This window comes from Macrotis lagotis, chromosome 1 (genome assembly GCF_037893015.1).
Source record: "Macrotis lagotis isolate mMagLag1 chromosome 1, bilby.v1.9.chrom.fasta, whole genome shotgun sequence".
NCBI classification, from domain to species: Eukaryota; Metazoa; Chordata; class Mammalia; order Peramelemorphia; family Peramelidae; genus Macrotis; species Macrotis lagotis.
In genome coordinates this window covers 73,409,394-73,481,482 of record NC_133658.1, presented here as the reverse complement: position 1 = coordinate 73,481,482, position 72,089 = coordinate 73,409,394, and positions in this window count along the sequence as shown.

The window sequence follows — 72,089 nt, the reverse complement described above, 5'->3', positions numbered from 1 at the left end:
AGGGTTAATCCTCTACCCAATGCATCACCTAGCTGCACAGGTATTTTCCATACCTGCAAAATTTCTGTCCTGTGTAAAAAATTCCAGGTATATCACCCTATTTACTGCTCTGGAAGGAAGTTACTACATCCAGTTACTACATCCTTGTGCTTCCAAAATCATAATCACTTCATACATCCATATTAAATTCACAAAGTACTTTCCTAACAGCAAGTTGTTCTATTTAGCTATTATGTACTTGGTGATAAAACTCCCTGAAACAATGCTACCATTATCTCCTGCAGAGTGGAAATGAGATAGAGAGATGTGGGTCTTCCTCTGTAAGCTTCCAAAGTACCTGATTGATATTTTAACCATATTTTCTGATTGGATGGAAAATATGTAAAAATGGTAATCTCTGATAATCATTATTTTTTAAAAATTTCAAATCAATAATAAATCCTGAAATAGAAATCTGTAATAGATTCCAATCATTTGATTAGATAAAATTGGCTTAATAGACCAACCTTTGCTAGTTTCTCAATTCTGTTCTCTAATATTGCTTAGAACATCATTGTACATATCTACCGTATTGTTACAGGTCTCATCTTAAGTCTCCCTTCTCTAAAGTCTGGCATGACCAAAACATGTTATCATCTCTTCTCCTTTGTTTTAACTGGATATTGTTATTACTTTCCAGTCATTCATTTCAATATCTATTATAGACTTTTCTTAGCCTTTCAAAACCTTGTATCTGAGTACACTTATGAGCAGTCAGCTAATCTTACCTAACTGTCATAATACTGAAGCAAAATATAGTTAAACATATTATATAGTACTCAGAAATCATTCACAAATACAATTATTCTTCAGTTTTAAGAACATCTGTTAATCATTTCTAAAATGATATTGTTTAGATATCCTCTTGTTAGACATTTAACAGAGAACAGATGTTGCTTAAACTACCTTTTTTTTCTTTTCCAAAATCTAATCATTTGAGGGCCATTCATTCCATCATGTGTCAAACATTTAACTTTCTAAGAAATACAAGCATTGTACTCAGTTCAGGAAACATATAATTTAAGTTAGGCCATTATCTCAGTATAGGTCACAGGTGACAAGCCAAAAGAATAGATAAAATATGATAAGAAATTTCATAGGTAAAGAACATTAGAATTATTCAAGAATGCACTTTTATTAAGTATTTGCTAGGTGGCATAGATGTTGCTAAGCACAAAAATACAAGGAAGAAGTAAATTCATCCCTGACTTGAAGAAACTTTAAGGGGGTGGGGAGGAGAAAGTTTATATAGATCAAAATATCAATAAATATGTAGCTATGTGAGGTTAACTTGGAGAAGAATTCATAAGAAGCTGAGGGGATCAGGGAAGGTCTCCTGTAGTAGGTAACATTTTAGCAAAGTTTTGAAGAAATTTAGGATCCAGAGTTCCAAGAAGCAGGGAAGAAAAGAGATTTTTATTAGTGACTAGAAATAGTGAATGGAAATTCAGAAAAAGAGGAGAGAGGGGATTTTTTTTGATCAAAAGCATGCCCAATGCTGGTATATAGTTGGAAATAATGTCCAAAAATATTGCAAAGGTAGGCACTGATTGTATAGGGTTTTAAAAGAATGAAAAGAAGAACCCGGATGAATTAGCATAGATTACTTTTCCAAGTTTAACTGAGAAGAGAAATAGAAATATATAGAATGATGGTGTTGATTAAAGGATCTAGGGGAGATTTCTGTTTTAAAGATGACAGAGAATTGGGAATGGTCATTCACACAAGGGAAGGAACAAGTTGTTAGACATAGATTGAAGATTAGTGAATAGTAGTAACTGATGATGGAAGCAATGCTCTGGAAAAGATGGGACTGGACAAGAATCCAGAGTGCATGCACAGGAGGAGAAGGGAATCAATGGTAGATGAGTTGAGAAGGAAAAATGACAGAGTTTTTACTAAGTGCCTTTAATTTTTTCCAGTGAAATAAGAGGTCAGGTTTTCAATCAACAGGGTCAGGGGTGGGATTCTCTGCTTGAGGATAGGAGAAAAGTTATGGAACAACTTTGAAGAGGAATGGAATTAATTAGGGAGGAATAAAACAATTGCCTTGCTGCAGCAAAGACCCACTTGAGATTAAGCAACATAAAATGTTAGTGTATCTAGTCAGGATGATTTCAGGGCTTCTATCAGTTTTTCTCAGCACTAGAGGGGTAGAATAAATGGAGGCAGATGGTATAAAGAATGTACAAGCATAACAATCCAACAGAAAGTAAAGGATATCATGGACAGATTGAGATCAGGGAAAAAAGGCTTCACTGTCATTTTTCATTTGTATCTGACTCTTTTTTTACTTCATTTTCAATTTTCTAGATGATACTGCAGTGGTTTTCCATTTTTTTCTTGAGTTCATTTCATAAATAAGAAACTGAGACAAACACAGTTCAGTGACTTTTCCAGGGTCATATACCTAGCAACTGTCCGAGCCAGATTTGAACTTTCAAGATGAGTCTCCCTGACTCCAAGTCCAATGTTCTATCCACTGTATCACCTAACTGCTTCAGGTGGGACCTAAAAAAAGGATTTGAGGAGGTTAGTGGTAAGTTGATAGTGTCAAGGGGAATGGGAAACATTTTGGAGTAGTAAATACTGAGTTATTTTACTTCATTCTTTTTTTTCTTTGGTTTTTTTTTTCAAGACAATGGGGTGAAGTGACATGCTTAAGGTCACATAGCTAGGTAATTATTAAGTATTTGAGGCTGGATTTGAACTCAGGTTCTCCTGACTCTAAGGCCACCTAGCTTCCCCCATTTTCCCTTCATTCTTAACAAAGATCAAAATGACATCACTATCTTGAGGTCAAGGTACAGTGTGTCAGACTATGACTGATTAGACTAATGTGTGCTCAAAAGGCTCTACCACAGGTCATGCACATTTGAACAATTGTAGTTGAAATGTTTCTAAATCTGTGTATCTCACATTCTTTTTGAGTGTCTACAATTCTGCTTTTGCTCATAGAGCACAGAATCTTTTTTTTTCAGGTGGACAATATGATGGATAATTCTGTGCCAGTGTGTTCTATCTCTCACAATCAATTCCAAAGTTCTTAGGAGAGACTTCTAGAGTATTTCTATAGCTTTTTCTGATTTCCATGTAAGTGCTTACACTGTATGAGTTCTTAGCAATATAGTCTTTTAGACAAACATACTTTGAGCTTTTGAATAACATGGCTAACTCATTAGAGTTGTTTTCTCTACAATAGATAGTAGTAGTAGAGTCTGAATGCTTGGCAATTCAGCTTGAGGAAGGACTCACTGTTTGGTATCCTATCCTGACACATTATCTTCCAAAGAAAATTCAAATAAAAATAATTCAGTTTCTTGACATGGTCTTGGTGTACCATCCAGGTTACACAGATATACACACAATGAGGTCAGAAATATTGTTCTACAGACCTTCAGTTTGGTAGATAGTTCAATTCTTCTATCCCACACTTTCCTAGAGAGTCTCTCAAACACTGAATCATCTCTGTCAATGAGTGTATTAACCATGTGGTGAACATTCCTGGAGAGCATATTGCCAAAATAAGTGAACTTATCCACAGAATTAACATGTTTCCCTACGGTTCCATCTATGGATGATGTAGTGCTGACTACTGGAGAATCTGTGTTTTCTTCAAATTATTTGTTAAGGCAAAACCAGCACAGCAGCAGAGACTTGATCCATACTTTGCTGCATCTCAGTCTCAGGGGCTGCACTGAGTGTATAATCAATACCAAAAGTACAAAATGAATTAATAGTAAATGAATTCATCTGAGCTTGTATGGAAATATTGGTTTTAGTATGGGCCTTAAAGTTAGTAGAGAGAGGAAAGAAGAAATATAATATTTCAACCATATGAATGTTATGCAAAAGAGTTAAGATTTTATTTAGAGAGTGATTAAGAACCAGTGAGGTCTTTGGAGCAGAACAAGATAAGATCTCTGTACAAGAAATATGATTTAATAGCCATGTGAAGGATGCTTTGGAGAGAAGAAAAGGGAAAAAAATAGGGTTGGGGACCTTTGAAATTTTACCATAGATATAATCCATAACTAGCATCTGCTGAAGTGTAGGCTATTGATGGATAGGATGAATTCAGTATTCAATGTTCCCTGATTTTATGGGTCTACCCAATCATGCTTATAAGCATTTTTGACATATTTGCCACCTTTATGCCAATATACAAGATAAGTAGTCTATTGCTGTGTGTTCTAATGCTCCCATCACCTCTGAAAAAATTAAAATCTTGGAGTAGTACAATTTACATTTATAAACTTTGTAAGGTCTCATCTGTAAGGTCTCAAAATACAAGGGTCCCTTCCTAAGGTTTGACTTTTGATTTCAACTTCCTCCAAATGCTCCTAATAGCTATACCAAATGGAAGATGTTAGCTTCTTTCTGGACCTATAAGTAATAACTCCGACATACACTTGGATCAAGATGTATTTACTCTGAAAGAAGAATGAACTTTGAGTGAATTTCCTTTATCTCTTACTCTCTGGACTATAAATTGCCCATAAGCTTCTAGAGGAAAAGTATGGAGGTGAGGAACAAGAAACTTTTAAGAAAGTCAGAAGAGTCAAAGAAAAAAAACACCAGGTCTTTGTTGGATGCATTTTAACTTGTGCACAGGAGTTTACATCTTACTAGGACCAGAGCAACAACTGCTTCCTCTATGAAACATCCCCTAACCTACTTTTCTGAGAAATGATCTTTCCTATCTCAATTCTCGCATAAAACTTTATTTAGATTGTGCTTTAATATTATAATTATCTCAGTATATTTTATATTAAAATGACTCATTCTTTATATTATAACTCTCCTGTGAGATTATAAGCAGCTTGAGTCAATATAATAGTCTAGAAAGTGACCTGAAGACTTTAAAACTCAGACTCTGGCTTTTTTAGATGGGTGACCACAAAATATCATTTCAACTGAGTTAAACTCAATTTGCTCATCTGTATCACGAGAATCTGGATGCTATCTATTTATCATATTACAAAGATTGAAGACATCCTCTTAATCATAATCTAGTATGCAACTCCATATTTGAAAGATAAGAAACTGAAGTCCAGAATGGTTAAGGACCTCTGTACTAGGAAGAGGGAGCAATAGAGAAAGTGCTATACCTGGTCAAAGGAGCTCTTAAGTTCATAAACTGCCTCACATACCATTTGTGTGGTCTTGACTTAACGTCTCTCAGCATTAGTTTCCTTATGACTATATGTATTTGTACAGAAGTCTATATGAACTATATAGACTATATACACCCATATATACATATATGAACTATATATACAAACAGGTATATTTGTTTATAAATTTGTATATGTATGTTGTAGGTATATATATATATATATATATATATATATATGATTTATACTATATATGCTTATAATTTGTGTGTAGAAGTGTATATATATATATATGTTATATATATATATATATATGTTCTTAAACTTTATTTCTGTCATGGACTCCTTTGTCAGTCTGGGCAAATTCTGGACATACAGATATAAAAAATATGGGTATATACATTTATACATATGTATAGAAATATGTAATGCACATATACATATATTAAAAGTATCTACATATGGGTATGTATGTAATTTTATGTGTATGACTTATATGCAGGTATACCTGTATATAGATGCAATAGATCATATGATATAATTTTATTTAAATGTTGTTTTGCTTTGTAATGCAAAATATTTTATTTTATACATTTAAAAATTACTTTAAGAAGTTCACAAATTTCATCAGACTGACAAAAAGGGTCTATGGTCCAATAAATATTAAGAATTCCAGACTACATCATATCTCAATTAAGTGCTAACTCTAAATTCATGATTCTCTGATCATATTTTTTCATAAATAATTTTAACATAATATTGAAGTACCTAAAAGAATTTAAATATAAACAGCTTCTATCAACTAATTTTAAAATAATGTTTCACGGAGAATTCTATAGATCTATAAGTGCTTGGAGATAAATTTTCAGGAAAATAGTTGTAATGCTAGAGTGGTATCTTCCAAGGATCATTTGAAACGCTTATTGCTTTTCCCCCATTACTCAAAGATCAAAATAAGCATTACCAAATGGCCAAATCATTTAACAACTTAATTTACAAGTTATTCAACAGGACCTTAATATTCTCAAATGTGAAAATATAGGGTAGGGCCATATCAAACATGTGAAACATGACAACACTCTCAAGTAGGCCAGAACCAGATTAAGATGTAATTAAGTATTGTTTAGCAAAATAATTATACTTATAATAAAGCATAGATAACATTATATTTTGAAACTAATTCAATATGTGACATATATGTGTATACATATATATTTGTATGGATTAGTGGCCTAGTTTTCTATTAAGTTTGATGATTTTTTTTATTTTTTATTACAGATCTAATAAACCATGAAGAACTATTCTCTATTGGGTTATATAGCCTAATGAAACTCCATACGACCCTATGCTGTCTCACTATGACAACCATACCTTCTGGTCCTTTATCAAAATTTGACTTTCTCTATAGGTCATTGATGAAAATAAGGTGAAATAAGGAAGTCTAAAAATTAATCTATGAAATGAAAGAGGAATACCCTTTACTTTGTTCTAATGTTAAAAAAAAATAACTCTATAATGTTAGCAGTGACCTTTTAAAGACATTAACCCCCCCCCCCCCAAATTCTCTACTCCTAACTAGTTGATTGGTTTTGCATAAGCTATTTCCCCTGAGTTTTAGTGCATTGGACCAAATCATCTCTAAGATCCTTTGCAACTCTAATATTCCATGAATTTTTAATGGCAGTTGCTACTTGGATTGGCATAGATGGAACATTATGGAGTAATATTATTGATTATCAGTATAATGATTGACACTGCAGTAAACAGGATTCCACCAACCCAATGATTTAGTCAGGAAAAGATACATACTTTGCATTAGAAATATATACTGCATCTCTGCTAATATGCTTATCCTTTAAGTTTTGTGTTAGTTAAAACATAAAGAAAGATAAAGTCTTATTTTATTCCTTTCTGTGGACCATTCTATTCAGAAGAAATATTTTGAGTGAGAGCTAAGGAGTTTATTCTGTAGAAAAGAGGACTTCCTGGAAATAGAAAAATATAATATCAAAGCCTGAAAAGATATTAGAAGTTGACAAGACCTGAGAGATTATTCCCTGCCATATGTCTCCCACTTTTCTTACAAATGAGGAAACAGATTTAGTGAGATGAAGTGAATTATCTGAGGTCACATGGCTACTGAGTGACAGAGAAGAGAATGAAGCCCATTTTTCCTTACTCCTAATAAGAGGTCTGTACACTCATCAAAACTGCCTCCCTAAATCTGTTTCTCTGCTGCATTTGACCCTATATATACCCTTTGGCTGGAAGATCTTAATGAAGGGTCTCAAAAGAGAACTGGAAAGAGAAAAGTAAAGTAATTTACTTAGAAGGCAGAATTCAATGCAACGAGCAGTAAGGAAAAGAAACTGTTACAGGGTTGAGGAGTCAGCAATGTAATCAAGTGCCAACTCTTGGGACCCACTCAATTTGTGACCCTGGTCAAGTCTCTTCACCTCACCAGGACCCAAATTTTGTCATCTAAAAAAAATCACTGGGTTTAACTACATTGGATTCTATCATTCCTTTCAGTTTGAACATTCTATATTTGAAAGTTCCTTCCAGCTTCAACCTTCTATAGTTTTAGGTCATTTCTAACTCTAATTTTGTCATTCTACCACTCTAGGCTCTAACATTCCAAATATACAAAAGTAGTCAGGGATTGAAAATAGCTAAGGTGTCTTCATCATTATCATTTTATGAAAGACTAACCTTATTTCCCTTTTTCAGGGGTCCAGGTACTAGATTTTTAAAACTTGGAAATATTAAAACTGATTTCCTTCTTGGATGGTCATAGACAGCATATACTTAGATACTATTAACACAGATATATACATATATATATATATGTACAAAAATGTATATGTATATATATTTATAGTTATTTGCATATATCCTATATATGTACATATAAGATTAGTTTGGGATTACCCAAGCCTGAGTCTTCATTATTGAAAAGAGTTCAGGTAACAAAAGAAGGACTCCCTAATAAGTCAAAATCTGATTAGCTATTTTACCTTGCTTATAGTGATATGGTATAAGGAATTTGTGTTATTGCTGAATCTTCTCAGTTGTATGTGTTTCTTCATGACCATGTCTGATGTTATCTTCTTGAAGATTTCGATGTGGTTTGCTATATTTTCTCATATTATTTTACACATGAGGAAACTGAGACAAACAAGATTTAGTAACTTACTAGAATCATGCAATTTGTAGATAAGTCTTCCTGCCTCCAGGTCCAGTGCTCTATTCACTGGGCCATCTAGCTACCCCATGACACAGGAATAGTGATCATGAAATAAGCTAGAACTTCCATATCTTTTTCAGATAATCTGATATTTTATCATATGTAATTTTGTGTTCATGGAGTTGATTTTTAGTACCTATACATTTTAGTACCTATACAATTAGTATCTATACAATTTCATTAAATTTTTCATAATATTCTAGATTGACATCCATTATGCATCCTGTTTTTGTCCATTAATTTGGGCTTTGTGTAATCTGAAAATTTAATATGTGTGTATATAGATACAATATACAAACATATCCACATATATACAGTCTTACATACTACATGCATATTTACTTTGTGGAACTTGGTGGAGTGCTTAAAGATTCTATCCTTAATCTTGTGTCATTCTCCATTTTTATCAATGATTTGGACTTTCACTCAGTCTATTAGCACATTTTGTATAAAACAAAATAGTTTTGGTAGGACTGGTCTGCTCTATGGGGCCAATCAATTGACAAATTGGATGCCTTTGAAGTTCTGGTGGCAGGTTATTGGGTTATAAAAAGAAAGGCAAAATACTGATTTCCCCATTTATAAGATACACTCTAATTTGGGGACACAAAATTAAAAAAAAATATGTATTACATAAAGCTATTGATCTCAAGTTTTATTTATCATGAAATTCAAGGACCTTTTGTTCAATGCTTTCAGGCACCTTTTAGGCAAATCTGGTGCATGGAAGCATGCTTAGTCCATTCGTTTTCATGAAGCTGAAACACCAATTGTGTCCTCCTTTGAAATTGGTCACTTCTTTTTCATCAGCAGTTCTTCTGGCCTCATGTTGAACCACCTTTGTGGATACAGGAAATCCAATGACCCTTTGCTCTTCCATCCATCTCTAAAATTCCCTCTCTAACTCAGGTCATTTTGCTGACTTGCCTCTCATGGTCTTCTACTGCCCTAGAGTTTCTGCTTCCTGTAGCCAACCTCAGATTATTTTCCTCAGTTGGAATAGGATCAAACTCATGTTCAACAGCATGATTTCCATTCACTTCTGCACACTGGATCAGTTTGAACTTGAATTCAGCATTATATGAAAATCTTTCCTGAGCTATTTCTGTGCAGAAAGTGAGAAAACATAACCTAATATACCAGTAACAAATACAAATCAATTAACACAAAGACAACAAGTGGAAAAAATCCAGAAATATAAGTAAAAAAAATCTACAACCATTGTATAAGACACTCCTAGTTTCCAAGTTTTTCAAAAAAGGGTGAATCTTATAAATTGGGAAATATGGATATAGATCTAAGGAACTAAGAGTCCAATTATACCCTGCTTGGGTTGAACAATATCTAATTCTGGGCAAACCATTTATCATACTAATAAGATAAAAATCATTCAGAGAAAAAAAGTCTTCAATTATATCAGATGAGGCTCTACTTAAGGAAATGAAGATGTTTAAGAAATGTCCTCTACTACTCAGATCTGCATTTGATTTCCAGTAAATATTTTGTTGCCCCATCATATTTCTAGCAGTATAACTTTGATTTGAATATAAGTATTTGAATATAATTCTGATTTGAATCTTTTGTCATGCCCTTCTTTACTATTTCTATGAGAAACTTAACTATAGTTTAACTTATCCAATACCACCAAAACCTCTCCTGCTTTGACTTAGAATTCTTTAATTTTTAGAACTCAGAATTATTCCAAGATCACATATTTATGGAAAATTCTAAAGTAGAGGGAGCTAAGTGGCATGGTGAACAGCAGACCAGATCAGGTCAGGAAGACCAGAATTTGATTCGAGACTCAAACATATTAGTATTAACTGTATAACCCTAGGCAAGTCACTTAACCTTTCTTTGTCCTCTAAGCTTATAGTGAGGATTAAATAAAATAATATTTCTAATGTTCTTTGCAAAATTATATAAATGTAAGCTGTTATTGTTATTGCAATAAACAAAGATATGACATATTATGACAATAATTTATAGAAATTGAAAAAAGTTGACCAGTCCCACACAGCACTAAATTTGTAAATTTCTAAATAAACTTCCCTAATTCAAATTAAGAGCTGAATAGAATTAGTAAATATTTCAGTGGGTTTTAGATCATATGTCTTGGGATTTTCTTGGAAAAAATACTGGAGTGTTTGACATTTTTTCTCCAGTTCATTTTACAGATGAAGTAACTGAGACAATTAAGAATAAGTGACTTGCCTACAGTCCCACAATTATGTCACTGAGACTAGATTATACCTCAGCAAAATGAGTCTTCCTCATTCTATACCCAGTACACTATTCACTGAACCACCTAACTACCCAGAACACAGAATATTTTAAAACTGAAGAGTTAACCCTGCTAATGATAGATGATTAATGTGATTTATAATCTTATTTCCTTCAGACATATTTGGTGATTTGCAGATTAAGAATATGACCCTTTTAAGACTCTGAGATTTGGGAATGATGCTTCATTCCCATTCTATATTTTCTCAATTTATTGGGATGCTTCCCTGAAATGAATATATCTTTCCTGATTTGATGGGTAATGACATGATAACTAAGAGGGAAGAGATGTGAGAGGAAGTCTAATTTCTCTGGCTCTATATTTTTGCCCTTTTTTGTTTGTTTATTTGTTTAGTCCATGGCAGATGGTTGGTTCACCTTTTCACATGAGTGTATGGTGATAAGGTAAATCAGAGATACCCCAGATGCATTACTGATATGGGGCTTCTTCAGAGAGCCACTTAATCTATCACTCTACTTGACTTTGTTTGAGAGTCTAACTCTAATACTTTGTTAACTAACTCAAATCTTTGTTAAATCATTGAACTGTCAACCTTATGCAGAAAATTCTTCATAAATGACATATTATCCAGAAGTCATGAGCTTCTTGACATGGTACAAAGAAAAAAAATCTTAGTCTTTCTTCAATAACTCTCAAATACCACCATTTTTGCAAGCACTCTTAACTAGGTTGAAATCATCTTGGGAAAGGCAATGTGGCATTATACTAGATGCTCAAAATAGATTCAGATATTCTGAATCCAATTCTCTTCAAAAAGTAATCTAGAAATGCCCTTAAAGGGTAAGAATGTTAACAATTTAATCCCTCAAATTGGTATTTTTTTATCCACACAAACTTTGCTGCATGTATGTGCAGAGGATTTGGATTATATTGTAGAATGGAGTCTTTCTCTTTTTTGAATTGAATACCAAAAAACTACAGCTTTAATTAAAATGATAGTATCACCATTTAAAGGCTAAAATACCTACAAGGACACAAGTAATAATGGACCACTTTTACGTGGCTTAGCAGGGCAGCTATCGCAATACTGGCTCTTAAGCACATTGCTTGCTTTGTGAAAGAGGCAGGCTGCTCTTCTAAAGATATGAATTCTGTATCTGATTGCTTCTGTGAAGAACATTTAAAGAGGGTTAGACACCTCTGGCTGGGAAAAAAAATCATTTTGCGTTAAAAGTTTCAGAGTGTGACTTCAGTATAAGTTCCCTAAACTTTTCGAACTGAACTTGATAGTCTGAGAGAGAGCATGATCTCTTAAACACATCACTGAACTTGATGTTAGGAGAACTGGGCCTAAAGCCTTGTTCATGAGATGACCAAAGAGACAGTGATCTTAGAAAAGTTGCATAACCACTCTGCATTGTTTTCAATGTGTAAAGGAACAGTTCAAAGCTGCATTGTATAATTGACAGAGGTTTATTATTAGAGTGAGAAACATCAAGATTTAAGACTTATCTATGAAAAATACTAATTGTACAACCATGAACTTGAAATCTAACCTCTCTCTTTTCCTTATGTCACTCTCTAAGACTATAACTTTCAGAGGTATTATAATTCTTCATTGGTGGAGGGAGTTTCCATGTAGAAAATTTCTTATGTTAATTAAATCTTTGGTACAATCAATAAACTGCTACCACTACTCTTACTATCTCTGCTATTCTACAAATGCTACTGCTACTACTAAGAATAAGGATTACCTCCTAAGATTTGGGTTAGAAAAGGATGCTGCAAACTTGGAAGTCTTATTGAAATGTGATGTGTTCATCGTTATTATTGTAATTATTGGAACTATAGTAAATTCCTGATGCCAATGAAATGTTTGATCCAGGTCAAAATACTATACTACTACAACTACTACAACTACTACAACTAATACAACAACTACTACTACTACTACTACTCTTACTACTATTGCTACTACTACTACTACTACTACTACTACTACTACTACTACTACTACTACTACTACTGTTCTTATTACTACTACTATCACTCCTCCTCCTCCTCCTATTACAAATAAGGCTAATTCTGTGACTATAAATAATAATATGATTATTATTATCTCATACAATGTTTTAGAAAAGCTGTGCTAATTATTATAATCATTGCTGCTCTGGCTGTCTTTCTCATGGCATTTATTTGAAGGTCTTTCTTCATAGAAAGCTAGCTGAGATGATATGATCATTAACATTTATATACTGCTACATAGTAATAGTATATTAATTCCTTTACTTCTTTTGATATTAATTTATATGTTTATTCAAAATAAAAGCAGATTTTATGGGAGATGAAATGAAAGGAGAACAATAAACTTTCTGACAATTTGAGCTGTCCAGAAATGAATTATTCCTACTTAAGAGGAAATGAGTTCCAAATTTCTAATAATCAGATCTATAACTATGTATTCCAGTATCTGGAACAAATTCAGTTTAATGTTTATACGCATGTGGTAGTGAGAGTGTTATTGAGATTATATTTTGTGTTAGTGATAGAAGCTTGAGAAGGAAGTAATGCTATGAAAGGTTGGGTGGCCAGGCTTTGGGGGGAACAAGAAGATTGTGAACTAGGTATCAAACTTTTTAAAGAAGAGAGACAGAATGATATGAAGGTTCATTAGTGATAGAAACAAGAATCTGGACAGGATTAAGTAAATTTTCAACAAGTAGTAATTTCTCAATTTAACTAACAGAGGGATGGACTAAAAGTGGCTTTGAGGAAGAAGGATTACCATAAATTGTTCCCCTTTATTTCAGGAGTTAAGAAAGAAGTAAGAAAGGACTCTCGAGAAGATACTGAATGATTTAATTATTTAAAGGGAAATTGAAGTTTTAGTATGTAACAGGAGATAGAAGGACTGAAATCTGGAAATCTAAAATACAGAACAGTTAGTTAATAGGAGGGAGTGGTTCTTGAGAGCATTCTGGAAATAGAGGGCAAAGAAAGATAAAAGAAGTAGGAAGTTAGTCATTTTTCAGCTTCATGTCTCTTTTGGAATTTTATTGACAAGGATACTAGTGTGGTTTGACATTTCTTTCACTACCTGAATTAGAAGGAAAACACTTATTTATTACTTATTAAAGTCAGGAATTTTACAAATATTTGATTCACAAAGCAATCTGAATGTGCTCTTATTAACCAGATTTTACCATTGAAAAATTAATGCAAATAGAGATGAAATGATATGTCATGGCCCCAAATCTGGTCTTCCTGATTCCAGGCTCTGCAGTGCATTAACTGTGTTACCTAGCTACATGTGTGTAAGAATATTGGAAGACTGTGTCTGACCTGTGTAATCATGGAAAATGTGGCAGAGCAAAGGTAGAGACTAGGCAGGTGTGTCCTTGTTGAAACAGTCCAATTTGCCATGAGAGGGAGGGTTCATGAATGATAAAAGTAGGTTCCCCTTCTATTCCCAATCTTTTCTACCATTCTGACCCCTTCCCCTTTTCTTAATACTCCCTCCTCCTCTATAACTTTATGAAGGCATTTATGGACTGGTTGAGGGTTAGAGATACATAAAGTGTGGTTTCTAAAGCACAATACCACTAAGAGTAGAAAAAGTAGAAGGAATACCTCACCACAAACCATCATCAAATGTCTTCCCTATGGTTCTGAAGGAATGACCACTTATCAGAGATGATGTAGAAAGTATTCTAATTTCACATTTAGGTTTTATTAGGTTACTTACAGCATTCTTTCCAAACTGTGTGATTCTCAGATTCCATAAGGGAAGGGTAACATTTATGAACTATTACTTTTATTTTTACTAATGTTAAGTGATGAAAAGTCTCACAATTATTAAGTGATGCAGGCAGCATCTGAACTGAGGTTATCAAAATCCAAGCTCTCTTTTATACCCCTATGCCACGCTTTCATACAGAATAAAGGGAGAATGACACTTCCATTCTATAAGTACCATATCTTACTTTTTAAAGGTAGTTTCAAACATTTTAAGTGTCCTTTGGGATTCAGAGTAGTTTAGAGAAATATATGATAAGGTTGGGGTCAGAAGACACTCTCTGAATCTTTGGACAAGTGATTTCATTTCTCAAGAGCCCCTTTTCCTCATCTGAGAAGGATAATATCTGATATCTCTATTTCACAAGAATTTTTGAGAATATTAAATGAAATGATGAATGTAAAAATTCTTTATAACTATATTTATATTTATTATTACTCCTGAAATAGGGTCTTCCTCCTAATCCTCATCTCACCATCAAGATGAGTTTGGGCTACTTCTATGTACAACAAAAGCTCTAATAGTTTCTACTAAACCAGAAAAAAATGAGATGTGAGTCTAAACTGTGTATCAGTCCATCAAGACCCATTCTCATTAAATGCAGAGGCTTATTATGTAAAAGTAAATCAACTGAAATAATATTTTGGGGGATCTCATAAAGTTCTAAAAATGTTTACTATGACCTCAAGAGGTTATGGTCTCCATGAATTATTCACAATAATGAAAATCTTTCCACCAATGGAAATAGAAACAGATGTAAGTCATTATTAGGTTGTTGGCTGCCTAAGGCTATGGAGCTAGTAAGTGTCAGAGGCATGGTTTGAACCCTTTTTTTAAAAAATCTTTGATTGTTCATCCAGCATTTCCTTTGCACTGTCAATTTTCCTATATAGCATTAAGGATCTTCATAAAATCATAGAATTATATATATATAATATACATATATATATATAATTATAAGTTGAAAGCAACTTCAGAGATCTAATTGTTCCCTTTCATTTTATAGATGAGGAAATTGAGATCCAGCAAGATTATCTGACTTGTGTAAAACTGGGATAAGATTTAATATAAGTTCCCTTCTGCCAGAGACAGTGTTCTTTTTACTAAGGCAGGTAGAATCTCTATTGAATTTTAACTATTATCAGTAACCACTTTAAAAAAGTAGACTATTCTAAAATAATGATAATAATAACTTAGCAGTAAAATTATTGAAGCATTATACTCATGCATCATATAACAACCGGCTCTTCTTACGTACTAAGTGCTCAATGGGGCTCAATGGGTCTGATTTTGACTTCCTGAAAAGGGCAATAAAACATCAAAGTTCCATTGAGGTATTTTTCAATATCACACTAGAATGCCCTTATTTCCAAAGGGATTTCATGTGTAGGCCATAGCAATGAAGGAAACTTCAATGATTATTTAATCTAAATTTTATTTATCAGTAAGATCTAATGACAAGTTCATACAGACATACACATACATACACACACATATAATATTGGATCCCTGACCTAATTCTCTATTTCTGCTACATTCCTCTCAGAGGCACTATGAACTAAAAGATTGAAAAAAAAGGTTCAGAGGTAGGAGTTGAACTCAAAAGTTCTTCTAATTTTATTTTCCTGCTCTCTCTATATATACATATATATGTATATATATATATATATATAATATATATATATACATATAATCAGAGGATATGTGTGGATATAGATGAGGGCAGGACCTAGAATCAAGAGAGTCCTGGTTTTAAATTGTACTTCTGACAATTATTTGTCATATAACAGAGAAAAACACTTTATCTGCCTAAAACTCAATTTCTCCATCTACAAAATTGGGTTAAGAATATCTCTAGCATCATCATTTAAAAAATATTGATAATAGACTAAAACAATACAATACTTTGCAACCCTTAAATAAAATGCCATTATTTTCATTGCTATTTCCACTCTCCTCTGATAGTTTTCTTATTTTAGAGTCATCACCAATTCCCTCATATAAAAGCAACCACGTCCAGGGGACTCTGTTTCCAGCTCTGACTAATCATCCCATTCATTTATTCAAATAGTTGTTCCACAATTGTCTCTAATCTACAGTATGGATCTTTTACTTCCCTGCACCGCAGAGCTCTCTATTGCACAAGCTATCGTCTGTTCCACTACGGGGACTCCCAGCGCCATCAGCAGGTTATTTATTTATTTATTTTTTATATTGGACAGGTAGAGAATATGCAATATAGAGATCAGCAGCAGGGATAAGAGAGAAGCAGTATAGATTAGAAAAATAGAATTTTGCCCCAATTTTCCTTATCACCACTTTTGACTCAGCTCATCAGTAACACCCTCAAAGGTCTGATATAGGGTGAACATATGTCCTGCCTTTTCATTTAATTTCAACTTAATTTTATGCAAGGACTAACCATTTTTCTGAAGTCATTTTTATTACAGTTCATGCAAGAAAGAGTTCTTGCAGGTAATTACTTCATAAAAGTGGAGGGAATCAATCATGAAACTTTAGGATTTGTAGAAATTGCATTTCTGAATATCCTATATATATCAGGGAGAATCAGCCTACTCTGTTGCCTAAAACACTGTGTTAGGCTAAATAAAGACTCTCTTCTGTGCCTCCTCCCCTCAACACACACACACACACACACACACACACACACACACACACACACACACACACACACAAACAAACATATCCACCCAATTATTTTATGATCAAACTCTCTAATGAAGTGGAAAGATCTCTAGGTTTGAAATTCTGGGTTCTGGAAATCTGGAATCCTGTCTCTGCTCCTTACTTAGCTTTTGAACAAACTACTTGACTTTTTTGACCTGAAACTTCTTTTACCTATAAAACAAAAATAGTAATACTTTTACAACCTTCTTCAGAGGGTGATTGTGAGGAATATTTTTTTGAAATCTGTAAGACTATACATTATGCAATCATTCATATAAATCATATTTACATGATTTTTTGCTTGAATTAGTCAGTCAATAAATATTTTTAAAGCTCCTGCTATGTGATAGGTACTGTAAGCATAGAGGCTGAAGAGGCTCGTAAGAACTATACAGTCAATTGGATGAGACAACAATAACACAAAAAAGTGTAATCTAACTCTTCATTTCTGCCTCAGCCATTACACACACACACACGCACACACACACACACACACACACACACACACACACAAACAGACAATCAGATAAATAATCAAGTATCTACTAGTCTGAAATAAAGCTAGGTATCTAGACCTTAAAAGTAGAGGAGAGTTTATAAGATTTTGATTGGAACTTATAGGAAGCAGAAATGAGGAAGCAGAAAATTTCAGGTTGTTTGGTTGGTTGGATTTTGTCCTTCAAATATCGAAGAAGACTGAAATTACATCACTATGTTTTAAACAAATTATAGGGCAGCTAGTTGGAGAAGTGGATAGAGCATTGGCCTTGGAGTCAGGAGGACAGGAGTTCAAATACAACCACAGACACTTGCCATTTTCTAGATGTGTGATCTTGAGCAACTCACTTAATCTTGATTGCCTCCCATCCAGGACCATCTCCAATGACTCATATCTGGTCACTGGACCCAGATGGCTCTGGAGGAGAAGTGAGGCTGGTGACTTAGCACAACATCCCTCTCACTGAATGCAATTCACATGCTTTTCATTACCTCACCTTCTTGATGTCAAGATCTTCTTTGAAAATGAAGGATAAACATTATTGGCATTTCTGATTATGGCTGATCAGACCAATATGAGCTCAGAAGGGTCTACTACATGTTGGGCACTATAGTCCATGTGAACACCTGGGGTGGGTATTCTAAACTTATATATGTCATTTCAGGTATTCAATGCCTGATAATGTTAGAGAAAAAATGCTTCAACTGGGAGGTGTAGTGTTTTGTGCTAGGAACAGTAAAGAAGTCAATGTCATGAATTAAAGAGTATGTGATAGGGAATCAGGTATAAGAAAACTAGAAGGGTTTGTGTAGGGGACAAATTTTGAATAGCTCAGAATACCAGAGAATTAATAAACCAGAGTTTATTGTATAGTGAGGTGACTTGGTCAGACCTATGCTTCAATAAAATCACTTTGTAGCTAAATGGAGAGTGGACTGGAGGTAGAAATTTGGGGGAGGCAGATTCACCAGTAGGCTATTCATTAATGCAGAAATGAAGTCGTGAGGTACTGCAACAAAATGGCTGCAGTGTAAAAGGACAGAATATAAAGAGATAATGCAAAAAATTAAATGAATAAATCTTACAAATAAATTAGGGAGAGAGCTTGGTAAGAGATACTGAGGATGACACCTAGGTTTTTGAGCCTGAGAGTCTAGAAGGATGGTAGTAGTGACCTTTATGTTAATAGAGAATCTAATACCCTGGGAGAGGGTTCAGAGTGAACAATGACTTAAGGCAGACTTAAGAAATGTCAATATAGAGATGTCATTTAAGTCTCTACTGGTTAATGAAATCATTGAATGAAATACTATAGAAGGAGCAGAGAAGAGCATCCAGTACAGAAACAAATGGGACACTTACAGTTATGAGGTGTGATCTGGTGGAAGATCCAGAGAAGCTAATTTAAAAGGGAAAATCTTATAAGTAGGAGAAACAGAAGAGAGGGATCCATTGAAAACCTGGAGAGAAGAGTGTCAACAAGGGAATGATCAGCAATGTTAAAAGCTGTAGAACGATCAAGGAGAATGGGAACTAAGAAAAGGTCATTGGATTTCATAATTAAGAGATTAATAACTTCAGGGAGAATAGTCTTAGGAATAAACCATGTATATCTTCCAAAATGTCCCTGACCTTCAAAGGTTATTCACTTCTGAGTGCATTTTGAAAAATCGTCTATGTAGAACAGAAAATGACCAAGTCTTATTTCTATCAGACTGAAACCTAGTTCAAACCAAATGAATCCAAAACAGCTTCAAAAGAAGGTATTAGTGATGCATATAGACAGTTAACTGCAGAAAACCCTTTAGAAGGTATCAGAGAAATTCAGGTTTAGAAATGTCTGAGAAAACCTGTAGCATAACTTTCCAATCAGTCTTGCATCTGTTTACAGAATCAAGGAATTTGAAAGAACATACAAAGTTATTCAGTTCCACCTTACCCAAGGCATATGTAAGAGGATGATTCCCAATTGTATTTGTACAAGCTCAATTGATGAAGTTACAGATACAAAGTTGTGATGTGTTACTAAGGTGTTAATACTTAGTGATCACTTTGCAAAGACCTACATTTAATTGAGTCAAAATTTAAAACCATCTTGACTGAGCTAAGAATTGAACATAGCTCTGAAGCCAGCCTTTGGAGAAAACCAGAGTCGTAGAACTGGATTGGCTATAGGCCAAGAATAGCAGTGAAAATGATTATTTCAGGTTGAAAGGAGGGGATTTTTTTCTTGCCCCAATCTCAGTAGCCATCCTATCTAACAGGAAACGTATTCATTGGAGACACCACATCTAGAAATTTAAGAGTTTGTCTACTCAAAAAGAGGTTGGAGTTTAGTTGAAGAAGCAAAAAATACATATACTAGATAGTCCTGGAGCAGAGATAATAACTGGAGACCAGAAGCACCTTAAAGGGACATGATAACTGGAAGTAGAGAAGACAGCCAGGTATGGACCCACAAAAGACCTATTGCTAGGCATAGAGTTCTATTAAAGAAAGGAAATACAATGATAAGAATGTAGGGGTTGGAGGGACTTTTATAATCATTGTTCCTATAATTCATTTTTCGAAAAGACTGTATTAAGATGTAATTGTTCACACCGGTTACGATTAAGGGAAAACACAACAAAGATGCCAAATGAATCGTAGTATTAGGATCAGAGATTAACATGGTTCTCTAGAACTTAAGACAGCAGCCAGATTCCATGGACCCAACATGATTTAGTAGAGGACACTTCAAATGAATCCCTATGAATTTTTCTTCCATTCCCTTTCCAAACACACACACACACACACACACACACACACACACATAGGAATACCACTATAAAGGAAATAGCTGATATGTTAGAATTTAGAACTGGGGGACATTTTGGAGATGATTTAGTCCAATTCTTTCTTTTATTTTAGATGAGTAAATCCAGGTAAAGGTGGTTGCTAATTTTTCACAATTTTCAAGCTAATAAGTAGAAAAGCTAAACTACAAACCTGATTCTCTCAAAGTTTATAAAATAAAATAACATGAATACATAGCAAAGCTTAAAGTGATAGATAACACAAAACAAAACTTTGTTCTCATTATTGTCAAAACCTATTGTTTACAACTACTCATCAGAACTAAAAATCTTAATGGTTTTGAATGGTTCATTAAAGATACTGATATGCTTACTTGTAAGCAGGAAATTTTTTTTTAATGTGGGCCACAAAGCAATACCCATTTCTTTCTAGAAACCATTGATCCATATATTTCATATGGGGATTGCAATGTATTATAATAAATAGAATGTGGGTTTTAGGGATAGAAGGCCAGACTTTACGGCTTAGTTTTACTTCTTCTTGTTGACTAAGAACTTCATAAAGTCAATCTGTAGGCCTTAATTTTCCTACTTTTAAATTAAGGGTGCTGAGTGAGGTGATCACCAAGGTTTCATCGACTCTAACATACTATGATCTTTTGTAGATATGAAAAATTAGATAATATGTAATGGAAATGATCAGAAGCTGAACATGTTAACAGTATAAATGATGATTAGAAAGATAAGTGGAGACTTTTTGATGCAAATATAAATGTAATCAAAAAAATTACTTGGGCAGCTTGGATGTTGGAAACCCAAAGGTAGAAGAGAAAGAAGGGTAGTATATTTGCAGAGCCATCTAGTAAGTAGCATATTAAACAGGTGATACATTGTCTAAATTTTGAGGTGTTTTGTGTACAATATATCATTTGATATTTATAACAGTATAGTCTGTTGCTTATATATATCCTGTCTGTACATGAAGAAATTGAGACTCAGAGAAGTTAGTGATACTTGCTAAGTATCACACCACAAGACAATTCTGGAGAAAAGGTTCAAGTTCAAGTGTCTTCTCACTCTAGTTCCTAATGACTTTTTCTTTATTCAATACTGCATGGACAGAGGCATATAGCCAGAGGATTGGCCTTATCCTTTTTAGACTGTTCTAGTACATTCATCAACTATATAGCTGTCTGAACTTGGTTCTCCTAGTATATTTCCCTCATGAAAAAATGGGAACTATAGACAGATCAATCAATTTGTTAAGCACCTATTATTTACACTGTGCTAAGCTCTGGGAACACAAAAAGAGGGAAAACACAGTCTTGTTCTCAAGGAGTTTTCAATCTCATAGAGATACTATGCAAAGAAATATATAGAAAGCAATATGTATAGGAAAAATAGGAAATAGACAATAGAGAGAGAAGTCATTAGAGTAGAAGAATTGGGAAAAGCTTCCTTTAGGATTCAATATTATAATTAGGTCTTAAAAGAAGTCAAGGAGATCAATAGTCAAATGGAGAAGGGAGAGTGTTTCAGGAATTGAGCACAACCAGACAAAGTGTCCAGAGAAATAGAGTATCTTGTTTGTTAAACAGCCAGAAGGTCAGTACATCCAGGAGGAGTAGGATTTAAGAAGACTGAAAAGATAGGAGGAGGCTATGCAGCGCGTTGACTATAAATATGGCATTTTGTATTTAGAGGCAGAAGGGAGACACTGGAGTTTATTGAGTTGGGGGGTCGGAGAGATGTGACATGTTTAGGGTCATATTTAAGAGATGTTGCTAAGATGAAATCAATCGACTTGACAACAGCTTGGATTTGGGCAAAGTGAACCATAGTGAGGATCCCAGGATAACTCCTAGGTTGAACCTGAGGGAGGAGGAAAATGATGTTTCTTTCTACAATCAAGGGAAAATAGGATATGGAGAATATTTAGGGGAGAAGGTATGCTCAATTTTGGACATAGAATGTCTATTATTAGCCTTCAAGACTGTTTTAAGTAAAATACTTTATAAAACGTCAAAGTGGCATGTAAAAGACAATTAATAATAATAATTAATAATAATAAATCTGTTATATATGCCACTTAATACCTTTTTGACTTTGGCAAAGTCATTCTCAACTCTTTAGCTCACTTTATTCTCAAGTATAAATTGAGAAAGTTTAGCTGAGTCACCTCTAATATCTTTTTCAGCTTTAAATGTGTAGTCATATGCATTTTGTGAAAGAAGTGTCATTAAGGATCATGGCATATTATTATACGATCATAGAGATAGATCTAAAAATTACCTCATGGTCTATTGAGTCCAAACATTTCATTTAACAGAGGAAGAAACAGTTCTAGAAAGGTTAAGTGTCTTGAACATGATAGCAACATAGACATAACTATATGGGTCAATGGATAGAGTGAAGGGCCCAGAATCAGAAAGATCTGAATTGAAATTTGACCTCAGCTGTATGATCCTGGACAGGTCATTTAACCTTTCTTTATCTCAGTGTGTTCACCTATAAAATTGGGATTACTAATGGCACTTCCATGTCAGGGTTTTTGTAGGGGTCAGATGAGACAATATTTATAAAGTACATCAAATTGCATTCTAGGTGATTAATAAATGCTATTCTCTCTCTACCCTTTTTCAAGGTCACACAGCTAGTAGTTGTCAGAGGTAGGATTTGAACTCAGGTCCTCTGACTCCAGAACTATGTCAATGATGTTTATTTCTTGTCATTTTCTGCCTAGTACCTTAAACTTGGTTACTTTCCTAAATTTTCTAGTTCAGCCCCAATTCCTTTTTATCAATGTCTCCTCTATAAATATTCTTAAGATTGTTGACAAAATAACTTAAGATATGACCCTGATCATTTCTGCTCTCTTTCTTTCTCTTAAGTATTTATTCCCTCCTTCAGCTCCAGAGGTTCACTATTACCATTAGAGTGGAATTTATACCTCCACAGTCTAACTCTTCCAACCTTATTTTGCATTACCACCCTTCATGAATTAACTCGCTTGTTATTAGCCCAATTTGGGGACACCATCTTCTTTGTATGCTATCTATATATATTTTTGGAGCCCTCCCTCAAGTCCTTAGCAATTTCTACTTTCCATTTTCCAGAAACTTTACTGTTTTCCCCCATGCATAAGATGCACCTTAATTTGGGACCCAAAATTTGAAAAAAAAATTGCATCACATAAAGATATTGAACTCAAATTTTATTCATCATACAATTCATAAAACTACTCATCACTGTCAAAACTCCCATCCATTAGATCATTCTCATCTGTGCTTAATAATGAATCACTGCCTTAGAAGAGGCTGCACCTGCTCTCCTGCCTGTGCTCTGGTCTAGGGTTGACCAAAATCCCTCCCTGGGCAAATCTGGTGTGTGGACACATGCTTAGTCCATTCTGTTTCATGAACTTGAGGTTCCAACCGTGTCCTCCTTTGAAATCAGTCACTTCTTTTTCATCAACAATTCTTCTAGTCTCCTGCTGAACCATCTTTATGGACACAGGAATTCCACTTGCCCTTTAATCTTCAATCCATCTCTTCACTTCCCTCTCTAAATCAGGTCATTTTGCTGACTTGCCTCTCATGGCCTTCTTCAGCAGTGGCATTTTCAGGAGAGTTTCTTTTTCCCATAGCCTGTCTTGGATTGTTTTTTCAATTGGAGGAGGACCAAACTGACTTTCAGCAGCATGATTTCCATTCATTTTTGCAAATTGGATCACTTTGACCTTGAATTTAGCACTAGATGAAAATCTTTTCTGAGCCATTTCTGGGTAGAATGTGGCAAAACATAATCTAATAGGGGCAGCTAGGTGACACAGTAGATAGAGCGCTGGTCTTGGAGTCAAGAGTACCTGAGTTCAAATCTGGCCTCAGACACTTAATAATTATCCAGCTATGTGACCTTGGGCAAGCCACTTAACCCCAATGCCTTGCAAAAATAAAAGCCTTAAAAAAATCCAAAACATAGCCCAATATACTAGTAACAAATGCAAAACAATGAGGGCAAAGACAAGCACAAAAAAGAGAGAGAAATGCATATAAAAATATCTACAACCATTATGTAAGACCCTCCTAGCTTTTAGACCCCAATTTTTTATGAAAAGGTTAAGTCTTATACATGGGGAAGTATGGCATTTTCCTTCAAAAAGCTTTCCTTGTTCTGCCTGTCTCATAACTTCCTGTTTTTTTTTTTTTGGTAGTCTCCCATTAATGTTCATATAACATTTCCTAAAACTGCTCTTTTGAAAACAGCATTTTCACTTGTCTTTACTCTCTTCCTATAGTATATAATTTTTTGGTTTTGATTTTGATTTTTTTTGTGTGTGTGTTTTTGCAAGGCAATTAGGTTAAGTGACTTGTTTATTAAGTGTGAAGTCATATTTGAACTCAGGTTCTTCTGACTTCAGGGCTGGGTGCTCTATCCACTGGCCAACTAGCTGACCCTATTTTATAGTATATTGATTGATATACATGTTCTTTGTCTACCCATCCTCTACAGCATAAATTCCTTAAGGATAGAGACTGTTATCTCCTTTTTCCTTTTATTTACCATCAGTTATATTTACTTGTGCCATGATTTATTATTCCTATTAGAGTTATGCACACATATGTTTTAATAGGCATTAGATTGATGTTGCTTATATTGATATTTATTGAATATCAATATTGTATTGATTAGATACCATTTAAAAGATGTTGAAACGACTTTAAATTTTCCATAATTATCATGCTTGTGTTTCTGAAAGACAAGATTGGGAAAAGTAACTTAGAAGTCTCAAATGCTAATCAATTGGCAGCTAGTTGGCACAGAGCATGGAGCACTTTGAATCAGAAAAAACTGAGTTCAAATTTGGCCTCAGATAATTGATAGCTGTATGACCCTGGGCAAGACATTTAACCTCTATCTATCTCAGTTTCCTTGATTAAAAATGGGGATAATAATATTCTATTGCTATAATGATTAAATGAGTTAATATTTATAAACCACTCTCCATAATGTATAGATTCTTGGTGAGTAGGGGACTTTTTTTGAGAAAGGAGAGGAACATTCAAAGACATGTTAGGAAGTTTATTCTCTCAATGTCAGAAGATGAAGATAAATAGGAGCAAGGAGAAGCTTGAGACAGAGAGAGACCAAGGTGGAGATTACTTCAGGAGCCTCTACTAAAGATGTGCTTCATAATTTGTTCTCAATCTTTTTCACAACTTAGTTTTCTTGATACATAGATTTTTATGTCTTTATAGATCATTGATTCTAACTTTTCCTTTTGAAAGATGAGAAAACAGATACCTGTTAGGAATGTGACTGATCCAAAACCACAAAGCTATTTAACGGTAATGGTTGGATTCAAAATAATTCCTGGAACTCTTCTACTGTTGCCATAGTGCCTAAAAAATAATAGATTTAGAAAGAGATATTAAAGCCTATCTAATTTTACCCCTTCATTCTACAGATAGGATATTGGAATGGAGCAAGGTTAATTAAATTGCCTAAGATCATGCCCAAGGTAGTACGTAGAAGAATGAAAATTCGAATATAAGTCTTCTGATTCAAAATCCAATAGTCCCTGCAGTAGCATGCTGCCTCACATTCAATACCCTTTTGTGTCAGAGAAAGGTTGGTTCTACTTAATTTGCTACACTAAATGAGAAAAACTCCTTCCTATAGGCTTTACATATATAGTCCTTGGTTAGAAAAGAATTTTGATCAATCAGCTCTCTTACTTTATAGAGTTCTCCTTGTAGGGAAAATGCAGCCTGCTGAGTCCTATTGTTATGTTTTTCCCTCCCTAGTCATTGTTTCCTTTCCATTTTCAGAAACATTCCAATGTTTTTGACAGTTCAAACTTGCCTGATTTCCAAAGCAGCAAACAATAAGGAACCAGCTGAATGCTTGATTGTATATGTAATTGAAAAGAAAAGAAAAGCATTTACTTTCAGCCCTGTCAATCCTTATCTTAACCAGTCCTAAATTGATAGATTAACCAAGCTTAAAATTATGAGCAACATAGTTTCAAAAAAGAAATTTTACCATTAAATTCAATAAAACTCATAAATATTGATTCTTCTTGCTTTTGAAGCCACCACCTTAACTTTTGTAGCAAAGAAACATGGCTAGTGAAAGAGATATTAGAGCCCTGACAAGTCAAATGGCTTTAGGAATGCACTCCAGGAGTCAATAATAGCACAGTCAAGTGGAAAGACGGTAGATAGGTGACACTGTAAAGAGAGTGTCAGGTCAGAGTCAGGAACACCTGAGTTCAAATTTAGTCTCAGACACTTATTAGTTGTGTGACCCTGAGAGAGTCATTTAACTCTGCCTAAGTTTCTTCATATGTGAAATTAACTAGAGAAAGAAATGGCACTCCATTTCAGTGTCCTTTCCAAGGACCCAAATAGGGTCATGAAGAGTCAGACATGACTGAACAAAGCTGAACAACTAAATTGAAAGAGCAATGGATCTGGAGTCATGGATTTATCTTCCATCTCTGCCACTTGATTATAGTGAAATCCTGGAAAAGTCATTTCTCTTCAGTTTCATATATGTATATAGGGAAAGATTACATGTTATACTATTAGAAGAGTCTGCTTTTATGACATTCGAAGGTACTAGATTGAGTATCTTAATGTGGTATTCATAAAATTTTAAAATTTTTATTTTCACAATTATATTTCAATAAAAATTGGTTCCTTTATCAGTCATCTATATTTTAATATGTATTATTTAAAGAACATCTAATAAGTAGACATAGGTTTCATCAGATTGTCAAAAGAGTCAATGACACAAAAAGGTTAGGTATTCCTGCTTCTAGAGATTTTTGTTGTCCTATTTTGCCCCCCAACCCCTTAAGAATGTTCATAGTTGTAGTAAAGACTTATAACATTTATTTAAAATGGCAAGCATAGTCAAAGGAAGGTAATCTATTAGTAACAACCATACCTGTAGTCCAAATCAAATATGTCTTCTTCAAACACCTTAGAATAAAAACATGTGGGATCAGGCCTTTCTTTTCAATGAGGAATAGCCTTCACCCCAATCAATCTAGGAAATTGTGTTAGCAACTTGTTCCTCATCATAGAAAATCAGTTTTCAGGTGTGTATCATATAGATTGCTAGACCTGAAGTTAGAAAGCCCTGAATTTAATTCCTACCTCAGTTAATTATGAATTTTGTCAACTTTAGGAATTCTTTTAAGCTCTGAGCCATGGCTTCTTATAATGTAAAATAAAAGAGTTCAACTTGTTGCTGCCTAAAGATGTTTCCAGAATATATACACACATACATACATACATACATATAGTCTTTCTGGGGTCTAGAAAAGCCTAAATCATATTAATTGTAAAGGCCTAGGCAACTGGCAGCAGACTTCAGGATATGTTGATCATTCTGACTTTGTGGCTAGGTCCATAGTTCTCCTTAGCTACTCTGAATCTTGCAGAAAGAAAAAAAAAATGATTACCTACCTCAAAGTAAGATGGAGGAGTCTAATCTTGTTTCTGTGTGTATGCTTCTCTGTCTCTGTCTACCAATTTCTTTTTATCTCTGTCTGTCTGTTCTCCCCCCACCCACCCAGTATTCCTTTCAATTTTGGTTTCTTTCTGCTTTAATGAGAGTATCCCAAAAAATGAAAAAGTCCCTAAATTTCAACACTTAATAAGAGTTTAATAAATGCTTTTTGGTTGACTTCCCAGTTTCATGAGACAAATAATTGAGATCAGCTTCCCAAGAAATGTACCTCTCTGGCATTAGAGTAATATGAGGTAGTGATAGATAGCTGAGATTATATGAAGACTAAGAATGCTATCTTAGAGGAAGTAAAGAAGTAAAAATGAATGACTTGTAGAGAAAAAAATATTTTCAGCATTGGATGGCAATATTAAAGTCATAACTATGCAACAAATTTCAGATAAAGATAATATTCTATATGCCTAGATACCTAAATATATTTAAATGTCAGATAAAATAAGAATTTGAATTTTCATTTATCTGTGACTCAATTATTCCATTTCAATAATGAACATATTGGACAAAGTGATATCTATATTCCATTTTTCTATTTTCTGACATATATAAGTTCCTAATCTATATAAAATCCTGTCAATAAATCTATTGTGATAGATATAATATTGTATCCATATATTATCTCCATATCATAGCAAGAATATTGAGCAATTTGTCAGGTATAGAAAAATATCAGAATAATAAAGGAATTTTAAATCATAATAAACACGAAATAATTTAAGGCATAACTAGATGACTGAATAACTAAATCAGTGAATCTAGAGTCAGGAAGACTTGAATTTATGTCAGACCTTGGGAGCTTAGTAGCTGTGTAACTTTGGGGAAGTATCTTAACTTTTCTTTGTCTCAATGCAATGGAGGAAATAAATGGCAAAATATCTCTACCAAAAAGGTCCCAGGAATGGTTCCCAGGGTCATGAAGAGTCAGATGTGACTGAACCACTCAGCAACAAAGAAAAATAGTGAAGAAAAAAAGATGTGTAGCATGGAAAATGTAATTGCAAATTTTAATTATTTTATAGAATTTCATGTGGAAGAACTATGAGGCTTATTTTACTTCTCACCAGATATCTGAATCAGAAGAAATGTTGGAAAGTATAAGTGATACTGTTTCATGTATTTGGAAAATGATTAAATAGTTAAATTTTAAAAAAGAAAAAATATTATAAAAATGATTATTGAAGACTATTTTTGCCTGCATTTGGAAGAAATAAATATTTAAATTAAAAAAGAAAAAATTACAAAAGTGTTTATTTAAAGGAATTTTTGCATGTAGTTGATAAATAAAAAATTAAAAATAACAAAAAACTAACAATAACAAAGTATAGATGAGAAATTATTTTTCTCACTTCATAATGAGAACAAATTTTCTAGCAAGTTGAATGTCAAACTCTGAGGATGCAAAGAAAGGCCAAAAAATAGTCCGGGATCTCAAGCACAACATGCAAATAACAATGTACAAATAAGACATAGACTAAATCAATTGGAGATTATGAACAGAAGAATGTCAATAGAACTAAAGGGTATCAAGAAAGACTTCTTGGAGATAGTATCATTGGGACTTGAAGGAAGAAAGGGAATAGTTCTCTGTCATTGGAAAGGACAAAGGAGAAGCACTTTTGGGAAAGTTTTAGGAGGATTTATGCCTCACCTAAGTGTTGAGTTCTGTCATTTCTGAGGTCCCACTTAATTCTAAAATACTCTGATTTTTCTCATTTAAGAAAGCATAAAATTACATAAATGCAGTGCAAAGAGTAATAGCCAATTATCCAAGACGTACAGATGCTAATCCCAGAATTATTGTGAATGAATGGGAAACAAAAATGGGACAGACACAAAGGCACATATTGTCTGTAAAGGACCATATTCAGTGCTTCCCAGGAGAGATACAAGTTTTTGATATCAAAGAAAATGTAGCTTTATAGGAAGAGATACCATCTAAAATAGTTATAATGTAGTTATAGTGCCAGTTCCCCCTTTGTAAATGCATTAGAGTTTCTACATCAGGTTTAGAGGAAGGAATCCAATTCATGTTTTACCTGACTCAATACAGAGCTCTTTTCATTATGCCTTGTTAATTCAGTGAAATGAATTACTCTAAAAACTGAATAATCTAAAAGTCATGAGTACTTGGCAAATGTCAGAATTAGCTTGCATTATTTAACATGCACTAAATAGGTGGGAAAGTGGCTTAGGAGCATACCAACCAGGTGATGATGGAGAGGGAAGGAAAGAAATGACAATTTAATCTTTAAACATATGTGCATGTCAACAGAGAAATAGCATACATATTATATATATATATATACATATATATGTATATATACATATATACATATATATATATATATATATATATATATATATGGGGGAGGGAGAGGAGTAGCTTTTAAGTTAGGAATGCCTAGGTTTTAGTCCTGTTTATGACATTGTATAATCACAGGAAAATCATACAATCTCCCAAATCTCCAAGGGACTTCCTAAGACTTGATGCTAAGGTAAGAAGGCAGTCTGCAACAAGGAAGAGAGTTTTCATGGTGGGATTCCTTCACCTTTATGAAATCATCCTTGTGGACTGACTTATTAATCCCCATGGAAAATCTGCATCACTTATAATACTTATCCAAAGCAGCTCAGTTATCCTGTTTTTATTCTGTGATCCTTTTCTATAATCTTCCTTTTATCATTTACTTTCCTTTGTTTTGGCTTGTACATTCAGATTTTATTGGACCATGAACAGTTGCAAGTGATTGTAGGCATTTCTTTGGATGTCAGGTGATCTTTTGTCCTTCATTTTCGAAGAAGACCACGACATTAGGGAGTTGATACCATAGTAGCACAAAAATTTGCTATATCATTTGTAAGGTTTGCTATATCATTTGTGAGGCTCTCTATAGGTTCAATGGAATGAAGTCAGTTAGATCATGTATAGCAATTGCTCCGTTTATAGAAGTCTTGTAGAGTTTAAAACCTAACCTGACCCATGCACTATCGGTTACAGCAAAGACAAAATTCCCTACCTCCGCACTTTGTCCCTACACCTGGCGACTGTGACAGCCACAACTTAGTGGTGGCTCTGAACTCTGAGATAATGACCAAGAAATATCTATCATCACTTTCCCACACAACACACCATTTTTCAGTTAGAAAGATTATCTTCTCTGTACTCATGTAGACATGTATCACAATTCATGACCTCACATCCTCCCAATGTGGACAATTTTTATTCATATTTTAATTGTTAACCATATCTCAAAATTCCTCTCTACTCAGTTCCTATATTACTTGAAAAGTGAATTTCTTAAAATACAGGTCTGACCATGTCATTTCCCTTCCAATTAAATATCAGTGACTTTCTAATGACTATGTTGTTGTTTTGTCATATCTATTGTGTCCAACTCTTTATGACCCCATTTGTAATTTTCTTGGCAAAGATATTGAATTGGTTTGCCATTTGTTTCTCCACTTCATGTTACAGATGAGAAAACTGCAGCAAACAAGGTTAAGTGACTTTCCCAAGGTCACCAGCTAGTAAAATGTTTGGAGACAGATTTTAATTCCTGAAGATGGGTCTTCCTAATCTCAGAACTGGAAAGTCTATGCACTGTTCCAAATAACTGCTTTAATAATTATTGGATCAAATATATTGTAAGTCTTTATTCCATGCATTAAAAAATCTATTCTGCCAGTTTTATGATATGCAGACTTTTGTTTACTAGTGTCCTATTATGATTTTAAATAAATATTCCTATTTTCATACGTAAATGTTCATTTTTTACTGATAAAATCATGTACATTTCTTTTAGTTTCTTTTCAAGGCAAATGGGGTTAAGTGGCTTGCCCAAGGCCACACAGCTAGGTAATTATTAAATGTCTGAGGCCAGATTTGAACTCAGGTACCCCTGTCTCCAGGGCTGGTGCTCTATCCAATGCACCACCTAGCTGCCCCTACATTTTTAACTATTAGAAATAATCACAAACAAATTTGTAAACTTACCAATCTAGAGTTTTCTTATGGTTCCTTATCTGTAAAATATAGATAATAGTAACTATCTCTCAGGCTTATTATGAGGGTAAATGAGATAAAACTTGTAAAGTATATAGCACAGTATGTACTACTAAGTACTACATAAATGTAAATTATCACCACCATCAACACCATTATGATTAATATGACAACTAATATGACTACTGTTTTTGCTCATACTGCTATAACCATCATCATTGCCATTACTATCTTCATCATTTTATGAGAAACTTGAGGTTCAACAAAGTTAAGAGAATTGTCCATTGAGACTCAAAAGTAATAAGCATCTGATGATAATGATAATGATGGTATTGTTTGTTCTTCATCATTGAAGAACACCAAGAAATCAGTGAGGTATGCTATGACAAACTAATAAATTGGATTTGAGTGGGGGGGGGGCATTGTGGTAAGTCACCAGCCTCACTGTCTCCTCCAGATCCATTTGAGTTCAGTGGTCAGATATGAAGCAGAATAACTGGAGATGGCCCTGGATGTGAGAAGTCAATCAGGATTGAGCCCAAGGTAACAAATCTAGTAACTGTCAAGTTTCTGAGGCCAAATTTGAACTCAGGTCCTCCTGACTCCAGAGTTGTTGCTCTATCCTCTCTACCACCTAACATCTATAAAAGCAGGACCACAAACCCATCAGTTCTCATTCTATTATATCATACTGTTTTCAGGAACACAACTCTATTACATTTAGAATTATGACAATAGAAAATGATTCATTTCTCTTTAAAATTTGTGATCAAATTTAAATAGACTTAATAGAAATTTTCTGGATTATATAAGAATGTATAGATATCTAGTCATGAAACTAAATAAAATGAGGTTTGGAAATATTTCTCTCTTAATATGATAGTCCTGTTTTTCAACCTTCAGCATTGCAAGTATATGGAGAAACATCCAAATGTGAACATTTTCATTTGTAAAAATTCATGAGGTTCCTTTTTGACCAGCTTGTCAAGGTCTCCTATGGTGATAAGAATACTTTGGCAATTAGGAACCTTGCCATGTCAAAAGACAAAGTAATCTAGTTCTATATAAAACAAGAAGTATAGAACCATAGACTTCTGATGTAAGTGGTGTTCCCTCTTCCAGACCTCAGTTAACATGATATGTTTATCAGGTAAGAATTCATTTTTGCTTCAGATAGTTATTTAACAAAATTGATATAATATATATATATATATATATATATATATATGTATGTATATATATATATAAAGAAGATCATCTGCTGTCCTAGGTCCAAAACTCTTTGGCTCAGAAAGGAGAACAGCATGATGGGCTAGCCAGGCAAGCTAAGTATCCATCTGGGAACTTTAAATAGCACAGAAATTTCAAGTTCCCCAGTACAGAGGAGTCCAGCTCATTAATGAAAGATTTCAGTTTTGGAGCTGAAAATACTAATTTTCTAACCTCAATTGGGAACTAATCTTGGGGGACAAGATTGAGGAAAGATTTTTTTTCTTTCTCCTTTTTCCTTCTTGTCATTTCCTATGTGATTGGACATAAAGGAATTTTTGAATATAACACATTAAGGTAGCGGGGTGGTGCAGTGTATAGCATACCACCCCTGGAGTCAGGTGGCCTCAAGTTCAAATTTGACCTCAGAGACTCATTTCTTACTTAGTTGTGTGACTTTGGGGTAGTCATTTAACCCCATTCCCCTGCAAAAATCAACCAAAGAAAAAGCAAATTAAACCAGGAACAGGGAGAGAGACCCTATGAGTACAATCAGAGAAACACACAGACTTAGAAGGGTAAATACCCAAGAGAGTAAGCAACTTCAGGGAATGTGATTCCTTGTGGAAGAAAGAATTGTACCCCACAAAAGAAGAAAATTATACCCAATTCATGCCCTTGTAAGATAATGCTTTCCCATGTAACCTACTTTTTTTTTGCTTCATTACTTTTGTATTTTACATTTAATCCTTCTCTCCCCAGAGACTTTATGTTTGCATTCTAGTTGTGCCAGGGAAGACATTTTGTACCAATTGTTCTTACTATGTGACCTTAGAAAATGCATTTGGGAAAAGTTAATTGAAGTTACTTGCTGATAATCAATTGGAAATACACTGTTCAGGGCTTGTTAGGGATAGTGCTACAAACTCATCCCCTCAGGATTAACATTAAGCCTTGAGGGGATAAGCTTTCATCCAACCTCTGGGGGCCCTTCTTACTAAAGTAAATGGAAATAGGGAAAGTCATCACAAAGGAGGGATGCAATAATCATTTAAATTCATATATATATTTATAATAGTTCACACTTGCTATTTGCCACAAAATTCTAAGATAAGGGAAATAATTTCATTGAAGAAATTAGAAAATTTAATCTCAGAAATGAAAAATAACTGATTCAAGTAGACAACTGGTAATGGTTGGAGAAAACTTATATCTGTATTCTGTTACCAAGAATAACATTTTTATAATAGAAGAAAGATCATATAGATCAAGGAGAATATAGATTGTGTACATCCTGTTCTTCATTTTAGGAAACTGAGGCTTACTGAGTTTATTTTGGAGTTTTCCCATTTTTTCATTGTCTCCCCCTTTGAAGCCAATATTTTCAGAGATGTCATTTTTCTCATTTCAATCAAAATGATAGAATATGTGATGTTATTTTATTTACAAGCAAGACAACTCTTCCTTGTTCACTACCCACCCCCATAATTTTTATTATGCTCTCCTCATACCAGAATGTTCCTATTACAATGAAAGTCTTAGGAATAAGCAAACAGATGCAACTGTGACAATCATATATTTGGTGTTGATGACACAAGATTCTCTAAGAGTACTACTCAGTAATTTTACAATGATTCTCTCTTTTTTAATTTTTTTAAAATTTATTTTAGGCAGTTAGGTTAAATGACTTGGGCAAGGTCACACAGACAAATAGTAAGTGTCTGAGGTAAAATCTGAACTCAGGTCCTCCTGACTCCAGGGCAGGTGTTCTATCCACTGAACCACCTAGCTACCCCTGCACATAGACTCTCACATATGCCCAATGACATGCAGTATGTTCAAATTTATTATGCAAAGTTGAAGTCACTAAAGGAAGTTGGAAATTTCTATGATCTGCTATGTAGGAAAAGGGGAGGGAGTAGTTTCTTCTAACCCCAGAGGGAAGGAGAGTGCATTTTATACTTAATATATGTATTGTTCTAATGAGAAATCATTTTTGTTTCTTTGATTTTTATGATAAAATGAGAGCAATATGATATGTTTCTATCACATCTTCTAAGAATCAACAAATTCTCTAAATTGCCTTTTCTTCTTCTGTACTCTCCCCATAATGCTAAATGACTGTGACCAATGTTTTGAGTATACTTTTACTATATACTATCAAGTACTTTAGTCTTCAAGTTGAGGTCAAGGGGGAGATACCATACCTGGGAAAAGATGAGAAGATTCAGTCTTTTATATTGAGAATATTGCAACATTTAGAGTCAGCTAATCTGGGTTTGAGTATTGACTGCAATACAATGGTAGTTGTATCACAGCCTCAGTTTCCTCTTTTTTAAAAAATGGCTATGATAATATTGGTAATGCATTCTCAAAGTGACTGAAGGACAATATTCTGTAAACCAACTCCCCCCCCAAAAAAAACACTAGGAAGTGTCATTATGGGAAAGCCTGGGAAGAATTAAGTTGGAGGGGAGTCTATTCAAAATGTTCAAAGACAGGACTTTTTATTTTTTCTTTGTGAACCATAAAAATTTTGTACTCACCAAGTTATTTCCATGAAAACTTCATAAGGGATTTTCAAAATTGTATAAGTAGAGAGAGGCATCCTTAAAGAGAACAAGGATTATTATTCTCATATAAGAAGATTTTATGGCCACTTCTTTTCTTTGACGTTGGTGGCTGGCAGTTGGCTCTGAAATCAAGAAGGAAAAAAAAAAGAAAAGGAAAAAAGGAACTAAAAATACACAAGACTTTCCATTCACAGTGCTAATGTTGTTACATAAGTCAATGTGTCAGGTCATAGAATGTTTTCTCTGATTCCTTAGGGCTCTTTCCTTATTTCACCAGACTGCTAACAAAACAGGGGGGTAAGGGAAGAGGGACATATATTTTTCAATTACATTGTCAATATTTTGTCCAAAGAACCTATTTATAACACTCTGGATTATAGTTCTGCCTACGAGACTCAACGGATGCTACCATTCATTTAAAGCTAGCCTAGCAAAGGGAAGTAGCATGATTAAGTAAGGTGCATTACATCCTTTTCCATGCCTTATCTTGCTGTCACTAGGGGAAGCATAAGCCATTCATCTTCATGTCTGATGGTTTATCAGCTGCACTTAATTGTTTGCAGGATGCCACCCACCATTAAGTAATAGTTTCTAAATTGTTATTTTGTTAAATTTACTCATTTATTTAGAAAACTCCAGGTAATGAGAAACAGTTGAGCATATAGTCTTCTTTGCTTAATGATAATATATTGCAAGAAATTATATTTTTATAGACCCTCTGATGTAGAAGGGACCATATAGGATATTTATTCTGAACTCTAACCTAAAAGAGAATTCATCTACAACCTTTTTGTTGAGTGATTATCCAGGCTAAGCTCAATAGGGAATTCTATTTTTGCAGGGCATTACATTTTTGAACAGCTCTAATTGTTGAGAAATCTATCTTCACATCAGACAAAAGACTGCCTTTTCTACTACTATTAATTTTCCTCTTACTGCCTTCTGGGTCCAAATAATACAATAGTTTTTGTTGTTATTTTTTTGTTTGTTTTTAGGTAGTATTCTTATCATGCTTTAATGTTGCTTAGAACTTTGCAAATATATTTCAAATGTTCATCATGACAGTTCTAGGAAGTAATGCCATTATTATCGCTATTTTACTTATGAGAAACTAAGACAGTGAAAGATTAAGTGACTTTTATAGCCTCACAAAGCTACTAAGTATTCGAAGACAGATACAAAACTCACGTATTTGTGACTACAGGTTCAGCATTGTTTTCAATGCACTACATAGAGCAGGGGAGAGAATGTCAGACTCAGGACCATATAAGGTCCAGGAAATCATTTGGTCTGGTGCTATCAGGGCAACAGCAGGTAGGACTGAAAATTTAATAGATCTAGGAGATTTTTAGGGTAAATTAATTAAATGTTTGACCAAATATAGCAGATGGATGATGTTATAAATATCCAAATGACCCTTGGAAGAAAAAGACCTCTAACTTAGAGGATAGTCATCATGCTTCCATGTTCCCCCCTCCCCAGGTATAAATAGTTCTTTATTATTTTCTCCATCTTAGATGTCTTCTTTTGTAAATTTCCAGATTTTTACTAATATTTCTAATTTGTGTTCCCAAAATTTAATGGAGCATATCAGATATGGTCCTTCATTTTCATTCTAGAATTTTTTTTAAGATATAGTAGAGACTAAAATTATATGACCATTTTGGGTTGGTATATTATACTATTGACTTACATGAAAGTTTTTGTTTTTTGTTACATAAATTGTATAGTATTTCTTCCATTTTTATTCATTTAATTGAATATTTGAATGTAAGTTTTAAGATTTTTATATATTTTATCTTATTGCGTTCAGCCCACAATTCTAGATTGTAGAGAATAAATTTCATTCATACTTTTTTAATATATTAGCCAGTGTTTTTTATGGCATCTGAAAATTTGAAAAGCATGCTAACTTTACTTCATTTAATTACTCAATCACAAATTTTGGCCACACAGGCCTAAATTAGATTCTTGGAGGCACTATGTTAGATTCCTACTTCCAAATTGTCATCAGTGACTCCTCTTTGGGTCTGTTCAATGTTTCTGAATCCACCTGAAAACCATGGTTCAGCATATATCTTTCCATATTTTTTCACATGTATCAAAATGAGATACCTTCTGAAAAAATGTAATAGAATCCAGCTATCTTACTAATCTTTTAAAATAAAGGAAATAGGGGTGGCTAAGTGGCACAGTGGATAGAGTACCAGCCCTGGAGTCAGGAGTCCCTGAGTTCAAAATCCAGCTTCAGTCACTTAATAATTACCTAGCTGTGTGGCCACTTAACCACCATTACCTTACAAAAAAACTAAAAACAAAAAAAAAAGGAAATAACGTCAGAATAGAAGTTCATGTAATCTAGCGAAGAAAAGTATCTTTAGAGCTCATCTAATCCAAACTTCCATCTAATAGGAATCTTCTCTGAAGTATTTCTGTGTGATGCCAGTGAAAATTAGATAGTTCAGTCTGTCATGAGGAATTCTTTTGCATTTTTCCATCAAAATTCTAAGCATTTTAATTGTAATTCACTTCAATAAATGATGTAAGGCAAATCCTTACTATATGGAAGTAGAATACATAGATAGCCTCAGAAACTGGAAGATCTGTGTTTACATTTCAGCTCTATCACAAACTGGGGCATATCTGGACAGAAGCTCTGGGTTTCCATAATCAGTCTTTGCTGCTTTCAAATTGAACAAGATTGGAGTACCTCATATCTTACTCAGATATGTAAGCCTAGGCAAGTCACTTAACCTGTCAGGTTCTCAGTTTACTCATCTGTAAAATGAGAGTGTAGGAATCATTGGACTCTAAAGTTTCTTCCATCTCCTACTTTATGATACTGTGTACTTTTGTTTGTTTGGGGATTTTTTTTTTGCTGATTTTCCTTGAATGCACTTCTGTGAAATCAGATGTGACAACTGAATTAGATTTCCTGACTCAGTCAGAAATTCAAACTGATTCCAGAAATAATGCCCCTAGAGACAATCATATTAGAGAGTAGCTATTCCTTTAGTCTCAGATTTTTCAGAATCCTTTGAATCATTGCTCTGAAATCTTAGGCTTATATAAGACTTAAGTCCCAGAGTTAGATGATCCCACCAGGGTCAAACGGTGTCTTGCTTTCCTCTAAATTATTTCAGTGCTGTTTAGCATACTTGGTAATCTTTTCCCTTTTTGTTTAGGCAGGATAACTTTCTGAAATGACTTCCACTTGTCTGCTGATTTTCTACAGGAAAAAAAGCAAGAAAATATTTATCTATAGCCATTTGCATTTCTATATGCTTTTTCTGTTTTATTTTTTATTTTAGATATTTATATTTTTAAAGTTTGAGTTCCAACTTATCTCTGCTCCCCCTACCCATTGAGATGATAAGCTATATGATCTCAATTATTCAGTTGAAGTCAATTGCATGCTTTTTCTCCATTCCTATGCCCAATTTTCTATGTTCAGATTTTAAAGAATTTTTTTATAAAAGAAACTGCTATGTTAGCCCTTATATAGCTCTTCTATCTAACACTATACTTTTGAGAAAGTGCAGCACAAATGATCATTTTATACCAACTACTATAAAACACCATCTTAACTAATGTACTTTCTAAAACTAACTTAAAATTGATTGATTAAATTGATTTTCAACTGATAATTTTGAGGAAAAAGCATATCAGTTGGTGCTTGAGTCAATGATACTAGGCAATAATGTTTGATCTCTTAGGGTTACCCTTAGAAACCTTAGGGGGAGATATAGTTAGCTAAGCACTAGGACCCAAATTTCACTTGGAGGAAAAATACGTAATATGAATACTTTAGAGCTAATATTGTTTACCTATGAATATAAAGATGGTAAAATGCATTATAAAATTATAAAGATGGGAGAGGGATGATCAATCATTCTGGATTTCATATAATTCAATTCAATAAGTTTTTATAAAGTATGTACTATGTGTAAGTCATTATGCCAAACACTAGAGGGTCAAAAAATGAAGAAATAGTCACTGCTCCCAAGTTTCTATTCTGCTAGGGGTAATATAACAATGTTTCAATAAAGTCAACTATTTTATAATCCTATATATATTTCCCAAAGAGTCAAAAGAGGTTTGAAAAAAATATTTGAAACCCTTAATATTGGTCCAATAATTTAATTTTATAGATTAGGAAGTAAAGACTCAGAAAGGAGAGTGTTATACAAAGTGACACAGGAAGTAAGTTTCAAAGACAAGATTCTGAAGCACTTTTTAATTGCAAGAGACTAGACAAAAGTGTAAACCATTATGAGGTATGATTATAAATACTTTTCTACAAGTTGTTCTATCATATATTACAATCAAATAAGGTGATAATTCACATTTATAAATCAATTGCTTCATTGCATAACACAAGGATTAGTATTCCAATTTGTAGATGAGAAAACTGAGACTCAAAAAAAGAAGGTTGTGACTTGACCAGGGTCACAAAGCCTTAACAAAGATCAAAGCCTTCTATTTCTAAATCTAGTTAATTTTCTGCCAAATAAGCTGCCTAGCCATTAAAATAGGATTTAGGAATTCATACTCCTTTGTTATTCCACTCATTCATATCTGTCCAGATAAAGAGGCCAGTTGCACTCTTCCCCCTCCCAAGTGTCTCTTAATAGACTTTCTATATAAATAGATTTCTAATTAGGAAAGGTTTCTCCCCTCTTAGATATACCCAATTCCTGACCTAGAGACCCACAAAAGCATTTTAGAGTCTAATGCTTCTACAACTCTGAATTCCTAAGAGGCTCTGCCAGATTCAAGCCCTTTGGATGTTTTTGAGATAAAACTGACCTAGTGAAAAGCTGTCAATTTACAAGCCAAAGCTTACCTGTCTCTGAGGGTTTTTCTCAAGCTCTTCCCTCCTGGAGGTGGAGGTCACAGAAGTTCAATCCCCACCTTGGCTTTTCTTGAATACACTCCATTTCATAGAATAAGTCCTAGTCCTCTCCTTACCAAGTCATCCCCCTTTGTGAAGAGGGAGGGGAATCCCACTATATTTCAAAGTTCAGCCAGGAATTCCCAGGGAGACTGACTACTTGTATTTCAGTACCTGAAGTCAGTTCTGCCCAGGGGCCAGGGGCAGCTTAATCCCACAGCATTTATGAACCACAGTACTTTGGGACCAGCCAGCCTTTCTTCATAAAAAAGCTAGTGTGACTTCAAAACCAATCAGAATAATCAGTAAGTGAGGAATAATAGAAATAGCAGAGGTTTTGGAAGCAGAGGGTATAGGTTGAAATTCTAAGTGTATAATATATTAGCTGTATGATTTTGAGAATGTCATTTCCCTTCCTTTTGCTCCCTGTTTATATGTAAAATGTGATACAGAACACTAAGATCACTAAGATAACTAGGACCCAGGCTAAGCTTGCAATGTTTAGTTTTAGTTTTGACCTCTGGATGCCTTTCTAATATAATTAAAAGAATTGGTTTCTCTTTTAGTAAGGTAAAAAGCAAATCTAATTTTACCATAGAACATCATAGCTAAAAGGGTCTTAGATTTCACCTACTTTGACCCCTTCATTTTTATCAATGATCAAACAAGAAGAGGGTCTGAAATTATAGACCTAGAGAATGGAAAAACCACCAGAACAGGTGAATGATCCAGTGATTAGAGTACTGAGCAAGGAGTCAGAAAGACTCATCTGTCTGAGTTCAAATCTGACCTCATACACTCAGTAGCTTTGTGACCCTGGGTATGTCACTTAATGGCAAATCAGGTTAAAAACAACAACAACAAATGAGGCTACCAAGAATTATACACGCGTCAGCAACAAGGAGCAAAGGAAGGTCTCAATTCACCCAAAGACAGTGTTCTTTCCACAGCAAATATCTGACAAATTTGAAATTCAGAAAACAAAATGAAACAAACACAATATGATATAGCAACAAAGGAAATTAATGGGATATGGGGCTTTATGAAAGAAACTGATGTCCAAGAAAAGAGCGAAAGGAGAGCCTACCTTCCTCAGCTCTGGTCAAACCGCAGCAAAGAATATATTATGTTCATTTCTGAGGACCAGATTTGAAGAACTTTGAGCAGCTTAAATGTGTTCAGTAGAAGGTGATCAGGATGCTGAGAAAACTATCATTGAAGTAGAAAGAACATTGCACCTGAAGTCAGGCTATGAATCAGAATCTTGACTTCTACCTGTGGGAACTTGAAATAATTTCCACTTGTCCTCATTTCTCCCATCTTTAAATGGAAAGCTTAGACTAAATAAATTCTAAGGAATTTTCAAATTTTATGATTGTATAATGTCAAATGAGATAATATTTGTAAAACATTTAGCACCACATAGCTTCAAGTATATAGCAGGCACCTAATAAATCCTTCCTTCCTTCCTTCCTTCCTTCCTTCCTTCCTTCCTTCCTTCTTCCCTATCTCTTTCATTTGCTCCTACCTCCCTTCCTCCTTCCTTTCTTTCTTTCATTAGTCCTTTTTTTCCTCCTTTATTCCCTCTCTTCCTTCCTCCTCTCCTTGCATCCCTCTCACCCTTCCTCCCTTTTTTCCTCCTTTTCTCCCCATTTCCCCTTCTCTCCCTCCCTCTTTCTTTCTTTCTTACTTTCTTTCTTTCCTTTTTTGCTTGCCTATTTCCTTCAACTTTTCCTTTTCTTCCTTTTATTTATTTGTCTTTCATTTTTTTCTTTTTGTACTTCACTCCTCTCCTTTATATCCTCTCCTCCTTCTTTCTTTCCCTTCCCCTCCTTTCATATTCTTTTATCAACAAAAATTTGTTAAGTCTCTCAAATATTTGTCACCTATCAGACACTGGAGGACACAACCCCAAACATGAAACAATCCTTGTGCTATTGGTGTTTTCCTTCTTCCAGGAGGAAATAATATGCGCACAAATTAAAGAAATAAATAAATATCAGGTGACTGTGAGGAAGAGAGATGATAAAAAAGCACTAAGAAAATGGGGAGTCTAAGGTTCCTTCTAAGAGTTGACACTTGAGCTGAGCTTTGAAAGGATCTAGGTATTTCGTGAGGCAGAAGTGAAGAGGGAGAACCCAGATAGGGGAATCATGTGTGTAGAGGCATTGAGAAAGCAGTCAGAATATTATGGTGAAGAAATAATAAATAGACTCAATTTGCTTAAACACAATGTAAGCAAAATTATGTGAAATAAGTCAGCAAATACAGGTAGGTCCAAAACTGACAGAAAAGACTTGAAAAGACAGAGGGAGCTAGTAAGATTTCGACAGCAGGGGAATGACAGAATCTGATCATTCTTTAAATAATGCAAAAATTAATTTATTCTCCCTACTTGCAGAATGAATGCTGGAAGAGAAACAATGGGTAGAAGATTTAAGGGTAAGGGTAGTAATTTTGGTATACTATAAGAAAAAGAAACACAAAAAGCTTCTGAACAAAACTGTCTTGATATGGAATAGTTTAAATCAGGAAGTTCTTTCTGAGTGCCCCTTACATAAGTTTTTCAAGTATAGGCTAGGTGATTTTTGGTCAGAGTTGTTTTTAGATGCAGTTTCTGTTGAGTTGCTAATATTGTATGAAATCCCTCCCAAAACCAAGGCTTCATGATTTATATCTCACATAGATTTAAATTGTTTATTTTTATTTGATTAATAGCCATCATTTTAGGGGAGAAAATGTCAAGTTTCATTGTAATATCCAAGAGAATGTGTTTTGTTTTTGTTTTTGCCAGACAATGGTGTTAAGTGACTTGTCCAAGGTCACACAGCTAGGTAATTTAAATGTCTGAGGCTCATTTGAACTCAGGTCCTCCTGACTCCAGGGCTGGTGCTCTATCCACCACGCCACTAGCTGCCCCTATCCAAGAGAATGTGGAAAAGACATTAAAATATATTGCTGCTGAGAAGTCATAGTAGAAAAAAAATATTCATTTATGTATTCATTCTTTTTTGTTGTTGTTTTGTAAGGCAGTGGGGTTAAGTAACTTCCCCAAGGTCACACAGCTAGGTAATTAAGTGTCTGAGGCTAGATTTGAACTCAGGTCATCCTGACTCCGGGGCCTGATCCACTGCACCACCTAGTCACCTCCCATTCATTTTTTAAAAACATGGCGAATGCCTGCTTTGTACAGTGTGAGGTGCTAAAGCTTTATGAAAATTCTTTAGAAAAGCCTAGGCTATGTTGTAGACCACCAGGAAAATGATTATTCCAAAAAGTATTTGGATCATGTTCACATAGGCTGGCAAGATTTTAAAATGAATGTCCTAAAGGGGCCTGCAAGTGAGATCTGCTCTGTTGCCAGTTATGTGGTACAGAGCAAACCAATTACCCTCTCTGGGTCTTGATTTCCCATTCTCCAAATTAAAGATAATACTTGTTTCCTTTCGAAATGCTAAAAGTTGTGAGCATAAAAAGAAATAATGGTTCAAAAGGACTTTTTGAAGTAAAAATGCCTACATTAAGGTAAAAAATTCTCATCAATACTGTCAACAAATTATTAAGATTGTCAGAAAAAAAAAACTTGAATTCACATTGGTTCTTCCAAGGCTACATGTAAGATAAGCCATTACATTTTAATAAATCTCTCTATATAACTTATATTCTTGTGTTCCTATATTGCTTATCCTGCATTTTACACAATTTTGACATTTTAAATTGGGTTTCTAAGTAAATCTTTCCAAAGGGATTTTATTTACATTTTAAACAACTGAAATCATGTAAAAATCTGCATTTTGCATCTTTAATGGCTTATGCTATGCAATCAAAATAATGTGCAGAGGGACCCATTTCACACTTCCCCAGTTCTTAAAGCCTTTGAATTTATGCCAAGCTTCTAAAGTAGCTAAATATTTTGCTATTTAGGTCAATTGATTATTGACATTGATTATTCCCATTTCTCAGATAGCCCCTTGAAATAAATACTGCCCAGAGAGAACAAAGGCAGTTAAATTTCAAGGGGTGATTACGCTTCCAGACCTAATTATTCCCTTTGGGACTCCATGGAAACTAAATACAACTCAAATGCTATAATGCACTTTCAACTTTTCTTCAATAGATTGCCACTCTTGGGCAAGCTGAGTATTATGGGTGATTAGCAGCTGGTATAACTAAAGGAAACTTTTCTTTGTGTATACATCTTACATTCTACAAATATAATATAATGACTGAGCTTCAGTTTCTCTGTTAATAACTGGGATATAAAATAAAATATAGAGTTATATTTGAATACCAATGGATGTTAAGAATCACATAATCACAGAACTGGATACTTTAAAGGGACCTCAGCAGGAATCTTATTTAACCCATACATCAAATATTTTTTTCTTTAACATACCTTTTTCTTCTTATAGATCTATAAAAATTCCACAAAGAATCTATAACCTCTTAAGTCATCTCATCTCACTTTTGTTTATTTCAAATTGTCAGTGAGTTTGTTCTGAATTCAGGGAAATATTTTCTTGTTTGTAATAGACCCATTGTTCATGGTATGGCCAAAACAGAACAAGTTAAAACATTTTCTTCATGATTGCCCTTCAAGACAATTTTTGGGTCTCTCATAAATCTTTTCTTTTTCTTGTTATGTATCCTGAGTTTCTTTTACTGATCCTCATGAATTATGAAATTAAAGCCCTTAAATACCTTAGCTGCCCTCCTTTACATGCTAGTTGCCTTACCATTGGCCTTTCTAAACTGTTGTGCTCAGAACTGAGCGTACTACACAAGCTGTGATTTGACCAGATCGAAAAACAGCAGGACTGTCACCTCCTAAATCCTGGAAACTAAGAGCAATCTAAAACTTTTGTCTGCCATTATCACATTACCAACCTGAAATCAGATTATGTTTCACCAATTTCCCCAAATCATTTTTTCAGACAAAATGCTAGATAGACATATCTCCCTCATCTTAAATTTGTGAGGATGACTTTTTGAACCTAAGTGTGAGACTTTGCATTCATACACTTTGAATTTCTTTTCTCTTTAAAGTCAATTTTTTGTTCTAACCTATCAAAATAGTTTCATATTCCACCTGGCATCTAGTCTGCTAGTTTTCCTGTACAGCTTTGTACCATCTGAAAGATTTAAATATCATCTAGACATTTATTTAAGTCACTGTTAAAAATGTTATATAAACTAGATCTAAACAAAGGTCTCTCAAATACTCTGTTGAGCATTCCTTGTAGAAATATCTCCATTTATTTAACAAAAATCATATTCCCTTCCTTCCAAACGCTTGACAGAGTTCCTAGTGTAATTAGAGATTGCTTCAGTTTCAGGGGTAGTTGAAAAACCAATGCATTTAACAACATATGACTTAGTTTTACTTTTTGAAGTTTTGTATTTGTTTTTAACCTTAAGTGGTTGAAATATTGGGGCTTATTTCACTGTATATAATAGGAAAGCCCCTTGCATTTAAAGCATCTAGTTCCACAATCAAAAGAACAATAGACTACAAGGTCTATGTATCAGAATACCAGAGGCCAAATCCTATTTGATCTCCTTACTGTATAACCTCAAGTAGGTGCTTAAATCTTTCTAAGCACCAGTAATTATTTGCATAAAAATGGAAATAATAATGCGTGTTTTCCCTATCCAGCTATTTTGAAGGACAAACATTATTATTATTGTTTAGTTTTGTGTAAATGAGGAAAAACAAGGAAATGGGAAGTCCTTTAAAAGACAAAAAATAAAGTGCAAATATGGATTATAATTAAGGGTTTGAGGGTTCTTCTCCCTTCTGGCATTAACTTTTACATGCTCACCTTATTTAAGTATCCTAACTATTTCCACTGACTGGTTTCAATGAAACCAGCAAAAACTTAAGAGAATAACCATATTATTTGTCCTATGAGGAAGTTACACAAATATATATTTCAATGTTTTACAAGGAAGAATTTTCAAATCATTAGAACTATTCAACCAGGTAATGGTATAGCTCAAGAAGAAGAAGTTTTAGAGATGTTTAAGAAGCTGGTGACAACTTGTTAGAGATACTGTAAAGGGAAATTATTCATTATATTGCCAGACTAGATGACTTTTGAGCTGCCTTCCAACTAGAACAGATAAAATAATGAGGAAGAAAGAAGGGAACACAGTCTGAAGCCAGATTTGAGCTTAGGTCTTCCTAACTCCAAGTCAATTCCTTTACTCATCGTACTACCTGGATGCCTCATATAATGAATATTTAAATAATGAGATGATGTTGATAATAATGGTATTGACATAGCACTTAAAATATTGCAAAATGGTCTACAAACATCTCTTCTCATCCTTAGGAAAAAAAATACCTGATAGGAGTTATTATCCACTTATTTTACATTTAAAAAGCTGAGACATGTAGATATTAAATGACTTACCCAGGGAAAAATATCTAATAAGTATCTGAAGGTCGGTTTGAACACATGTGTTCCTGATTCTAGTCCAGTTCTCTTTGTACCATCTGCCTACCTATGATTCCAAGTATGATAATCATGTATTCAATCGTCTTCCCAAAATTCTAAGTTTCCTATCAGGTAGTCAATATATACAGACTGTGTTGTGTTGTGTTGTTTTGTCTGGATTGGTCCATTCATCTTAATTCTAGTGGTTTCTTTTTACCTCATTCACAAAAGTGTCTTTAATAAAAGACTAGAATTTCTACCCAATAGAAATAAACTTTTATTGAGAATCCTTGATTCTCATGGATTGTCCGTTGTTGAAAGGAATGAATTTTTCCTCATTTATCAATTTTTAAAATAACTGGGCTATAATAAAATATAACAGTATAAACAACTGGGAGTGATAAACAACAGTTGTGGTTCTGCCTCACATTTATTGCATCTATTCATTTTGTCAATGACTGAAGTCTCTTGCCATTTTCATTATGATCTAGACACTAGTTTTCTTTATTTTTATCTTTTCTTTCCTCATTTTTTCATCTCTCTATCTGTCAAAATATCATGACCTCTCACTATTAAGGTCCCCAAACATGGCCATAACATATCTCTAATAATCTAAATAGTGGAACTGTTTCTAACTTTGTGACTCAAATTCTACCATGTTTTCCATAAAGACTCATACTTCTGATGGTTCACTGCACACATCCAAAGAATCTTCCAGTAGCTCACATACACACACACACACACACACACACACACACACACACAAACACAAAAAGACATATAGAGAAAAGTCACTCACAAATACCATTGTTCTAGGATCTCACTGTTCTGCCACAATTAAGACCTCTTAGGCTTTCTTATTCTTCTTTTTCCTAGCTTTTCTAACATAATACCCAACACCAATCTGGAGGGTCAAGATAGTTTTATCTGTTATCTACCATTTACCTCACAGTAGGAAAGAAGAGAATGACATTGGTAAGGACGCACTTATAGCTACTGCCTCTCTGTCCTAAAGATCAACTGTAATATCCTACCTTCTAGGTTATTGAGGTATCTTTAGCTTATGAAGCTCTCTTTGCTAATATTTAATAATATAATTTTATTTTGGCTTATCCTCAAGTTTGGGTATAGTTTCATCTATCCCTTGGACATACCAACTCATTGTCACCTGTCACTCAAATTTTTATTAGAAGAAAATAACTTAAAAACTTAATTCCTCACAATACTTCCTCACTGATCTCAACCATAGGAATTTCTCCCAAGAGTATCCATATTGTGGGGCAGTTAGGTAGCACAGTGGATAGAGCACCGGTCCTGGGGTCAGGAGAACCTGAGTTCAAATCCAGTCTCAGACAAATTTTTTAGCTGTGTGACCTTGGGCAAGTCACTTAACCTCATTGCCTTACAAAAAACTTAAAAAGAAAAGAATATCCACATTGGTAGGTACCAAGGTTGAGTGACATTACTATAAACTTAGATGACCTCTAGCTGATTAATTCTTCACTTCCAGAAGTTCACTGGTCACACTTTGACACAAAGTTACTTCCTTCCAAGGAATGATTAAAAATGGGCACTGAATAGAATGATGGAATCAGCAAAAGGAATTAGGAATTTCAACAAGTAAAAGGCCTGTAGAACCCAGTGAAGAAGTTTTCCTTGACACAAGAAGGAAACTGCACGGGGGACAGTTATGGAAACTCAAGCATTGCTGAATTCATATTCAGCCAAAATAATCAGAATCATAATAATATTTTTTTAAAAACTTAATTTCCAGTTTCCAAATGATGATTCCTTTAACTTCCCTTCATTGCATCATTAAGCTGTCAAGAGGCAGCTTTTGATTATTATATTTGAGACACTTTAAAAATTAGTAATTGTGTTTTCATCATAATCATCAGGGATATATCCGATCTTTTTTTTCATAGATTTTCATTTCAGTTTAAAAAGACATAATAGTTTGAATACACATGCAGCATCATTATGCCTAATAGCTTCTTCTTCTCAGTCTCTTGTCTTCTTTTCTGAAGTGGAGTAAGGCCAGGTGGTATAATCAAATGGTAGGATCACAACAAAGAAATGAGATGCCACAAAGTTCAGTGGAACACCTAAGGTCTTGAAGTCCTTGATTTGTGCTGTTAGGTCTCTGGTTTATTTCTAAACTCCTCAGCTGAAACAGCTTCCATCAAAACTACTACTACCCTCTAATCTCAAGTATTATTTCCCCATGTTGCCACTTGGGTACTATACGCTCAACCTATTATTCCCCTCTCTATCTTCTTCACAAATGAATACCAGTAATTATATTATTCTCTCTAAAACACATTTCAGAGAAGAGAAAATGAAGTCACATCATGAGAGGCATCAAAGTGTTAAACTGATTTGTAAAGAAGAGGAATAATCAAAGTAGGAAAGGGAAGTATGTAGAAAGCAAGTGGCAAGATTTTTTTTTATTAGAATAAGTAAACATTCCTTGTTCAAGGGAAGGAGATGAGGAAAGAGATCAAATATTTTATTTTATTTCATTTTCTTACAGTTGTGAAAAAAAGTACTCTAAGACAAAATTATAGTCTCTAATTCAAGTGCAGCAAGCAGTAATTACAAAAGTGGATAAGACTATCCATTTTACTGTCCATATAACAGTGGTATGCTTTCTCATATTAGGCAACCAGGTGATGGGGGGTTAACAGGTCTTCAAGATATCATGAAACAGTTGTGGTTCCCATTTTTTGCCACCAAGATTATCATTAAAATAATGAAAGTGTATGACATCATGAAGTGAAATTACATAGAAGAAGAAAATGGGACTCACAAAAGAAAGTTGGAGCACATGGTTATTGAACATGATGTGATTGAAGGAGACAAGAGAGTTCGACATGCAGGAGGAGAACCAGAAGAAAGCAATGTCATGAACACCTATAGAGAAGAGAGCATCAAGAAGGATAATTGACAGTGTCAAAGACTGCAGAGAGGTTAAGACAGTCAAAATTCAAGAAAAGACTGTAAAATTTGCTGATTAAGAAATCATTAACTTTGGAGAGGGCAGTTTCATTTGAATAATGGGGTGACAAGTTGGAATGAAGAAAGACTTAAGAAAAGAGGAAGAAAATGTTGACACCTTCCAAGGAAAAATTTCTCAAGAAGTTTATTCACAAATAGAAAGAGAGATATATAAAGCAATGATAAAATAAATGGACTATCCCTGATAGTGAAAAAAAAAACCCTTATTGTTTTTTAGGTTTTTGCAAGGCAAATGGAGTTAAGTGGCTTGCCCAAGGCCACACAGCTAGGTCATTATTAAGTGTCTGAGTTTGAATTTGAACTCAGGTACTCCAGGGCTGGTGCTCTATCCACTACACCACCTAGCCACCCCAAAAATGCCTTTCCTAAAGTTCTTCCATGTAAACCTGGATGATTTCATTGCCTACTATGCTGTAGAAATGCTATCAACTCAGTTTTACTTAGACTAATAACATTTGTCCTTCATTCTCAAAGACCATGAGTGGCATCAGGGAGGTGATGCCATGATAAGTACATGAACTGGATTTGAGTGAGGGGGACAAGGCTAAGTCATCAGTCTCTCTCCTCCAGAGCCATCTGAGTTCAGAAAGGGATAAGGATGACTGGAGAAGGACCTGGATCTGAGGCAATCAGGCTAAAGTGACTTGCCTAAGATCACACAGTTAGTAAGTGGCAAAGTGTCTGAGATTGGATTCAAACTCCTGTCCTCCTCCAAACAATTTATGACTTTTGTTTATTTCCAAGACTCTTGGTTTCCAGAGAACTTTCTGTACCTCAACCATTTCTTCCTTTGGTGCCCAGGCCTTTTGAACATAGAAGACATTTAATAATTTCTTTCTCTCTCAAACTCCCCAACTCCCAATCTCGATTTTCCTCTTCTACTCCCCCTTTCTCACCTCCACTTTATATGTTGTTTTCCTTATTAGGATATAAGTTCTTTGTGAGTAAAGATTGTAGTTTTATTATTTCCTTACCCTTATCCATATAGCACAGTGTCTCACATAGTGATTTAAAATACTGTTCTCTTGTTTCTCTGTCTCTAACTCTCTTTCTCTGTGTCTCTTTTTTTCTTTCTGTGTATGTCTGTCTCTCATTTGGAAAGGTTTTCACACATCACCAGATTATTGCATGTACCTAATTACTGGTTTAATTCCAGATTCCATATTCTATCTCTGTCTCTGATTTCTCTCTCTCTCTCTCTCTCTCTCTCTCTCTCTCTCTCTCTCTCTCTCTCTCTCCCCCTCCCCCCAATTATTAGGGTTGAAAGTTTGTCTAGTCTATGTGATTGGATTGTTTACAGTGACAATTGAAAACAATATTCTTCCTTTTGTGAACAAGACCAAGCAAACCTTGCTTCTTTAATTTCTAAAACTGTCTAAAGAGACCCGAAAGTCATAGAGTTAGAAGAGACCTTGGAGGTCATCTAACTGGAACCTTCATTTTATATTTGAAACCCATCTCCAGGGCTATAGTGACTAACCCAAGATTACAACAAATAATATTTGGCAGAGACAGTATTTGAACTTAGGTCCTATCCTAAAATCTAGCTTACCTTTCCAAAGAAAATCATTTCTTTTGTTTCAATTTCATATTTTATTGATATTATATTCACTTTATAGGCTTTGATTGTGCTTACTACACATGAAGACTTGAGTTTCAGATTGAACACATTTTCTCTTTACTGCCTAAATCTCTATGGATTTGTTACTGTGATGTCATTAGCACCTTATTATCCTAAGAGTTAACAATTCCTTTAGTAGTGGCCAACAGTTCTAGAGACTCACACATTGACAAAGTAACAGTTAATTAACCCTCAACTGAGGTCATTTTAATTCTGTCTCCACTTTGATATAGAATGTAGGCAAAACACTAGGGGTGGAGAGAGGGGAGAGATAGCAAGCCAGGTTTCCACACATCACCAGATTATTGCATGTACCTAATTACTGGTTTAATTCTATAGTCTAAAAAAGATGGCACAGTGGAAGTAACAACGAAATAGAAGTCAAATTTCCTGACTTACTCTTCCCTGGACCTGATATAACATGTACATATTCAACCCTATCTTATCTAAGTATTTATTAAATGTCTTCTATGTTCAAAATATTTTGCTAAGTATTGAGAATACCAAGGAAAAATGAAAATTATTTTCTTCTTTCAGGGAGCTCATATTCTATTATTCACTTAAATTTAGACATTTTTAGTCTCTTAGACACTGCAGCCAATGAGAGATGGAGAGAACCTCAGATAGTCTCTTTATCTGCTTATTCATCTGGAAAATTCACTAATACTTCAGAAGAGTTATGATTTTGGGGGCAGCTAGGTGGCACAGTGGATAGAGCACTAACCCTGGAGTCAGCAGGACATGAGTTCAAATCCAGCCTCAGCTACTTAATGTGTAGCTGTGTGATCTCGGGCAAGTCACATAACCCCATTGTTTTGCAAAAACATCAAAAAGGTAAAAAAAAGCCCTTATGATTTCATCTTACAGGAATTTTTCTCCAGTAATAAAAATCATAGTCCTTCTATTCCTTTGACAATTTTATAGCTACAAAAAAATTATTACCCAATAACTAAATTTCTTCTAATTAAGCTTTATATATTTTGCTTGGCTGGTGCTTAAACAGTTTGACAAGGGTTTTTAACTCAGTTCTACAACCATAACTGGAAGAGATGACTATTTCTATACCTCAGGGTGCTAATAATACCTATCTTTCTGCAGACAGAAACTGAATTTAGCATCTAGGAGACAGATGAGGGGATAGCTAGGTGGCACAGTGGATAGAGCTTCAGCCTTGGTGTCAGGAGGACTTGAGTTCAAATTCTATCTCAGACATTTAAAACTTACTTAGCTGTGTGACCTTGAGCAAGTCACTTAAGCCCATTACCTTGTGCAAACAAAAACAAAAGTTTGGAGACAGATGAGTTCTCTGACTCTGTCCTCACTGGTTCATGGCTCTGGTGGTAGCCAAGAATATATAAAGTTCATTTCTTGGCTATTCCTCCAATAAGGCTTCATGTAATAATGATAGGAACTGTTTCTTTTGGACCTGTTGAAGCAAAACTCTTATGGCTATAGTATTTAAGCCAGGTATTTTATCAAACACAGATTAGGCTGGTTTACCAAGATTCATTCAATAGTGTAAGACAAGAGTGACCTAAATGGCATTCTGTTAGGTTTGAAAGGCTTTTTTACATATTCAAGCAGTCTTAGAAACTTGATTCTATTGTGTATGAAACCTAGGTAGGGATGCAGATAAGGATGTACAGTCATCTTTACCGCCCCCAAATTGACAGATCTTTCCCCTTCCAAGTGTCTGCTCACATAAGGGCCCATATGTGTACTTTTGGGTATAGGTACTCACTCAGTAATAATACTCAGCATTTGTTCCTGTTCTATTTTTGGTCTATATTATATCCCAAGGTTAAAGATCCCTCCCTCTTGTTTTTTCTCCTGCTTTTTCCTTATTGAATTTCTCTTGACTTCAGGAACACTTTGGGGTACTTGCCCCAAGTGCAAAAATTTCAAACTAGGGCTCCATTTTCAATTTTCCAATTTGGTGGAATCTGCTATAATTTTTGAAAAAAAAATTGCTGGTAATGCTTTCAAGAAATGAGTCATTCCAAGTAAAGCTGAAACATCAAAAGAAGAAAAAGGAAAATATAACCTTCCCTGGTTGATCCTAGATCAAATGAAATATAAATATGAATGAATGAAGAATAGAAAAACAGGGAATACATAATTTTGAAATAGTATTGTTAATAGAGTTGAATCTTTTTGAAAGGTTTGGACAATTCATTTGAAGATGTGATATTGAATATGGATGGCCTATATGGTAGCATGATCAAGACAAGCCTTGTTTTTGAAACTTAAGCAATCAGAGCATCGATGGGATATATTGATTACAATAGAAAACTCTCCTTGCAGGTGCTACCACAAGTAGGAAGGCATTGTTAGCAGTTGCTGACAATTTCCCTCCAATGTACATTTATCAACTGCCATTGTGAGGTAACAAATAAAATCATAAAAAATACAACTTTCTACACATGTGTTCTCAAACTGACTACATATACTATGACAATGTGAATGTGTTGATGGGATGACAGAGAGTGAGGGAAAACTATCTTCAGGCAGAACTATGTTGTTTGGGGAAATCTAATTAGAGGATTTCTGTGGGTCTGTGATGGTTCCTTTGTGCAACATAAAATATAGAGAAGTACAGCTCTTGATTTTCAGGTACTGTATTCAATCTTGGTAACTTTTCACAAATGATCCTTTGATTCTATCCATGGCTTCCCTGGGTATATAATAATACAGTTTATGTCTATACCTCTAAAGAAAAAGATAATGGAGCACTCATCTTCCAAGCAAGCACTCAATGTAACAAAATAACAAAGTACAGCGTTTATTAAATCTAAAAGAAAAAATAAGGCTAACCACAAAACAGAAAGGATTTAAAATCAAGCCTTTGAGAAATCAAACAAAAATTCTTCCCTTTTTAGTGTAACTCAATATTCTCAGTCTGTGAGTTTTCCAGTAACTCCAGAGAACCTTGCTAATCACATATAAAATCATCTGTTCAAAGTGATTCTATAACTTGCCCGCTCCCTAAATTCCTTCTGATATTGTATACTCCTCCATACTCTGATCCAAGAACAATGTTCCCCCTTGCTATTCCTTGAATAAAATCCTCTCTTCCTAAATATGGACTTTTTTCATGGTGGGGACTCACTGTGCCTTGTATTTTGAACTCTCTGCTTCTTCATCTCTTCCTCCTAGTTTCTCTGGCTTCCTCCAATTCCAACAAAACTCCTACTATCCATATAAATCCTTTCCTGTTCCCCCCTTAATTTCTCCCTCTCTTCATCATTTCCACTTTATTCTGTATATAATGATTTGATGAAGTTATTTGTATACTGTCTTCCCCCCAACTTTGACAGTGAGTTTCTTGAGAAAAGAACTTTTTTAACCTCTTTTTACATCTCTAGAGAATAATACCTTCCAGATAGCAGATATTTAATAATTGTTATTGATTAATAGTATTAGCTCCAACTCCATACTCCTAAATGCAAGGGTCAATAAAGATCTTTTTTGTCTCTGTCTTATAATCTATATTACCAGGCAAAGACAAGGCTAAGGCATAAGCATGTCTTATGCATTGGCTATTATGACTGAGTTCTTAAGCATAGAATACTGAAAAGGACTTTGGGCCCTCTGTCACTAGATCAGTAATAACTTTATCCTTGACAACAATTTCTGAATCCTTCTCTTTTCCAGGTGACTGTGCCAATGGGAGAACAGTGCCATTAGGAATACTAATAAATAATAACTAAAGGTTATATAAACAGACATGGCAGGTACTTGATCCATCATATCACCCAAAGGAAGACAATTACAAATGCTTATCTTATAAATAAAACCTAACCTATATTTATAAGAATACATTTTATGAATTAGTAATAGTACCAGTGGGAAATTTCACAGTTTTGTAACAGATTTCTAAACATAAAAAAATTATTTTGCTAGCCTGTTGGAAATTATCCACAGTTTAAAGCCTATTTTTCAATTGACATAATTAAGGCAGATCTCATACTCCAGTGAGGAGAAAACTTCTGTCAATCTTCTTCATTTGAAGCTATATATTCATTCATTTGTTTGTTTATTTTTGTTTGGTATAATTTTTAGGACAAATAGGTAGATGAGCTTTAGATAACATAATTCTTTAACCTCAAGAGTAGGGAGATTCTAGTTAACAGAGGAAAACATTGTTGGTATTCAATAAATATGCAGCTTTGGTTATCACCATTTTAGATTATGCACTGAGAACCCAATTTTTGTTTTTATAATGTATAACATAATTTAACAGTAGAGAAAAATCTAAAACCAGTCATATAGTGATTCATTTTTATCTTTCATTTAGTTCATCTAAGAAAGAAAAGCAAAGAAAAGGAAAAGAAAAAGAAAAGAAAAGAAAAGAAAAAAGAGAAAACTGAAAACATACCTGAGACCTAACTGGGAAATTGTTCATCTAGAACAAAGCACAGAGGAGTGAAGGTGATAAATATAGTAGAGATGGGCCTTGGCAAAGAACTTGATAAAATCTTTTCTTAATAGAATAGGTGACCACCCCTTCCCCCTGCACCCCTTATATCTTCTGACTCACAAAGTCACTCCTTCACCCTCTACCTGGGCTAACTTCTCCCAGTTCCTATTGCAACATAGAACACTGAATTGTTTTAAAGCGTAGATACAAAGGTTTCTAAATCAAGGACACTTCTAGGTCAAAGTTCTACATGCATCTGCTTTAAGTATCTTGAAGAAGGGGTTTAGTCTCAATTTGATTACTCAATTATAAGGGACTCTATCACAAGGTGATATTTTGTCTTTTGTTTTGATGAAAATGGAGGTGGGGACTTGGTAGTTTATCACAACCTGAATGGTTTTGCATTTTGGTCTTTGTTTTAATTAGCATTACAAAGGAGACACACTGCATATATTAGGCATAATTTCCAACCTCAGATCTCAAATGTTGCTTTAAGTTCCAGAGTGAACACAGTCTGAATTACTGTTTCAGCTCTGGGGAGGATATATTTAGGCTTGTTTATAAAGTGTAAATTAGAGAAAGTGCTATGGTGCAGTACTGTAACATTGGTACCTGAATCCAATCAAAGGGGAGCTCATTTCCTTCCCAATGAATGGGAGATGAGATAGAAAGTTAAACAGACAGAGACAAATAGAAAGAGAAAGAAAGAGATAGATACATAGGTAGATAGATAGATAGATAGATAGATAGATAGATAGAATGATAAAAGCTGAAGGAAAAGGAGCCTCATGAGTAAGTTTGGTCTATTTTTTTTTACTCTGAGTTATATTAAAAAAAAATCATCCTAAAAGCTGGGGAGCCTAGGGGGAGTTTAATTAGAGTTAATTACTGTTATTTAAAAATAGACCTGTTCCTACTAATCAACATTGTTTCAATGGGTTCTTGGTCTCATTTTGTAGAGAAATTGGAATTGAGGTATTTTCAAGTGACAAATGAATCTGTTTATACTTTTCTCCACCCCATGCTGACACAGCTTCTACCTGTCACACCATAGCATTCACATCTCCTCCTCTCCACCTTCATTTGCAGCCTTGTTCCATGATTTGAAACAAAGAACACAAACTACAAACAGAATATGTTCCTAACAAAGCTCACTTTAAAAAAATCTCTCATTCTAGTGAAAATATGGATTTTCCTTTCATTTTTTTTAAAAGATAAGAATACCATTAAATCCTTTGTTCAACAAGCAATCATTCTAAGTGTTCCCTCTCTCAACCCCAACCCCTTACCCACTGCTAGTGCCTTGTATTTGAGAGTACCTTTGCCGTACAGGAATGGATAGTGCTGAATTTAGAGTCATTGAAATTTATATATGAAATTTACCTTAGAACCTTAATGGCTTTGTGACCTTGGACAAGTCACTTTTGCCTCTATTCCTCATTTGTAAAATGGAAACTTAATAACACCTGGAGCATATGGGATATTCAAAGAGGACTAGCACCTTTAGTGGAAGAACTTTCCAAGCCCTTTTCATGGTTGTTCATTTACCCTTGGTGACTATCTGTTCCTTAACTATCACCTGTGGTTCCAAGAAGCTGATAAGGTGAAACTAAGTAAAGGTGAGGTTAACTGACAGTCCTCAAAACCACTGGTGAATTATGCCCATGTCTACCCCATGCATGTGGAATGGGCAAGTGAGAACAACTGGTTCCAATGGACATAGAGGTAGTTGAAACGTATATGGTCAAGTGCAGACATCAAATGGCAAAGCCATCTATTGCACCCTGGGCATTTGCCAGTCATTTTGACTTCAGTCTTGATACAGGACTTTGATGATTCTGGGAGAGAGTGCAGCTGACAACTATGGCCAACTCTGCCTCACTTATTCATACAATTCATACACATTTCACCCAATATGTCATAGATCTCTTCAAAAGCATTGGCACCTGATTCACAGATTGTTGTGAAAATCAAATGAGATAAAATGTAAAACCCTGGGCAAACTTTAAAGTGCCATATCAATAACAGATAAAATGACTTTCTACTTACACTGTATATCTTATATACACAAATTTTATGTTTTTTATAGTCCTTCCCCACATCTTCCCATAAGAACTCCATGTCTTTCCTTGTGCTTAGCATAGGATTTGGCACATAGTACCTACTTAATAACTGATTTGTGATAAATCATTTAGGAATTAGTATAGTTCCACCTCCTCTTAGAAACCTAGTCCTATTACAAGGAGAAAGTGTGAATAGATTGGAAAGCTAAAGCAACTCAATTTTGTTTGTAGTTGCTTTATTTTATCTTTGATTGCCCTTGTATTGTATCCCCAACCTTGTTCATGACCTTCCTTACTGCAGAAACATCTGAGATAGTTCAATTAGAGCTAGCCAAACTGAAGAAGGAAAAGAATTAGGACATGTTATCCTTGCCTTCTTGTAGTTTCCAGTCTAGTGTAAGGAAGGACAATGTAAATGTGCAGCAGCAAAAAGAACCTTTATTATAGGACTGGTTCTGGATTCCGTGCTGAACGTAAGATTTTAATACTTTATAGATGCATAGATGGGGTAGTCAATAAATATTGTTTGGCTAGTTCTAGATACTTTTCTACATTTATGGCTAAAGTACTTTATAGAAGCATATAAATGAGTGCTTAATAAATATTGTGAAGAGATAATTATGATGTCTATAAATTTGGTGAATACCAATAATTTTTCACTCATACCTCCTTATTAATTAAATGTTATTAAATGTTTATCTCTACTTTTCCTGAAAATAAAACAGCAAACGCCATGTAATAAACAGGCAATATCATTTAATAAACCAAATAATAAGTACGCAGACTTTAAGAGGTGAAATACTAGTCAATAAAAGTCACCAACTCTTAGAGCTAGAAACGATTTTTAGATATTATCTAGTCCAATCCTTTGACTTTATAGGTAAAGAACTCGAGATACAAACAAGTTAAATGATTCGTTCTACTAGTTGGGGCTACAGTCAAGAGTTAAGCTCAGCTATGGTACTCCTAATCCAGTGCTTCTTTGACTATATGCCACTTTGCCTCTTTTTGAACAAACAGAAGGAACTAATATAGCATAAAAGCCAAATGAGTTTTAGAATGGATGTTTTAAAGAGGATTAGACTCAACATTCTCAAAGGTGCCTTCCAGCCCAATGAGTATATGATTTATTGTTTCCTACTATCAAAGAAAAAAAGAAAAAGCCACCAAACTGAAATTCAATGGACCTCTAGTCCTGTCCTGATTCTACTTATTTTGTAATATTTATCAAATACGTTTCTATCACTAAGTCTCAAAGCTTCTCTCTTTAAAATAAGGTACCTGGGACTATCTAATTTATGCAAACCTTTCTAGCAATAGTATTTTATGAGGTCCTAGGAGGAAGAAGTTCACTTCAGAGGGCAAAATTGTCATTGCTGGAAAAAAAGCAGAATGGAATAGGGTCCAATCTAAACTCAAAAATTCAGAAACCAACAAAGGTTTATTATCTATCTATCTATTTATTTACTTTTTTCTTCATTTATTTATTTATTTATGCAAGCCAATGGGATTAAGTAACTTGCCCAAGGTCACACAGCTAAGTAATTGTCTGAAGTCTGGTTTGAACTCAGGTCCTCCTGACTCCAGGGCTGTTGCTCTATCCTCTATGCCACCTCACTGCCCACCCCAACAAGTGTTTATTGATTTTGCCAGCAAGAGAACCCCAACCACATGGGCAGAAACTACCTGAAGAAACAAAAGGACAAAGTTTATATGGGTTTCAATTTATGTAGGAGTTGAATTGCTTAGAGGGAACCTCAGGATTGTGCAGGACCTCTTGCTGGGGGCTATTGGTAAGAAAAGGCTCTTTTGCTTGTCATAGAATCACCTCTCTGATGTCATAGTCCTCTTCTAGAATGAAGAACAACAATATATATGTGAATAGTGGAATGGCTACACTTGGCCAGTTGGGTATCAAAGCTCCTTTTCCTTCCTCTGCTTTCCTCTCCTCTTAACCTCAATTCCCTCCTCTCCTCTCCTCTCCCCTCCCCTCCCCTCCCCTCCCCTCCCTCTCTCCCCCTCTTCCCTCCTCCTCCTCCTCCTCCTCCTCCTCTTCTTCTTTGATCACTGAAACCTGGCTAGATATCTTGGGGTTTATAGGACTCAAATAACTCTGAGTCTCATCAATTGGCCAACAATAGGTCCCATTTAACCCCATTTGGCCATTTTTGAACCTTATTGGTTAAGAATAAAAGCAAATCACGTGTCTCTATTTTGGTCAGAATCCAGAGAACTGAGATGGTTCTGGAGGAGAAAGTGAGTGCCTTTTCATGGCTCTCCTTATGAAACAAACAAACAAACAAACCCCCCCAAAAAATATTCAAAGCAGGCCCAAGTCACCTGGATACTCCAGCAAGGAATAATGGAATAGGACTCCAGTTCTGTTTAGCTGGTTTTCAGAACTGGGACCATGATGAACAGGGATAGACAAGGGCATTCGTATTATGTCTCTTCCAGAGAAATTCTTGGACAGGCACAAGTAGGAACAGATGCCATAATGTTTTCTTTAATGAAGACTGAAAATTGTAGGTTCCAAGGTTCATTATTCCCAAGAACTTGAGGGTAGTTTCTGGGAAACAAAAATCTTTGGGGTGGAGGGGGAGAGTATCGTTGATTATGTATGATGAATATCAGCCCCATGAAAATCGGACTTGGACTTACCATGGAGTCACAGCCCATCATTGCTGAAATATTGTAGTGTCTCACTGATATGTGAGGAGTGATAGTACTGATAAGTAGTTCATCCAGAAATGGGTTTGGATATACCATATTGTCTCCATCTGTTGCCAGAAACCACATACTCACTATAGTGCTGAGCTAACTTGCTGATACTGGAGAGGAGATTATAGAAAGACCAAGAGACCCTTGTAGCATTCAGAACATCATCAAAAGTCCTGTTTCCTATCAAATCAGTCCGTGGGGTGAAATTGGACCTTATGGCTGGAAAAGGCAATTGAGAAAGATTTCTTTGGACAACATAATATGCAAGTCATGCCACTATTACTTTGGTCTTCTTAGAAATCAAAGGATAACTGTTATTAAATCCACTTCACTTGCATGCTATAGCATCCACAAAAATGACATTCATCAAATATATGGACATCAAAAATCACAATTTCATAATATTTATTAAACATTCATTTATGTGCATCTATAAAGTATTTTTGCCATAATGTAGAGAAGAATCTAGAATTAGGCATATAATATTTCTGGGTATTCATTTGCATGCTTTTATAAAGTAATTTAGCCTTAAAGTATAGGAAACAATCCAGAGCCAGTCATAAAATAAAGGTTCATTTTGTTGCAATTTGTATTGTTCTTCCTTCTACAAGACTAGAAGTTATATAAAGGCAAGGATCACTTGTTCCTCCTTCTTTCATCTCCACCCCCCAATATTTAGCACTGTTTCTTGCATAGATCTAAAAGTAAAGATAGTTTAATGATTCAACATAGTGATTATTATATAAAAATGTTGGGGTACTGGTGAACTTTTAAATTCAATGTGAGTCAACAAAAAATGATCTTGTAACCAGAACAAAAAATTGAATTAATAGACAACAAAGAGTAAGTATAGTATAGAGCCTAAAGACAGAGAGAACTGGATTCAAATTTTGCCTCCTTTGTTGGCTCTCCCATATATATTTATCTTTCCATTCTTGAATGAATGACATAGATTCAATTCTGGACCCATTTGCTGGCATATAAGAGTTTATCTTATTGTTTTTGCCTTGGAGAACACTGAAGCATCAGAAGAGGACTTCCATGGAAGTTGACCTAATAGAGTTTGAAAATCAGCAGTCCTAACTTTACATCTAAAGCTTAGATCTACCTTATTTATCTAATTCAAAATGATTTCCTATTTTTTGTGTGCATTTCAACATTATTTTGAGAAGGGGAATATCAATTTCAACATATGCAAAAGATTAGATATAGTCAAAAAAGAAAAAGATAAAACTATTGTGATAAATAATCTCTAAGATTCTGTCTATATTCAAAATTCTAGAATTCTGGGAGGTTGCTGTTACTGGCTAAAGCCAGGGATGTATCTGTGTTCCAATTATTCATAGTGACCCAGCCTCCCACTGCTCTGGATAATTGAGAGTTGGCTGCTTTAAGGTAAAGTGTTTGTTATCTCACTCTCTTTGTGAAAAAATTGCACCATCCTGTTGGCTAAATGGATAAAAGCCCTGCTGTGTTGAAGCCTAAGGCCAACTAGCACACCCTCTTTGGCTAGATGTAATGCCTAGGTATTTCTCCTTGTCAGTGGGCAAAAGGTCAGTTTTGCTTTCCAGTTCCTCTCACTCATTGAGGATGGCTCTTTATAGCTAATTCTATCATTTATGTCATTTTAGTGTACAAATGAAGCTATCTTTTTTACAGCAAGATCAAGTGCAGACTAACAGCTGTTAGCATTTATCAGGTGTGGCTGCCGAATATTCAGATAATCAGAAAAATGAAAGTGAATCTCACAGTGTTTTCATTTTTAGTGGGCATTGCTTCTGTCTGAAAGGGTTCTCTCTGTGGGGCCTCTATTGACCTGTCAGTAAAGAAAGGAGTGTTCCAGAACATAATATTTTTGCCCTCAGGGGTGTACAAACCTATTTTCTAGTTAAGACACATACTTAAAGAAAGATTGACTTATACTTTAAGAATATTCATACATTCTCACAAAGAATTCCATTCACTGACATTTTGTAATCAAAATAGACATATATTTGGTATCAGAAAATCTAGGTTTGAATCCTGCCTCTGTCCCTTACTACCTATACTAAACTCTTTGGACCTCAGTTTCCTCATCTGTAAAATTAGATTATTAGATTTGGTTATCTCCAAGATCCCTATAAATCCTATAAAGTGTTTTCATTATGTTGACTAACTCAATTTTGGATAAGGTACTTAATACCTTATCAACTAGCCCATCCCTCCTTCCCCTCTTCTTGGAGTGCTGAAGGATTGAACCCTGAACTCATCCCTAAACTTTTCTTTTATAAGAGGTCTAGGATCTGAACTTTCAAGGTAACTCTCTACTTTTCATCAGCAGCTCTGCTTAATTTGAACTTCACAAAAAATGATGCTTCAAGGCTGAGAACCTTCAAGATTTGGCAATTTAGACTGAAATCCTAATTACCTGGCCCCTTTTAGTGATTCCTTTTCTATTCATCCCTTAAACTATAAAGGAGGCATTGCTTTCTCCCAAGGTATTTTTTTTTTGACAAGGCAGCTAAGTGGAGCTATGGTTAGCATGAGTGACCCTGAGTTGGGAGGTTCATCTTTCTGAGTTCAAATCTGGCCTCGGATTCTTAATATCTGTGTGTCCTTTGGCAAGTCATTTCACATTCATCTGGAAAAATGAACTGGAGAGGAAAATGGTAAAACTCTATTATCTTTGCCAAAACAACAGCAAATGGGGTCACTAAGAGTTGGGACACAGTGGAACAAGATCAAATATTGCTTTTCCCAAGGACTTTTTGATAAGTCAAATAAATAATGTATTAATTAATACCTTCTCCCTCTTTCAATGACTTTGCAATTTGCATCCATGCTAAATTTTCCTATTGAGATCTACATATATCAAGGTAAGGGAGTTCTATTCAATTCATAACCTACTTGGTAAGAATTTTCCCACTTTTTCTTTCATTATTCAGAGTTTAGCATAAGAACATCTACATTGCACAAACTTAATATGTTCCAATGGAATTGTGTGATCTAGCATTGTAATCAATATATGAATCCAATTCCATATCTACTTCCTTCTAACTATATGAAGGATCATGTGACTTTTTTAATTTTCACAGATTTTTTTAAACATCTATAAAATGAGAAGCTTGACCCTCATCTTTGAGATTCATTCCTTCCAGCTCTAAAGTTATCAGATTCTGTTTTGGACTAAGTTCATACAAGCTAATATGTTAATAGCTGAATGTTTTGACCCAACCTAGAAAGGCTTTCATTTCAATAATGATTTTTTTATATCTTAGACCTCAGGAGTCAGTAGTTTCGAGTTTTTAGGAGCTGTAGCAAGGACAGTGCTTGGGAGAATTTTGCAGGGGAAGTCGAGTTCATGCAACCTCTTCAATGACGGTGTTTTTTTCCTATGAATAAAGGCAGAGACATCCTTTGGCTTACCAATAGACATATATGTCTACTTAAAAAAAGTTTGAAGCCTCACTTGAGAGATAAAAACTATTTTTTTGCCCCTGCCATCTTATCTCCTGCCTCAACCTTTTCCTTTTCTGAGAACTTACTTTCTAGTTTATAGCCATGGATATACGTATCAGAGAATAGCAGCTGCAAACCTAGAATAATTATTTTCCTCTAGCAATATTAACCCCTCTGAGAATGATAGAGCTTACTTCATTTGACCTCAGAAAGATTGGCCTCTTCCTCTTTGGTCTTTGTAGTGATTTTTCATTTTAGATTTTTATAGTAATACAAAATGCTCAGGTCCCACCCCTTGGGCTTCTTGTACTTCAGATGAACAATTAGATGGATTATTACAAGTACTTCATCTTCAGAGTTGTGAATTCTGTAACCATGCCATACTAAAATATTACAACTAAGGTGAGCACTGATGTAACCCTCCCATAATGTATATAGATCAGGGCTGCCTGCTGATTTTTCCCCATACATATTTAGATATAATTTAGTTGCCTCCATTTTATTAATGCCTACTACTGAAGTATTGCTCAAGAATAGTGTTGCAAACTTCTGAGATATTAATCTTTGGCATTAGGGAATGAGAAATCAGAATGCTTAGGAATTCTTGTGCCTTTCCAAAATAATAACTCATTCTATATTTTCATACTTCTATGGAATGTTTTAAAATGCTTTGTTCATGATAATAACAACGACTTGTTTCTGTGATAGACAGAGTTTCTGTAAAAAAAAAAAAGGAGAGACTAAAAAAAAGTATGGCTTATAATTATTATGAACCAATATATTTTGAAAGGGATTTAAGTAGCTGGTAACAAGTTAATTGATTTCCTTTATCTTTCCCCATATTCTTTACTCATTATTAAGGATATCTGGAACACTTGCCTAATAAGTGAGAATATTTAGTTTAGTAGAATTTTAAAAATTTAAAAATTTTAAAAATTTTAAAATTTTAAAAAATATTCAAACATTGAAAATTCCAAACATTAATAACTCTATCTCTAATAACATAATACTTACATCTCCTAGCAAGATAAATAGTGTCAAATTGTCAAATAAAGGATTTTTTTCTTCTAAAATTTGCTATTTCTTAGAACACTGCTCATAGAATTTATATAAAGTATAGAATGTATAAAAATCTATTAATCTTATTTTCAAGAACTCACCATTAGTATTGGAAATGGCAATACAAAAATTGTTATATGGCAATAGTTAACTTATCGCAACCACTTACTTTTCTTCTACATGATCATATGCCAGTTTCTGGAAATTTTTACTTTAGCCTAAAACTCTGTGTATTAATGTTTCCTATTCTTTCTTTTGACTTAATGTCAATGGATTCCTTCAAAGTGGTAACATCTCTTTGTTGAAAACCAACCTTTATTTCTTGTAGAATTAGACTACTTTTCCTGATTTCTTGACAATTTTTTTTCTGGAAATTTTTGGTAGAAAAAAATCAAGATTTCCTGAGAAATACTAGGAAGGAATTTTTGCTACAGAATACTATTCAAAATCTTCTAATGCCAGTCCATGTCACGGCCACTAACCCCCTTTTCCTCAAGAACTTATCCTGTGTCTTCACTTCTTTCTTTAAACAATCTCATTTAGTGATATCATCTATTCTCAAAACTCCATTTCTTGATTCTGATTGAACTTTTTCACTATCTAACATGCCTAAAATAATTTCCCCCTCATCTGTAGTTCTTAGCTTCCATAGTTTCCTTCAAGTTTCACCTAATGTGAGTTTCACCTTCTTCAACAAGACTTTCATAGTACTCCTTATTTCATAGTGTCCATCTACTAAGGCTATACACAAATATAGGGTTTTTTCTATCTTCCTTGAGAAGGACTTTTTTTTTTAAAGATTGCATTTATTTGTTGTCTCAATGTTTAGCACACTCCCTGGTTAATAATAAGTGCTTAATTAATTATAAGTTCAAAATTCCCAAGATGAAAGGAGACTGATTATCAGTCTAAGAATCCATATTATGATTGATGAAAAACTGGGATATAGGGGAGATCATGTATAAAATAGAAGAAAATCAGTCAATAAGTCAGCAATCACTTGTTAAACATTTACTAAGTAAAAAAGAAATGAAAAGGAGATTATAGGCAGACTGCAATGCAAAAGTTGGGGAACTCTTTCAAAAGGATTAAGGAATGGCATGATAAATATAAAAGATTTGCTGGTGGGAAATGACACTGAAGCACATCTTTCCTTTTAGTCAATAAGGCATAACATAAGTAAAGACCTGAAGATGGAAAACAAGTGATTGTACCCAATGTGTCAGTCACACCCTTTTGCTACTATGTATGCATACACACAGAATAAAAAAAAATGTTTACTGTTTCTTTTGCAGAAATTATCATAAAGTAATAAAGGCCAATCTAGTTAATAATATTATAGATTTTCAAAGGAAAGGAACTTCAAGTATTATAGTCTGACTCTATTTTATAGATGAGTTAACTGAATCTCAGAGGTATTAACTGATTTTCCTAAGGTCGTATTTGTAATTATAGGCTCAGGTCCTCTGACTCCAGATTTAGTGATATTTCCATTGTTCAGCCCCTGATATAAATTCTATCTATTTATACATATATATATATATATATGTATATATGTGTGTGTTTACATATGTATATGTGTTTATATTTAAAGTGCAAACCGAAATGATATAGCAGATTATTGTTCTGGAATGGGGAACATAAGATCTTGAAGATGCTTATTAAAAATGAGATTATAATTAAGACTAAAAGTTCCTAAAATCAATTCCCATGGGTTTGTCAGAGACCTGAATGTCTCACCCTCTAAATATTACACAAATGAGAAAATATCTATAAACAAGAAAATAGCCTTGAAAGATAAGTTTTCTAAAAGATACAAACCATTATCTGCTTTCCATTTTAACGAGTTTATTCCAGATACCAACTTCCAGATTATAATGCTTCCAGACTAGACAATATCAGTGCCAAATGTTTTATATTGTTACTATAGTTAAAAATAAAGTGATAGTGGAGAAGGGCTTGTTACTTGTTCCACCACCCTTTCCTTATATGGCCACATTATGATCCTTTTTAACTTCATATTTCTACTAGTCCTTACAACTTTTCATTTTGTCTTTTCTTTACAATTTTTCCCCCTTATATCAGTGGGTTTTTTTTTACCTGGGATCTATACACATTTTGCAGATTTCAGTGCATTCATGAACTTGAGTGGTAAAAAACACATTTTTGTTTCAAAAAAATTAATTTTTTTTCTAATTTACTTTAATGTATTTAAAAATATTCTGAGGATAGGTTTTTATGCTTTAGCAGCCTGCTAAAGAAAACCAGAAAGCATACACACACACACACACACACACACACACACACACACACGTAATAGAACCTCAGTGAAGAATCTTGTCCCCAGCAGGACTCAGTATCAGAGCGGGTTTCAAGGAAACTAGACAATAACTTCCTACCTCAGAAACAAGATAAGCCCCCAACCATCAAAATTGTAATTTCTTGCCTCATTCTCCACATAGAATGAAGAGGATGTCTCTGAGTCAATGCCCCTTGTCTATATCTCCCTGATCACTTCATCTTTGTCCTATAAAAATGTAACCCCTTACTTGATTAAGCTGTTAGCTCCGTTGGGGAGACTAGTCAGTTGGGAACACCATTCCATCAAAATTAATGTCTTTGCATGAGTTGCAAACAGCCTGAGTCAGAATTTATTCAGGATGACTTCATCGCACATGTTCCAGGACCTTGTCATTCACTCAGACACACACAGACACACAGACACACAGACACACAGACACACACACACACACACACACACACACACACACACAAACACAGCATTGTCCTAAGTACTGGAACTACAAAGAAATATAGAAAATGAAACAAAATAATAAGAAAAAAACAAGCCTTATTTTCAAGTTCATATTCTAATGCAGAAGACAATATGCAAATAATTATGTATGAAACAGGTATGTACAGGGTACAGGACAATTTGAGGGTAGTCTCAGAGAGAAGATGTTAATAAATAAGAATTATGAAAAGCTTCTCAAAGAAGGTAACTCTTTATATGAGACATAAAGGAAATAAGGGAAGCTAAGAATGAAAGATAATGAGGTAGAGCATTCTAGGAAAAGTAGATGATGAATGAAAATACTCAGTCACAAGATGAAGTATCCTGTGTGAAGAATATCAAGAACAGTTTGTGGAAAGGGATGAAGGGAACTGGTTATGAAAGACTTTAAAGCTTAGTAAAAGATTTTATATTAGATTTTATTTTTATTTTTTGGTGAATCAATGAGGTTTAGTGACTTGCCCAAGGTTACACAGTTAGTAAATATTAAGTATCTGAAGTTAGCTTTGATCTCAGGTCCTCCAAACCTCAGGACTCGTACTCTATCTACTGTGCCACCTAGATGCCTTTTTTATATTTGATTATTAAGAGGATAAGTAACTGCTAGAGTTAATTGTATAGGAGGGTATGTGTGATGCAGTTTGATTTTCATTTTAGGACAAATATGTTAACTGTGGTTTGAGAAAAAGAAATAGTTGAAGGAGGGAGACTAAACAGTAAGCTATTTCAATAGTTAAGGTATGAGAAGATGAGGAGCTAAACCAGTGTCAGTGGAGAGGAGAGAAGAGAGTATATAAGAAAAATGATAGGAAGATTAAAAACAAGAACAAACAAAATAGGATTTATCAATTTATTGGGTTTTGATATGGTGATATGGTTTTAAAAGATAGACAGTTGAGTATAACACCTGAATTAAAGGATGCTAATATCCTCATAAGAAATAAAGAAGTCAGGGGACGCTAGGTGGTGCAATAGATAGAGCACTGGCCCTGGAGTCAGGAGTACCTGAGTTCAAATCCAGCCTCAGATGCTTAATAATTACCTAGTTGTGTGGCCTTGGGCAAGCCACTTAACCCCATTGCCTTGCAAAATACTAAAAAACTAAAAAATAAAAAAAATAAAGAAGTCAGGAAAAGGGAAGGGTTTGAGGGGAACATCCAATGCATTCAATTTTAATTTTGAATTTAATATGTTTATAAGACATCCGGTTTAAAATGTCTAACAGGTAGTTTGAAAGGAGAGACTGGAATTGAGGTCAAAAGATAGGTTAGGCTTAGACAAGTAGATCTTAGAGTCATCTGCATTAAGATAATAACAAGTCATAATTAATAAGCTCACCAAAAGAAATACAATAGAGGGAGAATGCCAAGGACAGAACCTGGGGAAGCCTGAAGATTACTAACCTAATGCGGTTAAAGATAGAGGAGTGGAGAGGAAAAGAGAGGAAAGGGAAAGGGAGGGAAAAGCAAAAGTCTAAAGAGAAAAGATTATCAATGAGAAGAAGATATTGACATTTTTAGAAGCTGAGAAGAATGAGGTTTGAGAAAAGGCAATTTTGGCAATTAGGAGATCATTAAAAGCTTTGGAGGGAATAGCTTTGATTGATTGGTAAAGTCAAAAGAAATACTGGAAAGAATTAAGAACAGAGTGAGAGGAAATGAAGTAGAAGGAAAGGAATGAGCATTTAAATACTACCTACTATTACCTGCTAGGAACCATGCTAAGCAATTTTTACAAATATTTCATTTTATCCTCATAGCACTGCAAGTTACATTGTCTTATTATCCCCATCTTATAGTTAAAGGAATGGAGACAAACAGAAGTTAATTGACTTGCCCTGTATAAAAACAAATAAGTTTCTGAGGTCATATTGAAATTCCGATTTTTGTGACTCTGTTGTCCAGCATTTTATCTCCTATGCCACCATCTTCTTGTATTCCAGTGGAGTTTATGTTTCCTACATGTGGGATTATCATCAACTATGTGTGGGTATGTGTACATGATCAGTTGTGTTGGGGATGCAGAGTGCTGACACCCTTGAGGAAGGATATCATTAGTTTTTTAACAGTGGTGCTCTAATTTATCCAGTGCATTCATATAACTCATTCTCTAGTGCTTTCCCTTGTCCACCCTCAACAATTTTATTCCTTGTGATCTGTGTGCTATCACTATATTATTCAAATTATATCTAAAATTTAATGACACTTTATTTCATAACCACTTTTGATACTAAGCAGGCTGCCAACAACAATAACAAAAGATTGGACTTACTTATAAATTAAATATGAAACAAATATGTATTCCAGTCTTTCTAATGAGAAGAGTGTAACTAAACTCCATGCTTTCCTTTTCTGTGCCTGCTCTCTATCACACATACTACCAACTTAGCCTCCAGCTCATGAGTTCCATTCAGAAGGAAAACAGTACTAGTGAATTCCCTCTAAAATGGGACCAGATGTTCCAGTTGCTCCCAGGCTTGGGAAAATTAACATTTTAAGCAGTCAGTGGTAGAAATGTTCAAATCTCTTCTTTAGTCTCTGCTTCATGGCAATGTCTGAATGGATTCTGGCTAATGATGAAAAACAAGAAACATCAGAGGAAAACTGATGGACAGAAATTGGCAAGCTTACAGACACCCTACCTGCCTGAGGACAGCACTGAAGTGAACAGTTTGATGGTGCTATAGATATCTTCAGTTCTAGTATTCTGCATTTTTTAGCCTGACAATAGAATCTAGCCCTCCATAAGGATAGATGTAGATATTCAGAAAGTTTTTGGATTCCTCATTTACCTATGGTCAGGAAAAAAAATAAAGAAAAAAGCAGAACAGTTTTCATGCTTTCACACACAAATTGGATGACTTTTCCATCCTGGCAGGAAGGAAGGAAAGAGGGAAGGAGGGAGGAAGGAAGGAAGGAAGGAAGGAAGGAAGGAAGGAAGGAAGGAAGGAAGGAAGGAAGGAAGGAAGGAAGGAAGGAAGGAAGGAAGGAAGGTGGGGGGGAGGAAGGATGAGCCCAGAGTGGGAATATTTATTTTTATTTTATGTAATCTCAGTTCTGGCTCTGTCCTCATTCTTTCCACTTTCAAAACAGACAGAAAACTAATTGCCACTGCCCTCAGTTTCTCATGGCCAGATGAAGGAAATGTTGTGTACTGGATGTAAACCAGGCAGGAATATGGCACATGACCTAATGGCTAGGTCCCCATTGGCCAATTTCCAATTATAGTCTGTAGATAATTATCCTATACAAGGTTAATGTTACATTGCTTTCTGAGTTCATGTTAATGGATTTGGATTTAAAAGACTTGATTTGGATCTTGATGCTCCTACATCCTGCCAATTTCCTTGGAAAAGTCACAATATCTTTCAGTTTATTCTTCTATAAAATGGAGAAAATAATGTTTATTCTACATTCTGTTACATTACAACTTCAAATTTTTCTCTGATGGATCAAATAAAAATAAACTTTCTTAAAAACAAAATGCCATATTTGTAAGCATAATAATAATAAAATAATAACAATAAGAAGAATGAAATATTTATATGGTGTTTTGAGGTCTTCAAAGCACTTTGAGTATGCTTTTTCATTTGGTCCTCAAAACTGAGGATGAGATTGATTAATTTGTCCAGAGTCATATAGCCTTTAAGTCTTAGAGGCAGAATTGAGACCTTTATGACCCTTAAGTAAAGCACTCCATCCACTTTATTACCATTTTGATTCCATTTTATATAAATGTGTTCAAACTAAATTTGGGAGAGAGGGAGAAAAGATCTAAATAGCTAAACTAAATCTTAATGAATTTTGTCATTCTCAATTAACTTAGTAAATTTTGGTAAAGATAGCTTCAGGAAAGCTTCTAAATATAGAAT